The following is a 72089-nucleotide window of genomic DNA, read 5'->3' as shown; positions in this document are numbered from 1 at the left end:
CAAAACTATGAATTTTTCGAAAAACTAAGGGTTTTCCTATCACAGGAATAGTTTACCTTAGCCGTATTTGGCACAATTTTTTGGAATTTCGTGTCCTCAATGCTCCTCAACTGAGTACTTGTTTGGCTTTATAGCTATTTTGATCTGAACGTCATTGATGCGTCTTAGTAGACGAAACGCGCGTCATGCGTATTAAATCATAATCCCGGTACCTTTGATAACTTATTACACTTACAAAACGAACTCTCCAATGTTTGATACGTTATTTGCAAGAAAGCGGTTTGGTAAATTTAATAAAGAAAACAAGAAACAACCAACCGAATCTATCGACACTGCGTCACAACTCTCGCAAATTCGATCTGGTAGAGATCAGACATATCCTGCATTACAGTAATCCGACGTAGGACATTATTACGAGTATCATCCGATACAGCAGAGTGTCACGACTTAGTCATGATTGTAATATGACGAGCCAAAATCGGCCGAGTTTTTCGAATGTTACATGATGCACATAATTGTCTTTGTGTTATTGTCCGACCTATGCGGACCATTCCCAACCTCATGGGATTCTGTCACGAACGTATACGACAGCGCTCAGATAATGATAGGAAAATCCAGATAATTTTGGATAGTATTTGGACTTTTTCAATTTTCGTGTAGTAGCGCTGTCCGATTCTGTCGTGAATCATATTTGGATATATGTGACCGCCGCATTTGTGCTATAAGTAAAAATAAGATATAAAAAAAGACATCTGTCTTTAAAAAAAAATGTTCACAGTTCGGTTTTCAAAACAGTAGTTCTATATATGATGACTATGTTAAATCAATCTCGCTTAAATATTATCATATGTCAGAGCGATTATTTTAAGAAGTTTACTTTACTTTGATGGTATTATTCTTATGGTCGCTTGAAGAAAATAAAGTGAAAAAAAACCCTAAAAATTAAATAATTATGTTATTCGAAACTAAAAAAAAGGAAAAAATGGATTTGAGGAAAAAGGGGGAGGTACAAAACATGTCCTGACCATAAGTTTTTATGAGTTAGATTGGTTGAAATAAATACAACATTGCAATGTGGTATCCTACTACTTTAACAGATAAGCAATGAGACACAAGATTAATGGACAATAACGTTACCTTTCAATAAGTTAAAAAAGGTCACTTTTTTTCTCAGCAAAAATAATCGACGAAATCTTGTATGAATGATAAGAATGACTTATCTACCTTCCACTGAAGGTTAAATACTACACTTTTCCAATTCTTATAAGCGAAAAAGTAGGACCATTTTCTAATTTACAAAACCGAAAAGTTGGAAATTCTTCTGAAATAAAAAGACTATATCAAATTTTCAACAATTTTTCATGTACTTTAAAAATCAAAATGTTATATGGCGTTACATGGGTGTTGCTATTGAAGGCAATTCACCCAAAATAGCATTTTTTTCATGTTTGTTACATGTTTAGATGTAAGGGATACTAATTTAAGAATCTAAAAGTACATAACTAGAGCAGCGTTAGTATCGTAGATTAAAAGTGTTTAAAAAGATTAAGAATAGGTCTGAAATAGGTAAAGGAATTGTATAGATAATGATTCTTTTTTAACATAATTTAGTCATTATGTATACCGAACTGTTTTCAGAATTAAAGAATTGTTATCTTTATGTTATGTGCCTGTATTGAAAAATTAAAAGATTCCCCTTTGAACACCTCTTCTTGAACGGATACGCATAGAGATATACAAAAAAGGGAATGGGTGGTACAAAATAAAATCTTGCAAAAATGTATCGGGTATTATTTTAGACCTTTCAAAATACTATATATATGTTAAACAAACCAGAAACGGTATATAATTGTCAGTGAGACAATTATCTATATCTCAAAATGGCAGGATATAAGCAGCTAAAGATGAACGTAATAATGCATGGCCTCCAACACTAAATGAAACTCAAACCTAAATGAAACTCAAACCTTAAAATATAAAAAGGTGTTAAATACTTCGGAAAACAAAATATGAAAAATGTAACAGAGAAAAACAACATCCTTATTCAAGAAAAATGAAATATAACGATTAGTTAATATCGCTTTGAAATGAGATTTAGACATAGAATTGAAACCCCATTTAACTGATTGTCTGTAAAAATGACATGTTATGGAAACTGCAAACAAACACAACTATTTTATTAAGCCTGGATGTTGATGGTCGAACAAATAAACGATTTAATCTGGAGCGTAAATGACGCATTCTTTTAACCTTCTGACGCAACAAATTTACGATACAGCTTACTAGTCATCGATGGTTTCATTAGCATAGTGGTCGGCGCTTCGGTACTGACATGATTTATAACGCACTTTTGCAACTAAATTCTCCAATAATAAATTGACGAATTAGTCCAATGCTAAGCTTTAAGGTCCCAAATCCAGCATGTAAACTAGATAGAGTTGGTTATTATTTTAATTGGATATAGGAAGATGTGGTAAAAGTGCTAATGAGACAACTCTCCATCCAAATAACAATTTATAAAAGTAAACCATTATAGGTCAATGTACGGCCTTCAACACAGAGCCTTGGCTCACACCGAATAACAAGCTATAAAGGGCCCCAAAATTACTAGTGTAAAACCATTCAAACGGGAAAACCAACGGTCTAATCTATATATAAAAAAAACCTTATTATTTTAAGCCTATTTTGATCATTTAACTCTTCACGGGTTTCAAATTCCTTTAAGCATAAGCATTCCTGTATGATTAAAAGTAAATATTAAAAAGAACTGTGGAAGTAACACATTATAAAATGTTATTTCATTGTTGCTTTTTCAGAAGTCTAGCTTAAACTTTAGATGTTGGTCAAGGAAATAATTATCATGTATTAGAAATAAAAAATATAATATAGTATAAAGATCTATAAACGCAGGCCTCTGTAAGCGCTTACCTAAATAAAAAGTAGTGTTTCAAGTACATTTAAAATAGATGTATTTTATTAGTTTTATAATATGAAAAATAATTAAATTGTGCAATTAAATATTATCATGGAAGTAGTTCCGGGTTTTCCATTCATAAAACACTTTAGGATTGTTTGGATTCAAAATTATCTAATGAGAATCCGATACTATTTAAGTTGCTAAAAGTACTGGATATTTGTTTTTAAGTTGAATCAATGTAATAAGGAACAGACAACATTGAATTACATGCCACTAATCTTGGACACACCGACAAATATATTGATTTTTTAGCTTTAGATTAAGGAGATGTATTTCTGAAAATGGCAAAGATTGATATTTGTTCATCTCTTCAAAAGTTTGGATGTAATGTTGACTTTCCTGTCGTCTAAATCCATGAACGAATCTATAAAGCGGTTTATTAAAAAACAACTTCTGAAGAAAAATGCAAACGTTAATTAATAGGTTCATAGACATAGCATGTGATTGATCTCCATTGGAAGTACAAATATTTGTGATTGCAAGAGATATTGAACTCTCTCCAAATACGCCTTCAGTGATTTATTTCAATGTTTCGGCCCCAACTATCTCTTGTTAATCTTTATGTCGACAAAAGACAGAATTTTCCATCTCCAAGAGAAAACTAATCACACCTCATCCATTCCTACCGAAGAAATAATTCTCCAATCGATTCAATGCAAAACTATATGTCCCCGTCCCTTAAATCTTTATGTCAGGATTCTTAACAACATTCATAAATCTTTTGTCAATTATTTTTGTTAAACAAATTTTATTGTAAGATAAGCTTATTGTTTCGAACTGGGGTCAATGCTAAACAGAATACCATTGAAAAATCTTATTATGAGTGAAAGAATCGTCAGAAAAAGAAATGAACTTTCCCACCGCAGGACGTTAGAATCATAAATGGGTTTTTCTGCGCAAATTATTTCATGATGTAACTTGTTGCATGTTTGTGTTTCATAAACTTTCGGAAAATGACAGCTACTGAATACAAATTGTCATTACTACAAGTTTGAAACTGATTTAAGGTGATAACTATGAATAATCTGAAGGGTGGTTTTTGTAGAAATGAGACGCCAACAAAATGGCATAAACATCTATAAAATATCAAGAGGTATACATAATCTTGAGTAAAGCAGGTGAGAGACTCCGAAAAAATGACACTTCTATATTTTAAATGCCAAGACTTAAAGGTATACCGAAGAACGAGTAAAGCAGTAAATAACCTGTAACAATTACCTCATCATAGATACCAGGATTGAAATTTCATATTAACGCTATTCGCGCGTTTCGTCTACAAAAGACTCATCAGTGACGCTCGAATCAAATTTGTTTTTGTTAAAGCTTTGTAACTGATTTAAGGCGATAACTATGAAGAATAGGAAAGGTGGTGTGTGCATCAATGAGACGCCAACAAAAGACACAAGCATCTTTAAAATGTCAAGACCTAACTGTAAACCGCATCATGAATAAGGCATTTTATAGGTTCCAATAACAATGACACAGTCAAATATCTTGAACATGGCAAGACTTGAAGGTAGACCGACATCTGAGTTAAGCAGTTAAGAGACGTCAACAAAATGACACAACTATCTATAAATTGTGAAGAGATATATTGAATCATGAGTTAAGCAGTTAAACGACTCCAACAAAATAACACAAATATCTATAAATTGTTGAGAGGTATACCGAGTCATGAGTAAAGCAATCGAGAGATTCCAACAAAAAGACACACATATCTTTCAAATGTCAATAGGTATACTGAATCATGAGTAAAACAATTAAGAAACTCCAACAAAATGGCACAAATATCATTAAAATGTCAAGGGGAATTCCGGATCATGAGTAAAGCAGTTTAGAGACTCCACCAAATTTCACACATAAATGTGAAACGGTCAAGAATAAGAGGTGTGCCTAATCATGAGTAAATCAATCAAGAGACTACCACAAAATGACACAGATATCTTAAAAATGTCTATAGGAAAACCGAATTATGAGTAAATATGTAAAGAGAGACTGCAACAAAATGACACAAATATCTTTAAAATGTCAATAGGTATACCGAATATGAGTAAATTAGTTAAGATAGACTCCAACACAATGACATAAATATCTTTGGAATGTCAATAGGTATACCGAATCATGTGTAAATCAGTTGAGAAAACTCCAACAAAATAACACATTACCTTCAAATATCAAGCAATATACTAAATCATGAGTAAAACTGTTATCAAACTCTAACAAAATGACACAAATATCTTTAAAATGTCTATAGGAATACCGAATTATGAGTAAATATGTAAAGAGAGACTTCAACAAAATGACACAGAAATCTTAAAAATGTCTATTGGAATACCGAATTATGAGTAAATATGTTAAGAGAGACTGCAACAAAATAACACAGATATCTTAAAAATGTCTATAGGAAAACCGAATTATGAGTAAATATGTAAAGAGAGACTGCAACAAAATGACACAAATATCTAAAAAATGTCAATAGGTATACCGAATATGAGTAAATTAGTTAAGATAGACTCCAACACAATAACATAAATATCTTTGAAATGTCAATAGGTATACCGAATATGAGTAAATTAGTTAAGATAGACTCCAACACAATGACATAAATATCTTTGGAATGTCAATAGGTATACCGAATCATGTGTAAATCAGTTGAGAAACTCCAACAAAATAACACATTACCTTCAAATATCAAGCAATATACTAAATCATGAGTAAAACTGTTATCAAACTCCAACAAAATGACACAAATATCTTTAAAATGTCAATAGGTAAACCGAGTCATGAGTACATCAGTTTAGAGAGACTAAAAAAGAAAGCACACATATCTTTTAAATGTCAATAGGTATACCGAATATGAGTAAATTAGTTAAGATAGACTCCAACACAATAACATAAATATCTTTGAAATGTCAATAGGTATACCGAATATGAGTAAATTAGTTAAGATAGACTCCAACACAATGACATAAATATCTTTGGAATGTCAATAGGTATACCGAATCATGAGTAAATCAGTTGAGAAACTCCAACAAAATAACACATTACCTTCAAATATCAAGCAATATACTAAATCATGAATAAAACTGTTAAGAAACTCCAACAAAATGACACAAATATCTTTAAAATGTCGATAGGTAAACCGAGTCATGAGTACATCAGTTTAGAGAGACTAAAAAAGAAAGCACACATATCTTTTAAATGTTAATAGGTATACTGAATCATGAGTAAATCAGTCAGAGACTACAACAAAATCATACAAATATCTTTAAAATGTCAAAACGTATACCCAACCACGAGTAAAACAGTTAAGAAACGCCACCAAAAAATGTTACAAATATCTTTAAAATGTCAAAAGGTATACCGAATCATGAATAAATCAGTTAAAATAAACTCCAACAAAATGAACCAAATATCTTTAAAATGTCAATAGGTATACTGAATCATGAGTAAAACAGTTAAGAAACTCCAACAAGATGATACAAATATCTTTAAAATGTCAAAAGGTATAGCGAATCATGATTAAAACAGTTAAGAGACTACGACAATTTGGCAAAACAATCTTAAAACATACAGAATAATGACTAAAGAAGATGATTTGTACAACTGAACACATTAATACAAAAGTTGTTTTAAGACACCGGTTTTAACTCCCTCGGGTAAAGTTAACTTCAGATGAATTTGACTATTCGTTCAAGGTTCACTTTGGTCATTCAGCTCAGATCTTAATATTTGAGCAATCCAGAAAAGCTTTCCGGCAAACCAAATATTTTAGAGTGAATTTGCCTTTTTTTTCAAATGTGGTGATAGCTGTTTTTAATCGAAACTTTGTAAGTATAAGCTAAGTAAGGAAGAAAAAACGATGATATGGAAAATTTCTTTTAAGGTAATGCTATCTGCATTGTAAGATTTTAATTGAATACCCAATGGTTTTATTTAAAACGAATGATATCAGTATAACTCGAAAAAAACATGCTAATCATTGGAGAGGAGATGTAATGCAGTGATTCCTTCTATATTCCATTTCATATAACCTTTGGAATAATAGAGTGGTACGTTGATTTCTGTTTCATAGATTTCAATGGCACGGCGTCCTAGAGTTAATGAGACAGAAACATGCAACAAGTTACATCATGAGTAAAACAGAAAAATCAGCATTGGAAAATATCAAAGAAAATGGAATATATATATATATAACATAGTGATTTCCGTACAATAAACTTGTATATAATACATTAATGTGTGTCATCAATCCCAGTCCATTTACATATACAAAAAAATGAGAATGGACAGACCTTAATTTTGCCCTAGAATGAAATTGGCTAATGTAATATGTAAACACGACTAGTTATGATATTATATTTACAAGCTTTACCATATAACTGTTCGTTTAAGACAGTGTTGCATTTTACATAGACAAATAAAATCGTATAATATAATCAAAATGAGGATGTTAATTTGATGTATGCCTTTTTGTGCTTCTTCGTTACATTTGTTGTTTATATAGTGATTAAGATGATAACACAATGTTGACTGCTGTACCCTTATTTTTGATATTTTTACCTATTGTGTCTGTTTGTTTTGTTCACGCATCGGTGACAATATAATGGAATTTGATGCGACTGTCATACAAGTGAGAGGTTTAGCTAGCTATAACACCAGGTTAAATCCACCATTTTCTACATTTGAAAATGCCTGTACCAAGTCAGGAATATGACAGTTCTTGTCCATTCGTTTTTGATGCGTTTTGTTATTTGATTTTGCCATGTGATTGTGGACTTTCCGAATTGATTTTCCTCTGAATTCAGTATTTTTGTGATTTTACTTTTTGGTACTAGCAAACGTACGGAATCATAATCTTGTCAACGGTTTATCTGAACAGTGTGATTGGACAAAAAATACAGCATCTACTGAACACACTTTTCCGAACTGAGAAATGAATCAGGTGTAGGAAATATAAAATATATTAACATACAGATGAAAATGAATTTTTCAGAAGTTTTTAAATGTATTTACTGCATGATCGGTTTATAAAAGTAGGGGTGAAAATGGAAGAAAATGGCCATGATATATATTAATTTCTGAATATCATAATGAAAGTACTTCAATTAGCTGTATATCTAGAATTTTGGGCAATGGCAGAAAGTGGTGAAAATTCTGAAAAGGCTATCAAAATATCATTATCCCAATATATCAGGTATTACTACTGTGCAATAGTTAAGCCTACTTTGATCAATAAATCTTCATGGCTTTTACTTGATCAGTGGCATGCACATTCTTGTATGATTAAGGTAAATTATGAAAGACAAAGAATACTCATAGAAAACCACTATTTTTTTTATGACACATATTAAAATTTAAAACAAATATTATCATGAAATACAATTCCGGGTTTTCCATTCATAAAACACTTAAGGTTTGTTCTGATTCAAAATTATCTTATGAGAATATGATACTATTTAAGTTAATGAAAGTACTGGATATTTGTTTTTAAGTTGAAGCAATGTAATAAGGAACAGACAATATCAAATTCCGTGTCACTGATTTTGGACGCACAGTCAAATATATTGATTTTTTGATAGCTTTAGATTAAGGAGATGCATTTCTGAAAATTGTAAAGAATAATATGTGTTCAACTCTTCTAAAGATTGGATTCTATGTTGACTTTCGTGTTGTCTGTGTCCATTTCCATGATCGGATCTATAAATCAGTATACTAAAAAACAGCTTAAGAAGAAAAATCAAAACGTTAAAGCAAAATGCATTGAGTGTGAAGGTAAAGGTAATATTCTGGTTAACTTGCTTACTAGATGGACCGTGAAGTCATTATTAAATTAGTTATACTACCCTCTTTTTATAACAAACTAGTCCGACAATTAACCAATCTGTCTGTCGGTCAGACTTCACTTCTCCGAAAGGAGGGTAGTATACCTTGCCTAATAATGATTTCACGGTGGAGCTAGCAAGCAAGCTAATCGCAAATATCATCTTTACATACCCACTTAAGTCATTTTGCTGAAATTAATAGGTGTCATAGAAATAGCACCGTGATTGATTTCCATTGGAAGTACAAATATTTGTGATTGGAAGATATATCAAACCCTCCAGCTACAGCTTTCAGGGATTTATTTCAATGTTTCGGACCCGAAAATCTCTGTTGTAAATCTTTATATCTACAAATGCCAGAGTTTTCCATCACCACGTGAAAACTAGTCACACTTCATCCATTTGCAGAGAAATAATTCTCCAATCGATTCAATGCAAAACTCTTTGTCGTCCCTTAAATCTTCATGGCAGAATTCTTAACAACATTCAATTATCTTTTGTTAAAACACGCTTTATTGTAAGATAAGCTTATTGTTTCGAACTGGAGTCAAAAACAGAATACCATTGAAAAATCTTATTATGAACGAATGTATCGTCAAAAAAAGAAATTAACCTTTTCCACGACATACCGTTAGAATCGTTTGTGGGTTTTTCTGCGAAATTATTTCATGATGTAACGTGTTGCATGTTTGTGTTTCATAAACTTTAGGAAAATAACAGCTACTGAATAACAACTATCATTGTTAAAACTTTGTAACTGATTTATGATTTAAGGTGATAACTCTGAATAATCGGAAAGGTGATCATCAATGAGACGCCAAAAAAATGACACCAGCATGTTTAAAATGCCAAGACTTAAATGTAAACCAAATCCTGAATAAGCAATTCAAAACTCAAACACAGTCACATATCTTGAAATTGACAAGACATGAAGGTAGACCAAAACATGAGTAAAACAGTTAAGAGACATCAATAAAATGAATCAACTATCTAAAAATTGTTAAAAGGTATACCAACTCATGGCTAAAAATAAAAAAAAATTAAAATGTCAATTGTTCTTGAACAATTGAGAGGTCTTTCCTTTTCGAAATGTAAAATACATGTTCCAATAGTCGTAGGATGCATTGAAAAGCTCTCAAACACACATAAAACCGTTAAAATATGACAAAAAACAACAAATTCGCTTTTTAGGACATGACCTTGACTTTTGACCTTGTGACCTTTGTGAAGGCCATTGGTCCACGATGTCATTATAAAAGACCCCATGGGTCTAGGTTCATGAGTTAAAGCTAATTTTGTCTTTTCAGAAACGTTAACCGGGGTTATGCCCCTTAAGTATGTCAAATCTCTTCGGTCAAAATGTAAAAAAGTTGCGCCTTAATGAACTGAACATTTTTCACTATTTACTATTTCTGTAAGTACAATCGTTTTTGAGATATCCAATAAAAAGTTAAAAGGTCAAAGGTCAAGGTCAACCTTAAAAAGCTTGAAAACACACTAAAAAACCTTTATATAAGATTAAAAACACAAAATTCGCTATCTGGGGCATGACCTTGACCTTTGACCTTTAGACCTTTGTCAAGGTCATTAGTCCCCAATGTCATTGCTGAAGATGCCATGGGTCTAGGACCTTTGGTTATATAGTAAAAGCTGATTTTGTCTTTTCAGAAACCTAAAACAGGGGTTATGCTCCTTACAGAAAGGTCAAATCTCTAAGGTCAAAATGTAACAAAGTTGCGCCTTAATGACCCAAACATTTTCCACTATTCAAAACTTCTGTAAGTATAATGGTTTCTGGGATTATTCCATAACAAGGTGTTAGGTCAAAGGTCAAGGTCAACATACACATTTGACCTTGAGGTATTTTTCAAAGTCACATGAATTGATGATGAATGGTGAAGATCCTAGGTGTCTACGACTTACGGTTTCTGAGTTTTGGTGGCCAACCGACACCGATTAATTTTAATAGGGGCATAACCCTACCAATGAGTCGTTGAATCTTTTCGATCCAAATGTAACGAAGAATCAGGGTCTGGTCCTGAACAAATTTCACCCTTCGTTTTTTTTTCTACCTATTAAGGTTACGGTGTTTGAACGATAACAAGGTTTTTGGGTTTCGGAGGGATTACTCCGAACCGACAAAATATTTCTACTCACAGGGTGAGTTCCGGATAGGTATTCATGACACCGATACAAAGTGTGAACATGAAAGCGACATGGTGTACGGTTACGGAGGGAAATTTTGTCAAAGTTTGGCGGAACAAGAATAATAATAATAACAATAATAATAATCAGAAGAAATACAGTAAGGTCTTTCCTTATAGAAAAAGGAAAGACCTTAAAAAAAAAACCAGACAAATAATAGTACAGAAGACAAAACATAGGAAACTAAAAACTTAGCAACACTAACCCCATCAACAACTCTGGGTGATCTCAGGTGCCCCGGAAGGGTAGGCAGACCCCTGCTCTACATGTGGCACACGTAACTTAAGAGGGACGAAAGATACCAGAGGGACAGTACAACTCATAAATCGATAATAAACTGACAACGCCTGGCTAATAATAAAAGAAGACAAACAGACAAACAAGAACCCATGACACAACATAGAAATCTAAAGAATAAGCAACACGAACCCCACCAAAAAAGACCAGAAAAAAGGAGAAAGTTTCAGCTTTGTGGCAGCACTAGATCCTGCTCCACATATGGCACCCATCGTGTTGCTTATGAAATAACAAATCCAGTAAATAGTCTAAATTGGTATCTCACATTCATGAAAGGGAAAGTAGGAGGTAGGCTAAGTGTTTTGCAATCTTTGGGTCTTTAAAGATTGACGTAGTATGGGCATTGATATTCCCATTCAGTTTCTTAATTCTGATTTGTACCAACGACCTCACCGCTTTAATCCATTTGGAAAGATTGTCTACGTCTTCCTTCGCGCGCTTAGCCCATTGCCTGGCATAATCCTCGACCGAATCCATCAAAATTTTAAAGTTGTATTTCCAATTGATGGATTTAGGCTCACGATATTTCGAACCTATCGATAACACATTTCGCAGGGAAGTGTTATTTACAATTTTGAGGTCACAGGTAATAACGTGGCCAGTCGAATTATATGTGAATTGGGAACTAGCACAAGTACAATCGGGAGGTTAAGACTTGAAGTCGTCAATATTGAGATCATGCAAAACGTGATTGTAATTGAAAATTTGAGTTGAAAGGTTTGGTATAGGTTTAAAAAATGATTGGTACAGACTGATCTTTGAAATAAGGAGGTATTTTCGATTGAACCAATTTACGATGAAGGATAATGCCAAAGTTGACGCCATCGAGACCTTTGTTTGCAAAGGAAAAAACATCTTTTCTCTTTATCATCTTTTCCAGTACAGACTGGTTTGAAAAGTCTTTGACTTGCAATATCCGAAATTATAGCTGTAAGTTAGTATTGGTTTGAATGAGGGTTTGTTACAGTGGTTTCCAAACATAAATTAAACAGAGAATGAAGTTTTGAAAGGGGTAATGAATAAAGCTTCGTGCGAATGTGATGAATACCTAACGGCTTTTGTATAAATGGCAGCAAGTCATTAATAGAGACATCATGCAGAGTATGTGATGTATAATGACGATGACCATGACTGCGTCTACGTCGAGGAGTAGAGTTGAAAACATTCATCATATTTACCGAGCTACAAGTTGTAGAGGTGTACCAAATCATGCGTTAAGTAGTTGAGAGACTTCAACAAAATGACACAAATATCTTTAATATGTCAAGACTAAGAGGTTTACCGAATCATGACCAAAGCAATTGAGATACTTCAACAGAATGACACAAATATTTTTGAAATGCCAAGCCTAAGGGGTGTACCGAATCATGAGTAATGTAGATAAGAGTCTTTAACAAAATAATACAATTATTTTCAAAATGTCAAAATATAGAGGTATACCCAATCATGAGTAAATCAGTTAAGAGACTCCTCCAAATTTCACTAGTATATATGAAAATGTCAAGAGTAAGAGGTGTACATAATAATGAGTAAAACAGTTAAAAAAAACTCCAACAAAATGACACAAATATCTTTAAAATAACAGGAGATATACTGAATCACGTGTTATACAGTTCAGAAACTCCAACAAAATAACACAAATATCTTTAAAATATCAAAAGGAACACCGAACCATAAATCAAAACAGTTTAAGGGACTTCGACAAAATGACATAAATATCTTTTAAAAGTCAATAGGTATAATGAGTCATAATTAAAACAGTTAAGAAACTACAATAAAATGACACAAATATCTTTAAAATATCAAGAGAAATACCGAATCATAAGTAAAACATAAGAGATTCCAACAATTTGGCAAAAATGTATTTTAATATACCGTATAATAAGTAAAGAAGGTGATTTTTAAAACTGAACACATTAATACAAAAGTTGTAAAAAAAAACACTGGTTTTAAAGGGAAATTCCGCGATTTTTTACTTATCATCTAATTATGTTCATCTTAACATAAAAAACACATTTGCAAAGTTTTAAATTTATATTCCTTCTAATAACGGAGAAAATCAAGTATTTGTAACTTTTTTGGTTGAATTCTCGAGTGGGTCGTGACGTTTTAGCCCGATTTGTTGAATTCTGGGAAAAAATAAAATCTGTTTAACTCTTATAGCTTATCGACAATATACGTAATTAAAAGCGCACAGCTGACGAATGGTCGTAATTATTAACCACAATATAAGAATTAACGAAAATGAATATGCATATACCGTTTTGTATTGATTGAATTAAACTCCTATAAAATTATCTCTAGTAAATGTTTTCGAATAAATTTCATTAATTATTGTTGAGATTTTTTTTCATAAAATATTTATTGAACATTTTTACTGATATTGAACTGAAAATATTTCAGTTCTATTTACCGTTATTGTTTTGATAATCATTTCAATGCAACTAATGTGTGAGCAGAGTGTGTATATTATTTTGTAAAGGTCACTGTATATTTCTCGGCTTGAGGTCAATTCGTTTACCTTGTAGCTATTTTAAGCCGCAGGTGTGAGTTCAAGCGTACACAGGTATGAATGTTGTTATTTGGAAAGGATAAACAGCAAGGATTAGAAAGAGTATGCTGTATTTAATACACTAAGATTTAATACACGATGAGAATAAAGATAGAATAATTAAATTGTGTAAATTAATTGAAAATAAAATTCAGATTCATAATTCCGAAAGTGTATAAAAATAAAAGGAAACAATTTTGGATTACTTTCTTAGCGGCAATTGGCGTAAAGATTCAAATATGAAGTAAAAAATAGTAGTTTTAATCTTTAATAAAAACTAAATGCAATATTTCCCAATTTGATATACCATTGCACATCTGTTTGTTATCATTGACTTTACCGGCATTTCTTAACTTGTATTCAAATCTGGCTGTGTTCAATGCTCATAAAACTATCGCAATTTAAAAGTTTTTAATTGAAAAAAAAATACAACATACAACATGCATGATTTTTTTTTAGTTTCTTTTTAACATTTCATTCTTACATAATTAAATTCATTTGACAATCATTTACACGAACTTTTTGTGAAAAGAATACCAATGATCTAAGCTAGGGCATTATTTTTTTTGAGGATTTTTGTACATTTTTTAAAAAAAAATTCTATGATAATATTTGTGCAATGTTGAACATGATAGCCGTCATTAATCCAAATAAGTAATACAGTAGTTGTAATAAAACTTATATTTTAGTCATGCATAACTGATATTGACGAATTTAGAATAGTTCGTCCATACATCGTTGTTCTTGAAACAATCATTATTAGTATACATGTAAGTTTTCTGACGTATAAGCGCCATTGAGGATGAGCTCTAGAGAAAGCAGACTAGTAGCGTTTCGTTAGTTTGTTTGTTGGAAAAGGAGAGGAAATGCAACCACTTGTACAGATAAACGACAGAATTACCATACAAGCATTTATAGTCAACACAACCAGAAAGAGTTCCCATCATTGGACGGGGAATATGAAGGCTTCCAAGAATGAACAAGTGACATGTCTAACTCTGAACAGTTAGAAAACGGACTATCGACATCAACCGCTTGTTCTTGATATTTGAAACTGCATGCATATATACGTATACGTTTATGATAGTGATGAGTTCTTGGTTATATCTTGCCATACGTTTATATTGGTTTGTAAGGTGATTACTCAAAATCGTTATTTGAAGATGTAGATTCATTTCAATACAGAAATTTCGTCTATATATTAATTTTCACAAGTGTATACCACGGAGAAGCTCTGAAGGTACATTACTCCCATTTTGTTTGGGTGTGAACCATCGATGTTTATAGCAATATCAAAGAATAAGATGATGATGGTAGAAAGAACTATGGGCGTCATGTGGCAAATATTACATGCATATCGGACCATGAGTTGTCAATCTGTATGAAAAGATTTCCAATACAACCATATTATTGAGAAGGAATGTTTACATGCTATACTCTCGTACTAGTATTACAGGGTTCTTGTGGCGTCCACCTTAGACACACATCTTTTTAACGATGTTTAAAAAAAAGACAGAACCAATTTAATGTCATATTTCCCTTGAATACCAAGAAAGAAAATAAATCCCGAAATTAATTTGAAACTTTGATACTCAATAGTTTCCCAGCAAAATATTCACATCCCTTGGGGATAATTAGTGTTCGTCCAGTGGCATATATAACAATTGTGATGACGAATTCCTTCCTTTGTTTGAGAACAATCTTATTGAAATATAAATCTGTGATTTTACTATGTCCACAACTTCGATGAACCAAAGCAAATTATACATCGACCTGTATTTAAATCAAATTGGTTCTTTTCTTCTTCTTCTTCTTCTGGTATACAATAGTCTATCGACATTCGATGATTACATACTGTTGGCATACGTGGACTTGTCTATTTACAAAACTTTTACCCCAATTTATTCAAAATATATGTTTTTTTCTTATGTTCAATGTATACATGTATATATTTTAAATTGCGCTATAGTTCCGTAACTTTCTACCCAGTCGTATAAACGAATCGTCGACAAGTGTGTACATTTTTTTAAATCAATATTTCTGGTATGTTCCAATCTGTCCTTCACTATTGACAATGAGTATATATTACATTTTCCCAAATTCACCCTTGGAAAAAATATTTAAATAGCTTTTAATTTCATCAAATCTTATTTTTTGGGTATTATTTATATTTTTATGAATAATATTCTTTACACCAGAAATGTTATTTATAAACAAGCGAATGAGTTTAGTAATGACAAGTAAACAGAGTTGTATATTATACATCTGATAGTTCAAAATGGAAAGTTATAAGTTATGCGCCGTGTACACTGATCAATACCTGCAGAGGTGAAACGATGCATGAACTTGCAAGCCCGACAGGAAATCGCTTGAATACCTGGACGTGTCACCTCACACCCCTCACAATACCTTTGGAAGTAATACCTTTAGCCATGCTGGTGATCAGATGAGGGAAGATTAGAATTTATTTGAAAAAAGTTTATTACTTTAAAGAATTATGAACAAATTAGATTTTCGAAAACAATTTTCCCGGAACACTTATTTATGATTTCAACTTTGACTTTTTACCTAATTCCAATATCAACAGTTTAAAAACAACAGACCATGGTAATTTAAAAAAATAAGAATATTTTCCATATCTAGTTAGTTAGTCGGATAAAACAACCGTATGATTGACAAGATATCATCACGCAATTACGACTACATCGGTTACTGTAGTTTTGTTCCTTTGTGGTTTATAGACATATCGTTGTTATTAATCGGGAAAGAAGACAAAATGGCCGAACGCAGAGAATTGATACTCTAAATTTAAAATCGATGGTGATCGCTTATCTAGCGGAATAAAACTTTAATAACTATGAATTTGAGCATTTTTATACTGAATGAACATAATATCAATTTTTGATTTTTTTGCGAAGTTTCCCTTTAACTCCCTCAGGTAAAGTCATGAATTTGGCTATCCGTTTAAGGTTCATTTTGGTCATATAGCTCATATAGCCTCAACGCATTTAAAAGTCCCCTTCTTTCCATTACTTTCAAATGATTTTAGCAACCAAAAAAGCTTTCCGGCCAAACGAACATTTGGGTGTTTTGTTTTCCCTTTTCAAATGTGATGTTAGCTGTTTTCAATCAAAACTTTGTAAGTATAAGAAAGAAAGGAAAAAAAACCATGATATGGAAAATTTCTTTTGAGGGAAAGCTATCTGCAATGTAAGATTTTAATTGAATACCAATGGTTTTATCTGAAATGAATGATATCAATTCAACCTGAAATGCATGTGAATCATTTCAAAGAAGATGTAAAGCATATTCCATTTCATAAAACCTTTGGAATAATTGGGTGGTACGTTGATATCTGTTTCATAGATTTCAATGTCACAGCGTCCCAGAGTTAATGAGACAGGAACATGCAACACGTTATATCATGGGTAAAACAGAAAAATCAGCATTGGCAAATATCAAAGAAGATGGGATATATATATATCATAGTAATTTCCGTTCAATAAACTTGTAAACAAAACATACATGTGGTTATCAATCAGTCCATTTACATATTAAAAAATGAGAATGGACAGGCCTAAATTTTGCCCTCAAATTCACTCTCTTATGTAATATGTAAACACAAAAAAAAACTTTCTTTTTTTTACTGTTCGTTTAAGACAGCGTTGGTAATAGCAAACGCACGAAAACAGAAAAATGTCAACGGTTTATATGAACAGTGTAAATGGACAAAAAATACTGCATGTACTTAACACACTTTTCGAACTGAGGAATGAATCCCGTGCAGAAAAATATGAAATTTATCAACATACAGATGAAAATGAATTTTTGAGATTTTTTAAATGTATTTACTGCATGATGAAAGACCTAAACGCAGTACTGACCTGAGGTTTATAAAGGTAGCCAAAAAAAATAGAAGAAAATGGCCATGATACATATTAATTTCAGAATATCATAATGAAAGTACTCCAGTAAGCTGTATATTTAGAATTTTGGGCATTGGCAGAAAGTGGTGGAAATTCTGAAAAGGCTATCATTATCCGAAATGTATCAGGCATTACTACTGTGCAATATTAAAGCCTACTTTGATCATTAACTCTTCATGGCTTTCAATTGATCTGTGGCATGCACATTCCTGTATGATGGAGGTAATTTCCGAAAAGTCATTTGGAAGTTACATATTTTTGAAACGTTTGTTTCGTTGTTGTTATTCTGAAGTCAAGCTAACCTTAGATGTTGGCCAAGTAAATAATTCCGATTTATACAAAAAAAAATTTGGCATAAAGATATATACATACATGATACTTTAAGGGAATGGCTAAATAGAATATATTACCGCAGAGACCAAAAAATACTAATTAAAACCACTATTTTAATTTGTAATTTTACACATATTCAAAGGAGAAGGTTCACGAAGGGTTAAAATTGGCCCTGATTTTTTTATGTTTTTTAAATTGGGGCAAACAATTACAAATTTCACATAGAAATACTTGTGATAATACTACTAAGACAAAACTATTGTTTCTGTCACTTTCCTTTACTATTTACCGAGCAATGACCCCTTAAATGAGCATAATTTGTATTAAAAGGTCAATGTTACAAAATGATAGAAATTATTATAAATAAAGGAATGTATCTCCCTCATGCAAAGCTCTGATTCCTTTCACGGATTTTGGCTATACTTTTTGGACCCTTTGGATTATAGCTCTTCATCTTTTATATAAGCTTTGGATTTCAAATATTTTGGCCACGAGCATCACTGAAGAGACATGTATTGTCGAAATGCGCATCTGGTGCAAGAAAATTGGTACCGTTAATTTCATTACTACCACTGGGTCGATGCCTCTGCTGGTGGACTATTAGTCCCCGCGGGTATCACCAGCCCAGTAGCCAGTACTTCGGTACTGGCATGAAAATACGGATTTTTTGTGTTATTAAAATTTGCTGTTACAAACTGATAGAAATTATTATAAATAAAGGAATGTATCTCCCTCATGCAAAGCTCTGATTCCTTTCACGGATTTTGGCTATACTTTTTGAACCCTTTGGATTATAGCTCTTCATCTTTTATATAAGCTTTGGATTTCAAATATTTTGGCCACGAGCATCACTGAAGAGACATGTATTGTCGAAATGCGCATCTGGTGCAAGAAAATTGGTACCGTTAATTTTATTACTACCACTGGGTCGATGCCTCTGCTGGTGGACTATTAGTCCCCGAGGGTATCACCAGCCCAGTAGCCAGTACTTCGGTACTGGCATGAAAATACGGATTTTTTGTGTTATTAAAATTTGCTGTTACAAACTGATAGAAATTATTATAAATAAAGGAATTTATCTCCCTCATGCAAAGCTCTGATTCCTTTCACGGGTTTTGGCTATACTTTTTGGACCCTTTGGATTATAGCTCTTCATCTTTTATATAAGCTTTGGATTTCAAATATTTTGGCCACGAGCATCACTGAAGAGACATGTATTGTCGAAATGCGCATCTGGTGTAAGAAAATTGGTACCGTTAATTTTATTTGGTACTTTTAGCAATTAAATATTATCATGAATTGAGTTATGGGTTTTCCATTCATAAAACTCTTTAGGATTGTTCTGATTCAAAATTATCTTATGAAAATCTGATACTATTTAAGTTGCTGAAAGTATTGTGGATTAGTTTTTAAGTTGAAGCAACGCAATAAGGAACAGACACTATTGAATAACGTGCTACTAATCTTCGAAACAAATATATTGATTTTTTAAACTTTAGATTAAGGAGATGTATTTTTGAAAATGGCAAAGATTGATATTTGTTCAACTCTTCAAAAGTTTGGATTCAATGTTATCTTTCATGTCGTTTAAATCCATGAACGGATCTATACAGCGGTTTATTAAAAAACATAACGTCAGAAGAAAATTCCAAACGTTACAGCAAACTGCATTGAGTGTGTAACAAAGGTTATATCTTTGATTAGCATGCTTGCCAGCTGAACCATGAAGTCATTATCAAGTTAGGTATACTATCTCCCTATGATAATAGTAGTCCGTCAAAAAACAAATCTATCTGTCTGAAGGAATTCACTTCTCCGAAAGGAGGGTAGTATACCTTACCTAATAAAGATCACAGTCCATCTAGCAAGCAAGGTAACCAAAGGTACTATCTTTACCTACCCACTTAAGTCATTTTGCTGAAATTAATAGGTGTCATAGGTATAGATAAAGGCAACAGAAGTATACCGCTGTGATTGATTTACATTGGAACTACAAATATTTTTGATTGCAAGAGATACTTAACTCTCTCCAAATACGCCTTCAGTGATTTTTTTCAATGTTTCGGCCTCGACTATCTCTGTTGTAAATCTTTGTAGTTAAAGCTAGAGTTTTCCGTCTCCAAGAGAAAACTAATCACACCTCATCCATTCGCAGAGAAATAATTCTCAAATCGATTCAATGAAAAACTATATGTCGTCCCTTAAATCCTCATGTCGGGATTCTAAACAACATTTATAAATCTTTTGTCAATTATGTTTTGTTAAAACAAGCTTTATTGTAAGATAAGCTTATTGTGTCAAACTTGGGTCAATGCTAAACAGAATACCATTGAAAAATCTTATTATGAATGAATGAATCGTCAGAAACAGAAATAAACTTTCCCACTGCAGGACGTTAGAATCGTAAATGGGTTTTTCTGCGCAAATTATTTCATGATGTAACTTGTTGCATGTTTGTGTTTCATAAACTTTTGGAAAATGACAACTTCTGAATACGAATTGTCATTACTACAATTTTGAAACTGATTTAAGGTGATAACTATGAATAATCTGAAGGGTGGTTTTTGTAGAAATGAGACGCCAACAAAATGACATAAACATCTTTAAAATGTCAAGAGGTATACATAATCATGAGTAAAGCAGGTGAGAGACTCCGAAAAAATGACACTTCTATCTTTGAAATGCCAAGACTTAGAGGTATACCGAAGAACGAGTAAAGCAGTAAATAACCTGTAACAATAACCTCATCATAGATATCAGGATTGAAATTTCATATTAACGCTATTCGTGCGTTTCGTCGACAAAAGACTCATCAGTGACACTCGAATCAAATTTGTTTTATAAAGGTCAAATAAAGTACGAAGTTGAAGAGTATTGATGACCGAAAATTCTTTAAAGTTTTGCCAAATACAGCTAAGGTAACCCTAAGTGTTTCAAAAATTCAATGTTTTGTTAACAGTTAATTCATAATTATGAACATATCAATGATAACCCAAGTCAACACAGAAGTACTGACTACTGGTCTTGTGACACCCTCGGGGAATTAAAACTCCACCAGAACAACAGAATGACACAAATATCTTTAAAAATGTCAAGACTAAGAACTGAACCTAAGCATGAGTATAGCAGTTTCGAGATTCCTACAGAATGACACAAACTTATAAAAAATGTCAAGAGGTAAATAGAATCACGAAATGTCAAGAGGTTAATAGAATCACGAGTTAAACAGTTAAGAAACCCTAACAAAATGATTCAAATATCTTTAAAATATCAAGACATACTCAGAATCATAAGCAAGGCATTAAACATATCTTTGAGATAGAGGTACTATATACCGAATCATAATTAAAACAGTAAAGAAACTCCAACTAAATGACACAAATATTTTTAAAAATGTCAAATCATATAACGAATCATGAGTAGAGCAATTAAAATATCTTTGAAATGTCAAGATATCAACCGATTCATGAGTAAAACAGTTAGGAAACTCATAAAAATTGACACAAATATCCATAAAATGTCAAGAAGTATAGAGAATCATGAGTAAAACACTTAAGAAACTCCTGCAAAAGTACACAAAAATCTTTAAATTGTCAATACACAAACAGAATCATGAGTAAAACAGTTTCGAGACTCCGTCAATATGATACAATTATTTCCAAAATGTCAGACTAAGAGGTGTATCGAAACAATAGTAAAGCAGTTTAGAAACTCAAATTAAACGACACAACCATCTTTAAAATGTCAAGTATTAAATCGGTTCATGAGAAAAGCAGTCAAGAAATTTCAACAAAATGACACAAATTTCTTAAAAATGTCAAGAGGCATACAGAATCACGAGTAAAACAGTGAGGAATGTTTAACAATATGTTACAATATCTATAAATACACCGAATGATAAGTAAAGCAGTAAAAGCATTGCATGACACACTCAAAGAAGACAAAACAGAACATTGAGATTTTTGAAACTGAGCACATTTATACAGAAGTTTGTTTAAGACACTGGTTCTAACTCCCTAAGTTGACATCAGAGGCATTTGAAAATGCTTTATGTTTTCTTTTGGTCACATTGCTTATAACGTTTCTACGTAGTTATCAATCTATCAATTTCAAATGTTTATATTTGAGCGTTCCTGGTGAAGGTAAATCGTGAAAAGCACTTCAAACGCACGAACAGTTTAAAGAGTATGGTTTTTTTTAAATGTGATGCTAGCTGTTTTAATCAAAGTTTGTAAGTATAAATAAAACGAAACGATAATGGGGAAACTTTCTATAGAGGTAAAGCTTTCTGCATTGTAAGATTTTAATTGAATACCCAATGGTTTTATCTGAAATGAAAGATGTCAATTTAACTTGAAATACATATTAATCATTGCAGAGGAGATGTAAAGCAGTGATTTCTTCTATTCCATTTCATATAACCTTTGGAATAATCTAGTGGTTCGTTGATTTCTGTTTCATAGATTTCAATGGCACGGCGACCTAGAGTTAATGATACAGAAACATGCAACAAGTTATATCATGGGTTAAACAGAAAAATCAGCATTAGAAAATATCAAAGAGGGTTGGATATATATATTATAGTAATTTCCGTTCAATAAACTTGCAAACGCACGAAAACAGAAAAATGTCAACGGTTTATCGGAACAGTGTGATTTGAAAAAAATACTGCATCTACTGAACACACTTTTCGAACTGAGGAATGCATCCCGTGCAGAAAAATAGGATATTTATTAACATACAGATGAAAATGAATTTTTAAGATTTTTTAAATGTATTTACTGCATGATGAAAGACCTAAACGCACTGCTGACCTGAGGTTTATAAAGGTAGCCAAAAAAAGTAGAAGAAAATGGCCATGATACATATTCAAATTCATTTCTGAATATCCTAATATCATAATGAAAGTACTTAAGTAAGCTATGTATCTAGAAATTTGGGCAGTGATAGAAAGTTGTGAAAATTCTAAAAAGGTACATTATCCCTTTGGATCAGGAATTACTATCGTGCCATCTTTCAGCCTACTTTGATCACTAAAGGACGACATCAAAAGATCAATGTAGGATAAAAAAAATCAAATCAAATAGTCTGAGGTCGATTTTACATATATCAATATTGGCCAATCAATTTTTTCCAAACTAAGTTAAGAGGAGAGGGGTTGGGAGGGGAGGAGTCAGTGAGAAAACTATGTGATTTTTTTATCCTACATTGAACTTTTGAAGTTGTCCCTAACTCTTTATGGATTTCAATTGATTTTTGGCATGCACATTCCTGTATGATGAAAGTCAATTCTGAAAAGTCATTCCGAAGCAACACATGTTTGAAATGGTTGTTTCGTTATTGTTATATCAGAAATAAAGCTAACCTTTAGATGTTGGCCAAGAAAAAGAAATCCTATTTATAAGATACAAAATTTGTATAAAGACATATACACACATGATACTTTAAGGGCATGGCTAATTAGAATATATTGCAGCAGAGACAAAGAATACTCTTTGACGACCACACTTGATTCTTTGTTTTATGACACATATATAAATTGTGCAATTAAATATTACCATGAAATGCAGTTCCAGGTTTTCTATTCTTCAAACACTTAAGGTTTGTTTGGATTTAAAGTGATTTGATGAGAATCCGATACTATTTGAGTTGTTGAAAGAACTGGATATTTGTTTTTAAGTTGACGCAACGCAATAAGGAACAGACAATATCGAATTGCGTGCCACTAACCTTAGAAACACCGACAAATACATTGATTTTTTAACTTTAGATTAAGGAGGTGTATTTCTGAAAATGGCAAAGATTGATATTTGTTCAACTCTTCAAAAGTTTGGATTCAGTGTTGTCTTTCGTGTCGTTTAAATCCATGAACGGATCTATATATCAGTTTACTAAAAAAAAAAACAACTTCAGAAGAAAATTCCAAACGTCACAGCAAACTGTATAGAGTGTGTAGCAAAGGTTATATCTTTGTTTTGCTTGCTTGCTAGCTGAACCATGAAGTCATTTTTAAGTTAGGTATACTACCCTCCTTTAATATTAGACTAATCCGACATATAACCGTTCGGACTTCACTTCTCCGAAAAGATGGTAGAATATCTTAACTTAAAACTATTTTACGGTTAGAAAACAAGTTAACCAAAGATATTATCTTTACCTACCCAGTCAAGTAATTTTCCTGAAATAAATAGGTGTCATAGACATATCACGGTAATTGATTTTATTTGGAAGTACAAATGTTTGTGATTGGAAGATACATCAAACTCTCCAGCTGCCACCTTCAGTGATTTTTTGTCAATATTTCAGCCCGACCATATCTCTTGTAAATCTTTATGTCGACAAAAGACAGAATTTTCCATCTCCAAGAGAAAACTAATCACACCTCATCAATTCCCACCAACGAAATAAGTCTCCAATCGATTCAATGCAAAACTATATGTCGTCCCTTAAATCTTCATGTCAGAATTCTTAACAACATACATATATCTTTTGTCAAGCTTCATTGTAAGATAAGTTTATTGTTTCGAACTTGGGTCAATGCTAAACAGAATACCATTGAAAGATCTTAATAATAATGAATGAATCTTCAGAAACAGAAATAAATTTTCCCACCGCAGGACGTTAGAATTGTAAATGGGTTTTTCGGCGCAAATTATTTCATGATGTAACTTGTTGCATGTTTGCGTTTCAAAAACTTTCGGAAAATGACAGATACTGAATACAAATTGGCATTACTACAACTTTGAAACTGATTTAAGGTGATGACTATGAATAATCTGAAGGTTGGTCTTTGACGCCAACTAAATGACATAAACATCTTTAAAATATCAAATGGTATACAAAATCAAGAGTAAAACAGATCAGAGACTCCAACAAAATGACACAACTATCTATAAATTGTTAACAGGAATACCAGATCATGAGTAAAGCAGTTAAGAGATTTTCAATAAAATGATACAACTATCTATAAATTGTTTGGAGGTATAATACCAAATCATTAGTAAAGCAGTTAACAACCTGTAACAAAATGAAACAAACATCTTGACAATGTCAAAAGATTTACGCGTTATGCGTAAAGTATTTGACAGACTCTAACAAAATAACACAAACATATTTTTAAAAATGCCAAGACTAAGAGGTGTACCGAATCATAAATAAAATAGTTTAGACACTCAACAAAATGATACAACTATCTGTAAAATGTCAAAAGGTATTCCGAATCATCAGTAAAGTTAAGAGTTAAGAGACTTCAACAAAACGACAAAATTATTTTTAAATGTCAAGACTTAGCGGTAAACCGAAGCATGCGTATATCAGTTTAGAGATTCCTACAGAATGCAAGACATATACAAAATGCCAAGAGGTATACAGAATCATGACTGACATAGATGAGAAACTCAAACAAAATGATACAAATATCTTCAAAATGTCAAGACATAATAACTGATGAGTAACGCAGGTACAATATCTTTGAAATGGCGAGAAGTATACCGAATCATGAATGAAACAGTTTAGAAACTCTTACAAAATGGCGCAAATATCTTTTAAGATATCATGAAGTATACACAATCATGAGTATAACAGTAAAGAAACTCCTACAAAATGACACAAATATCTTGAAATTGTCAATACATATACAAAGTAATGAATAAAGCAGTTTCGAGATTCCTACAAAATGACACAAATATTTTCCAAAAGTAAAGACAGAGAGGTGTACCGAATCATGAGTAAAGCATTTAAGAGATTCCAACAAAAATGACAAAAATATATTTAAAATGTCAAGGCTAAGAGGTGTACCGAATAATGAGTTAAGCAGTTAAGGGACTCCGTCAATAAGACACAGTTATTTTCTAAATATCAGACTGAGGGGTGTACTGAATCAATAGTAAAGCAGTTTAGAGACTTCAACAAAACGACACAACTATCTTCAAAACGACAATTAATAAATCGGTTCATGAGGAAAACAGTCAAGAAACTCCAACAAAATGACACAAATATTTAAAATGTCAAGAGGCATACAGAACCATGAGTAAAAAACAGTAAAAAATGTTAAACAATATGTTACAATATCTTTAAATACACCGAATTATAAGTAAAGCCGCAAAAGGCATTACATGATACTATAAAAAAAGACGAAACACAACATTGATATTTTATCAACTGAACACATGAATACAAAGTTATTTTACGTCACTGGGCTTTAAATTCTTTTTAGGTTCCTTTTGGTCATAATGCTGTTAACCATTCTACGTAATTATAAATCCCTTACATTTTCGTGTGGACATGAATATCAATAATGTGGTCATTTTACAAATTTTCTGTTTACAAAACTTTGAATTTTTCGAAACACTAAGGATTTTCTTATCCCAGGCTTAGATTACCTTAGCCGTATTTGGCAAAACTTTTTGGAAATTTTGGACCCTCAATGCTCTTCAACTTTAAACGTGTTTGGTTTTATAAATATTTTGATATGAGCGTCACTGATGAGTCTTATGTAGACAAAACGCGCGTCTGGCGTACTAAATTATAATCCTGGTACCTTTGATAACTAATTAGATGTGAGCGCTCCCGGTGAAGGTAAATTTTAGAAAAGCATAACGAACACAGGAACATTTAAAAGTGAATTTTTTTTTTAAAATATGATGCTATTTTTTTTATATAAATTAGTAAACAAACAATGATAGGTATTTTTTGGGGGAAATTTCTTTTGATGTAAAGCTCTCTGCAATGTAGGATTTTAATTGAATACCCAATGATTTTTCTGAAATGAAGGATGTCAATTCAACTTGAAATAGTATTAATCATTGCAGAGGAGATGTAAATCACTGGTTCTTTCTATATTCCATTTCATATAACCTTGTGAATAATCGAGGGGTACGTTGGTTTCTGTTTCATAGGTTTCGATGGCACGGCGTCCTAGAGTTAATGAGACAGAAACATGCAACACGTTACATCATGGTTTAAGCAGAAAAATCAGCATTGAAAAATATCGAAGACGATGTGGTATATAGGACCTAGTAATGTCCATTCAACAATATTGTATACATTACAGTAATGTGTGTCATACATCATAGTCTATTTATTTATCAACAAAGGAGAAAACACAGACCTAAATAAAAGTAGCATCAATTTTCAATATGTGACATACAAAATATCGATACATTGGAACTTAAAACAACTCTGTCATACAATGATCACACTCTCAAATTTTATGCCTGATACTTTTTTTAAAAACGTGTCTTTATCAAGCTAGGGTTATGTTAACTCACGAAGATATCGTCTGCTCATAAGTGAACGTTTTGTCATTTGTCACTTTGCGTACACCAAATAGCAGAATACTCATTTTTAAATTTACAAACCTTTAGTTGCAACTCTCTCCAGTTAATTTTGCCTTTGACTATTATGATTGAACTCCTTTCTGTTTATATAATTTCCCTTGTATTTATTATCTTTAAGGTGCACCTTGGTAACACTCTGAGGTTTTATAGTTTGCTTAATTCAAAAATCGAATGTATCAACAGCTAAACATTTGCTACGGATCAGTATTCATACCCTTTTATTAACAATGCAGTGATTTCTAAATTATTGTGGAAACTAGCTTTTACCTGTTTTAATACTTAATGCAATAAAGCCAATATGTCTTTTAATAAGCAGCAAACGTTTTTGGCTTGACCAATGCTTTGGATCGATTGTATAATCGCCCGTATGCCACGTCGAGGCAGCTTATCACAGCATATTCATTGCTTCAGTTTTTCGGACGAATTTATAGCGATATTACTGACATCTAATCTTATAAGACTCGTCGATGTATGTTTAGAAAAAAAAGCTACCCTCAATCATTTGTTTCAACTCAATCGAAGACAAACAATAAAACAACAAACCACCAAATAACAACTGCCCTAGAAAGAATTGACAAATAAATCTCTTTATTTAGACAGTTAGGTTGTAACCACAATTGATGGATAACTGAATGATGATACCAATAACTTCTACTTAATACAAGTAATCCACGTAGACTCCTAAAATTTGCACATATAAGCAATTCTATGGAATGCTCTTAATCCCCTGTCGGACATTTTGTTTTGTAGTGTTCATTTTACACTGATCCTGTATAATGCCATCTTAACGAAGACACAGACAAATGTTATTGCAAAAAGAATTAAAGTGCCGTCAGTTTTAAGATACTTTTTGTCTTAGTTTTGCAATATAAACTATAAATAATTGTTCCGTTGTCATCTTTTACAAGTTGTCTAAACTAACATATATATATGGTTTAAAAAACCATGATAAAAAGTACTGGAATCTTCATAAATATGCTAAAATAAACAGATTTAGAATATGAAAAAAAAAAATCAATAGTCAATAGTTATCAAAAGTACCAGGATTATAATTTAGTACGCCTGACGCGCGTTTCGTCTACATAAGACTCATCAGTGACGCTCATATCAAAATATTTATAAAGCCAAACAAGTACAAAGTTGAAGAGCATTGAGGATCGAAAATTCCAAAAAGTTATACCAAATACGGCTAAGGTAATCTATGCCTAGGATAAGAAAATCCTTAGTTTTTCGATAAATTCAAAGTTTTGTAAAATATTTGTATATCGCAGTAATGTTTATCTAGTATATGACAATCACATCATTTATGCAACCTTTAATCATTTTTTCAATTTCAAAATGAACAAATAAAACAATAAAACAACAAGCCGTTAAATAACAACTGACCTAGAAAGAATTGACAAATACATCACTTATTCAGGCAGTTTGGTTTGAATACAATTTGTGGATATCTGATATGTGCTGTATTGTCAACGTTACAGGCCTTAATGCAGTATTTGAGACATGTCTGGGATGTATATAGATATCATATGTTGCCTTATTACATTCACACTTAAAGAAGTGTCTACTTATATAATACTAGGATTTAAATTTTGTAAATAGTTATCAAAGGTACCAGGATTATAATTTAGTACGCCAGACGCACGTTTCGTCAACTTAAGACTCATCAGTGACGCTCATATCAAAATTATTAAATCCAAACAATCACAAAGTTGAAGAGCACTGAGGATCGAAAATTCCAAAAAGTTATACCAAATACGGCTAAGGTAATCTGTGCTTGGGATAAGAAAATCCTTAGTTTTTCGAAAAATTCAAAGTTTTTTTAAACAGATGACCACATTATTGATATTCATGTCAACACCGAAGTGTTGACTACTGGATTGGTGATACCCTCGGGGACAAAACGTCCACCAGCAGTGGCATCAACCCAGTGGTGTAAATAGTTATCAAAGGTACCAGGATTATAATTTAGTACGCCAGACGCACGTTTCGTCTACTTAAGACTCATCAGTGACGCTCATATCAAAATATTTAAAAATCCAAACAATCACAAAGTTGAAGAGCATTGAGGATCGAAAATTCCAAAAAGTTTTACCAAATACGGCTAAGGTAATCTGTGCCTGGGATAAGAAAATCCTTAGTGTTTCGAAAAATTCAAAGTTTTTTAAACAGAAAATTTATAAAAATTACCACATTATTGATATTCATGTCAACACCGAAGTGTTGAATACTGGGCTGGTGATACCCTCGGGGACGAAACGTAAGCTAGACCCGCGTTTCGTCTACTTTAGACACATCGGTGTCGCGCGAATAAATAAATCTCGATTTATGAACAATGACACTTTCCTAAATTTTCCTTATTTATAGAATACAATTTAAAAAGTTGTTGAGTTGTTTGTAGATCAAACAACTTAACCGTACTTTCCAGTATCTATCTATTTGATTCTCCATAACTAAGGTATTTTTGTCGCTGAGTTGTTTGTATATCAAACAAATTAACAGTACGTTTCCAGTGTCTTTCTATTTGATTTGCCATAGCTGAGGTATGTTGTCAAAGACGATTGATTTGGTAGCTTTACCAAATGCATACTAGTGTTTTTTTTTACCGAATCTATTGTAAAAGAAAAGATGTATTAAAAAAGAAAAAAATCCATGCCAAAAAAAAAGGAAGTTCACAAAAAACTGACACTTCCAAACGTGAGTGATTTGAAAAGTTGTTACTTTGACCAACAAAAGAACCATATACCAATATGATGGATGCAATCGTTCATACTTAAGCAACAGAAAACATAAAATTATTTGCAATAAAAGTAATCTTTGAAAAAATGGGATATAAAATTGAGAAAGGAAATGGGGAATGTGTCAAAGCGACAACAAAGTGACCAAAGAGCAGACAACAGCCGAAGGCCACCAATGAGTCTTCAATGTAGCGAGAAACTCCCACACCGGATGCGTCCTTTAGCTGGCCCCTTAAAATATGTATACTATTCAGTGATAATGGACGTCATATTAAACTCCGAAATATACACAAGAAACCAAAATTAAAAAATCATACAAGACTAAGAAAAGCCAGAGGCTCCTGACTTGGGACAGGCACAAAATTGTGGCGGGGTTTAACATGATTATGAGATCTCAATCCGATCTATACCTCTAGCCAATGTAGAAAAGTAAACGCAAAACAATACGCACCATAAAATTCAGTTCAAGAGAAGTCCGAGTCCGATGTCAGAATTTGTAATAAAGAAAATAAACAAATGGAACGTAATTAACGATAGGAAATGAAAAATCATCTCTTTTATGATATTTTTTTGTATTAAGCTTCCCGTTAATGATATAGATATCAAGATTGAGAAAGGGGCAGTGGTCATTGTTAGTATTAGCCTTATTTAAAGTTAGTTCAACAGGATAATAACATAAACGGTACCGATAAATTTCTTTAGTATACATACTGAAGTCGTCATTATTGGGAGTCAATATATCATCAAAATATCTAAAAGTGTTCTTAAATTTTTGTATCAAATGTTTTTTTCGATGTGTCTTTGCTAATTTTAGTCATAAATTGTAACTCATAACAATACAAAAAAAGGTCTGCAATAAGTGGTGCACAGTTAGTCCCCATTGGAATTCAAATAACTTGACAATATACGGAACCTCCAAAGCGAACAAAAATGTTATCAAGTAAAAATTCAAGCGCAGATATAGTATCAAAGCATGTCCAATTGACATAGTTCTTTTGCTACTAAAAAATGACCTAAAAGAGTTTGAACATATGTACTCGCATTCTGATTTTTTAAATTCCCTAGTTAATTGGGGATGTGAATTTTTTTCTTATTAAGAATATGAGACAAAGTGGTATAAAGGGTAGAAAAATCAAAACTTTGAACAGATTCAAAATCACCAATATATGCATGCAATTTATCTAATACTTCCAACGAGTTTTTGACACTCCAAAAGTAATTAATTCCACTATTTTCAAAGGCATTATTTGAACAATTTATTATCATATTTTTTATTGTACCATGTGTACTAGTAAGTAGAATAGACAATTTAGTAGTGGAACAATGACTTGGAGATGAAATAAATCTATATTTGTAAGGTTTTTTATGTAGCTTCGGAAGCCAGTACATAGTTGGGACTTTCCTTGTATTTGGTTCTGCTTGTAAAGAAGTAGCTCAAAGTTTGTGTTTGTTACAGATGTCGTTTTCTGAAAACGAAGTCGTTGGAATGTTATCGAATCCGAATTCGTGATTTCCTTTTGCAGAACCTCAATATAAAATTTACGTCAAACAATAATGATAGTATTATCAGCTTTAACAACCGGGACAAACACAATTTCCTTGGCTAGTTCTTTTAGTTTATGTTTGATTATTAATCAGTACGTTTATCAATCTGTAAGTTTGATTTGTTCAAACGATTTTACCGGAAGTCAAGCACTTGTCAAAAACAAGAAGAGCAAAAAAGCAAGGTCATTTAATTTCACAATTAGATAAAAATTGATGATAATCCTTCAATTAACAATCCAAACTTTACTGATTAATATACCCATCAGAACAAGAAATTAAAGAAACAACAGACACGACTTTCCCCGCCTTGTTTTAGACTTATATCTCGAAATTGACATACATTGTCATTTCAGTACCAGAATCTATAACACACGAGACGATTTTAATTTTGAAATATCAAATTCCCCATCTTAGAAGCAATATAGCAACTTCATCTGCATATGGGATATACATTTTCTAACTGATTTAGTATTCAAGAACATGCAGCAACTACTCTGACTTTGTAAAACGTCGACAGTGTCTGAGCAGAAAGTTGATTAACCAGGGGTGTATCATAGAGGACCTCGTCTTTTTTTGTAAAAAAAAGTTCATTGGAAGGTACCAAGATCTTGTTGATTTAAATTCCGTATCAATTTAACAAATAATACACGATGCCTTGAAGTATAGATTCTGGGAACTGACGTTGTTTATAATCTTGTATTCTTTTATTAGTCTTTGCAAATGTTACTTTCACTGTTGAGTCTATTTTGGGTGGTACCCATTTGATGTGGCTCTGTACTTATAAATCCCATCTTTGTGTTATTGGCATATCATAATTTTTTTTATTCTTTTCTTTCATTTTTGCTTATATGCTGTGTCTATAGGCCATTTTGTGTTTCTTTGTTACATTTGACGTGGGTCTGTACTTATACATCCCTTCATTGTGTTATTGTGCCATAGTAAATGTTTGCTTAAAGTACCATTTTTATGAATAGCGTGGAATCCGGCAATTTTTCAATTAAATCAGGTTTCACATTATCTGGAAAAATTTTCAAAAGGTAGTTGATGATATCTTCGAGTACCCTTGGGGTATTTTTTTTTAGGAAGATGCTCAAATACTGATATGAATAAATGTAAATTTCAGTTATACTTGTACATAATGTAAAGTATAAAAGCTTAAGTTGACAATAAATGATCTGACTGCTCTTTGGTAACACTTATTTTTCTAAAATGTTTTGTGATCTTAGTAAGCATAAGTTTTTAAAATGTTAACCATTTTGATTTTCCAACAAATCGAGCTTAATTGTTAGTGTCTTTCGTGTGCATATGTTTGAAATAAGTCCATTTCCTTGATTTGACTTCCAGCAGTTAATGCTGTGTAATATGTTATCTATTTTCTATATATCCATGGCACCATTCTGCATTTATTTGCCATAAAATATTAATAAAACAGACATGAACATGTTACATTTGTTCTCAAAATATGACCAAAAGTAGAATTTCAATCCAATAAAGTATACAGAAAATAACATTGATGTTCCCATATAAACCCGTTTTGACGGTTTTATTTTTCGTTTTCTATGTAGAAAGGAATTTTATTGCATTGTAGTGTTCATATTTTAGGAAACACATTTGAGTCAAAATGCGCAACTACAGACCTTTTGAAGTGTTAGCTTATATTCCTAAACCTCTAATTCCGGGCGTACCAGACGACGATTATTCCCGCGGTTATTCCAGACACACGTTTCGTGTGCACCAGATTCCGTATCAAACGTTAATACCAACCATTCTCCTCATAAATTAGTAGTTAATTACTATCAGAGTTAAGTTTATCATCCTATTCTTGTTTTGGCCATAATCTATACATATTATGTATAAGAAGCTTAGAATTCCATTAGGGACATTTTGTACGTTAATATAAAGTAATGGGAAGACACGATACAAGGAAGATACATTAAACTGATTAAAATAAATTGTTATTAAGATGCCTTTGTCTAAGTAATTGATCGGCACTTTCCAACAGCTGTCTTTTGTTATATTTATTCCTGTCTTCACGAGCAGTAAATTCATGTTCAAGATTCTTAAACCACAATGGATAAGCATGTGGATTGCTGGCATTATCAAGGAATCAAAGAATAAGATAGAGACTTACAGATACATTGTATTCAACCATGTATCCCCTGGAATTTTCGAGTGAAAATTTCTAAACCAAGCTTTACTGCTATTCAACTCTTCTAAACTTTTTTATATTTATGCGCCAAAATTTTGTTTTCCTTTGATTATGCATTTCACTGCTTATAGTAACATTACTTTCTGGTTCTTTTCAAGATATTTTGAAGACATAAGGCAACAACCATTTTCTTATCTGACTAATAAAAGAATACAAGATTATAAACAACGTCAGTTCCCAGAATCTATACTTCAAGGCATCGTGTATTATTTGTTAAATTGATACGGAATTTAAATCAACAAGATCTTGGTACCTTCCAATGAACTTTTTTTTACAAAAAAAGACGAGGTCCTCTATGATACACCCCTGGTATATACAGATATCAGAACCTTCCTCCGATAATTTTTTTCTTATGAGAAGGAAAGCAAAAAAAATTTTCCTATAATGTGGAACAGAAATACATTTTTTTTTCTCAAAACCATAAAATTTACATAAAATTCATTTTAATTTTTTAATTGATGTAAAATGTAAAGTGCATGGCTCGGTCTGTATCCTGGCATTGTCTGTTGTCTCTGTTGTTTTTTTTAGCCCACTTTCTACATTATGATATTCTCTGAGTCCGTCATACAGGTACCACAGTCCTTGAATTTTAATACTGCAATTGAAGTGGCCACCATTGCCATATGTAATGGCAAAGAGTGAGTAGCTCTAAATTATAAACATCCACTGTTTCCAACTATGATAATTGACATTCCATTGAAAAAATGGTATAAAAAATGATATAGAATGATACAAAGGAAAACACTACCAGTATACAAGTCTGTGTCATACACAATCAGGGCTACTTTAAAAGACTGTTTTAATATGATACCATATCTATCCCTGTTATAAAATGACCATATCATCTTTATAATAGTTGCAGTTTTAAGTATGTCTTAATGTAGTAGCATACATGTGGGAGATTTGGAATGCTTTTAAATATTTCCGGATCAAACACTATTACAGGAAAATACAAAAAGTAATAAGGTATAAATATAAATCTTAGCTTAATCTGTAGACTGGACAGATGTTTATAATCTGCTGTTCAACTGTCTCAACTGTTGTTATTTTCACTATTCTCAAATTCAGCAGTGCAATTTTTTTTTTTTCAAGCAGGTGACAGCATAATTTTTTTTTTCAGCTACAGTGCAAAACATAAATTTTTTTTCGTTCAGCTAGGCCATAAAAATATTTTTTTCAAAAAAATCCCAGCCTAATTCTGTCATAGATATAGTTATTCAATTTGGAAATGAGGTTATACATGCAGAAACATTATTACGAAATTCCAATAAAAAAATATTATGATGTTTCCTTTTAAAGCCCATTCCTTTGGACACGATTCAGGTAATGCTATTAATCCTTTTGTCAAAATTTGTTTATAAAGGGTACTGTATCAATTTAATAATGCAGTTATATCTTTGAACATTATCTTTTTGAGGTACTAACATCTAAATGCATTTAATAAATTGCAACTTAACCAAAAATATATAAAAACGCGCGGTTTGGCTAGCAACAAAACCAGGTTCAACCCATCATATGTTTATTATGTTCTGTCCCAGGTCAGGAAAAAAAACCAGTTGTTATCTTATGGTTCGTTTCTGTGTGTGTTAAATTGTATTATGTCTTTTTGTTAAACTTCAGTGATTCTGTTGTTTCGTTGTTTTCTTTTTATAGTTGATGGGATTCCCTCAGTTTTAGTTTGTAACACTGATTCGTTTTCTCTCAATCGATTTATGACTTTCGAACAGCTGTATACTACTGTTGCCTTTAAAAGTCTTACATTGATAGTATAGTACGGCGATGTACAATATTATGCCTTTCTTAGATACTTTAATATTTCTTATACTAAATTCTTCAAATGTGTTCTGATGGATATTTTCTTCTGGGAAACACTTGAGGGTGTATTTATTTGTTTCAGCTACTGCAAGTACTCTTACTTCGTTATTATTTTTTTTTTTTTTGTATTTTGGGAAAATGTATGTAAGTCTTTATGTTGTTCTAATGAGTCAAGGCCTTTAGCACTGATATTAGCAATTGTCTTTTGTTGATGTTGCTGTTACTACTGTCCAAAGCATGGGGGATTTATCCCAGACAGATATGTTAACTAATCGCCATATTTTTAATAGATTTGTTGCACATTCGGTCAAGTCTTTTGTAGCTTAATATACATTACTAGTATGTTTTTTTTTTATTATTGTTGAAGACCGTATGTTTTCCTTGAATTGTTCACAAAAGTAACATCTTGTCCATTGGACAATGTTCGAATTGGCATCATTTTCAAAAAAATTGTATCATACAATAAAGTTGTTAAGTTACACACAGTTTTATCGATTCTGTTTGCGGTTCAGTCTTATGAAATTAACCTAACTCACAAGTTTCCAACCAACTGATGCTAGGCTGTATGACTGGTTAGTCAAATTGAATAAAAAAATGATTTCAGCATGTTTATTTGTTTTTCAATTTATACGGCTCTCTTTGCTAGGAAAGATTTAAAAAAACAAAGATTTGAAATGGAACTTGATCATTGCATTTTACTCGATACCAATTGTTAAGTATATCAATTTTGAAATTTTGTTACCTCGGTCAGATGTGTAATCTGTATGTACATTTTCCCAAACTTTGTTTTGATTTATTCCAGCGATTCGGCCATGGTCGGAAACATGGAGAAAAAATCTAGAAATGCAGATTTTACAAAATGAAAAGAGGAATCAAGGACAAAACTGGGTGAAATATATCATGGGGATAATCAAACACATGAGTCAAAAACGAACTGATAATGTCATGCCACCCCCCCCCCCCCCCCAAAAAAAACAAAAACAACAACCAATCAAACAAAAGTACATGTATCAAAACACATCATAAAATGTCCAGTGAGAAAAATATCTCGGATTCGACATGACATCATTGTTCCGAAAATCCAAAGGATGCTAGCTACAAACTTTGGAAATAATAGTGTATTGAAACTTTCTGTCCGGCCAATACGCAAATGAATGTATAAAAAACGTTGTAATACTTAAAAAAGTATCAAAGGGATAACATAAAAATTCAGTACCATAACAGGATAAACACAAAGATTTCGCTGTTTTCTGATACTAGACTAATAGTCTCCAAATTATTCATTAAGACTGATGAACCACTTAATCAATGATATCAGATTTATCGAGTTTAATAAAGAAATCTACAATTAATATTGATATATTATTGAAATTGTAGCTGTCATTTGTGATAAATTGCCGTCTTATTCTATCCTTTCGGAAATCTACGTATTTTCTTTGAAGGCAATTGTAACCATTTTTATCTTTTCCCATATAGCAGACCAAACTACAGATTTTTGCATTGAATTGAATTGTGTCTGAAAGTATACCAACATGTTACATCATTGTGTCATTTGCTATATGTATAAGCCAGACGAACAAGCACTAATCAAAGGTTTTGATGTGGGCGAGAGCTGATGGATAGTAATGATAGGGTATTGATACAGTCACGGTATGATAATGCTATATTAACCAATGAAGCACCAATTAACGATCCAAATTACAGACATGAATCAGGTGCCAAAAAGGGCAAAGTTTAACTCTATATTGGATGTTCACAGGAAAAAAAAAATACTTGAAGAAACTTTTCAATAGCCTAACAAATGGCTTTAAGGTATACTGAATATGAAAAATCAAATGTACTTTTGAAGGGAGCTGTTTAACCTCTTGGTTTCTAGTGGGTTTTTTGTTTCTCAGTCATTTATATTTTTCTACGTTGTGCTTTTAATAACCGAGTTGTTGGAATTCTGTGTAATTGTCATACTAGTCACAGGTTAAGCTAGCTATAAAACCAGTTTTAATCCTCCACTTTCTACATAATGAACAATAGAAGTACCAAGTCAGGAATATGACAGTAGATTTCCATTCGTTTGATGTGTTGGGGCTCTTGATTTTGTCAATTTATACCGTACTTGCAACTTTGAATTTCCCTTGGAGTTCGGTGTATATGTTATTTTACTTTTTTTTATTTATCGCGTACAGAGTGGTATTTTGAGTTGGTTTTTATAATTATATAAATGTTCAACCTGTGAGGAAGAGAAACAGAGCGTGACAGTGTTAAATATATTAACATATATTAAATATTATTAAACAATGTAATCATGTTTGCATAACAAACGTTAAATAAAGTCTAATTTGGCACAGAATTAAAAATATATAAAAGATTTATATCAAAATCAAAGTGATGTTTCCATGATAGTTATGTAGGGTAAGTTTTCAGACTGGGGTGTAGGCAGTCTTTCCGTTTCTTGTAAAGGAGATTTCACTTTTGGCAAAGGACGAGTCATCACTAATGCTTCATTGTATGGCGGTGGTTCCGGAAGTGAAATATTAGCAGGTAATTCAGATATGCTTGATGTTGACCTGTAAAAATTGTTGTTATTACCTGTTCGTGTTAACCGAGCTGTAGAAATCGCTGGATTTAGTCGGACAAAAAAATCTTGCGGTGATTGTGGCGAGGATATATTACTCTGTGTACCATCGTCCCTCCGAAATAATGTAAACATTCTTCGAGGTTTATATCTTGAAGTATTCGAATTAAAAGTTGCATAGTTTGAATCCATATGCATACAATTTTGTAAAACAAGGCCTTTGTTTACAATAGAATAACTCTTGCATCGTTTTATAAAAGGAGACGTATCAGACAGATTTTCATCAACTTTATCTGTCTTCGTCAAGGCAGACAAAGAAGTAAATGTTAAACTTCGAGGAGTTCTTTTATATTGTGAATTGTTAACATCATAAGACATGTCTGGTGCTATCAATAAGGCTTCGGAATAACTAGGTATCATTGCATAATTTTTCTGTATAGTATGTTCTAATTCTACACTTCCCATAGTATTAACACGTGTCATTCGACCCGTGGTTGTAACTGGATCAATGTAATGTGTACCAAACAGTTTATGAACATGATAATGCATATAAGCCGTTTTGTATTCAATTACAACACGAAGTGGCCAGGATAATAGCAAAATCGATGCGATCCAAAATAAAACTTGTGACACGTACCAAGGAAGATTATCTGGATCTGAAAAAGCGATCATATATTCCCTAAAATTGACATTCAATAAATCCATTCCTTCACGCGTTTCCATAAAATCATCACGTCTTTCGTTGTCGTTGAAAAATCGACTCCGTTGTTCGTCGAATTCATTTTCTGATTCTGAACATGTATAAGAGTATCCTTTTGATAACCTTATTTTCGTTGCAGGATATGTTTCTAATTTTGACAATACTGGTGAAATATCTTTCACACCACACCGTGAGAAATTAAAAGCAGAACCAGCTGTGTGAGTGTTTACTCTCTCATAATAGACCTGGGTACTTGTATAGGAATCTCCATTTCTGTATCGGGTTATGTGTCGTGTTTTCCTAACATAATGATAACAGAGAGCTTTCCACCATAAAATCGGAACGGCATCTCGCATGCTATTTATCTTGTCATAAACAGTGTTAACATCCACTTTATATTGTAATTCTATTCTAGTGTGACAATGATAGCACTCAACCAAATATACAAAGTAAAGCATAATAACAAAAGCCACCGGGATGTAAATATAACCGGCGTCACATGGGCTAGTCTGTTTTGTTCTGGTATCCGGTATGTAAGAAGTATAAAAGTTGACAACAAAGGTAGTTACGGTAGCCAGTCTACAATACACTATCGCTATGAGACATCCGAACATCAACACAGTTAGAATTAAACATTTCCAGTGTGCATCTCGTCTAAGGGAACCACAAAAGGACTGTCTAATTGGTTCTAGCTGAAAATATACAGATTCAATTTTAATTATTATGATAATCTATAACTAGTATGAAAAATAAAGGAATATCAAAGAGATAACATATGTCATCAAAAAGACGGAAGATACCAAGTAAAGACGACGAAAAGACGTACAAGTCAGCAAATAACTGCGTATGGATAACCAAAGACCGAGAAACACGAACACTACAAAAAACTGAGAGTGAACTTGGCTGCTTCTTTTTATTCTGCTTCACACGTCATGTTGTGCATGGTGAGTATTATTTGGCGAGAATAGAGGAAAGTTGGATGGGAAAATGATTATAACAATTTCATAAGATAAAGGGAAATGATTCTTGATATAAACATTTGGTTTGCATCCAACTAAATGACGATCAATAGTTAAACCAAACTTCGTCGTTTTCTGTTTCCAGGAAGGAACATGTAAGATAAATGATAGTACCAGTTAATATTTTGACCTTCTAATAAGTTGTGCACTGAATTTACATCAATTTTCGTTCAATCTTGTTTCTATGTTTATCAGTTGGCAGAAACACGTTTGATATGGTAATGTATGGTTGGTTAGATCTTGTTGGTCTCTAGTGGATAGTAGTCTCATTGATAATCATGCCACATTTCCTTATCTTTACATTAATTGAAATGTTTAAGTTATGTACCAAATATGAGACACCATTTTACAATCGCGACATAATTGTGGTGTATTCTAAGAGTACATTTGTTTATATTTAATCTTAACATCTCGATCAGATAAAGAACAATTTCCTATTCATCCAAAGAATAGTTCCGAAAGCATTATGCATGTAAACACGATACGTAGGGATTAAATGGAATATATGGATGATTGTTTCTAAAACAAAAAACCAGTGGAATGCCAATCAATAGGAATTCCCTAGCTTGCATCAACCTGAAGACATCTCCTGATTTCTACAAAATAAAATAGACTAAGTTACAGTCGCTTATTTGATAATTGAAAACGTTAATGTTAAACTTTTGACCGTTCCGAATGAAGGTCTTCCTGGTATAAGCTTTGAATGTATTGAATTGACAGCATAAGTGAAAACAGCGAACTAATGAATAACACTGATGCTTGTAGTTCTTTCCATGAAATATAAATCGCCAGTAGCCTGTTTTTGCAGTAAAATGACTTTATAATTGTGAATTATTTAAGAGTTGACTGCAATATTTTTTTCTGTCTATGAAGAAATAACATAAAAAATATGGTGCACACTGAATATCGCACATAGCGGGTTATTTAAAGTGTGCAACACATTTTAAGTTATTTCGAATAGGCAGAAAGAATATTACAGCCATTTCTTATAATTTAATTCTAAATTCCATTTTAAACCGGAGTAAATCATGAAAAAATGTTGATAACGTCACGGTCACATGACAAAATTATGTATATGGACTGATAAACAAAACGACGTCAGCCAATCAGAAGACACGTTAAATCCAAAATTGACTTATTATAGCTTATAAATTATAAATAAGGTTGCATCTCAATCAGAATGGTTGACCTTTGACTTCCATTTCTGTTTAGATCCCTTTTGTTGTTAATCTTCTCAATACTAGTGGTATTGAAACCAGAGCTTAATTTTGCAGCGATACGTTTTCAAGGGAATACACCAAAATTGTTCTGATGTATTTCTATCATAAAAAGTATGCAAATAAATGCGATTTGATCACGAATTTCCATTTTCTTGTTAAAATATTAGAATATATATCAAGATGAATTCACGTTTAGATGGTTGAATATTTTCCCCAAAGTAAAAGCGTAGTTTCATTCCACAAACTCGATTAATCTGAGATTGATAGAAATGTAAAAGAACCTGACACCTCAATGAACATCATTAAAACTACGTGAATATTCTGTATCTGAATTCCCTAAACATCAATTTTGTATATTTGAAATTGATGATTTAAGAATCACATTTTATAGATATTCATTCAATGTGAATAAAAAATCCAGACTTTTGCTAAGCCTATCAAATAAGAGTTATTGAGAATTTTGTGTATTGTGAATTTGTTTTGTTCAAACACTACTGTGATTACAAACAGGCAAATACTTGCTGTAAATGTTCAATTAGAGGGGATTAGGGTTATTTGCAGTTAGAAAAACTGCAGTATCCTCATAAAAAAGATAACATGTATTTCTCAATACAGGTGTACTACTAAGTATGGCAAGCTCTTTATCGATCGAGACAAATTGTAATATATTCGTGAGAGACTGCCAAAAAAGGTTAAACGTATGATAAATTAATCTCTTAAGCTTTGTATCGTCACAAAGCAAGACAAAATAGAAGACTTTCTACTGTGCAGATGGTACTGGATGAAAATGGAAAAAAATGAAAATAACGCACTATAATCAGTTTGAACCGTTTTTCTGAATTTACTTTCAACCGGAACCGGAAAGAAAATATTCAAAGGCCAAGAATGTATAAGAACCGAATAGTAGAAGGGCTTTATAAAAAAAAAAGTACTCAGAAAATAGCCAAATCATTAAGGTCAACTTTGCCAGAGGATGAGTTAAAACCAGTCCACTTCTATATGATACGGCAGTGCCAATCAGAAAAAGTAATTGACAGCCGATAAAATATATTTGTTTGGAGCAAATATGAAAGGCAAATATATGTACCATCAGATAAAATATTTACACTCGAATGAAAATCACTGAAAGATAAATAAGGATTACAAGCCAAATAAACGAACGTGTAATTAGGCATAGTTCTATATCAATTACTGAAAAAATATGAATGAGTTAAAGTGTATTCCAATTGAAGAAAAACATAGGAATGTAAAAAGAGGTAGACAATACAAATGGACAATCAAATTTCAAAACTAAGAGAGCGATCGACTGACACACAACAAAAACTTATTTTTTTTCGGTAAATTCGCCAAGCATGATTCGTAAAAGATGAATTATAAAAACGATATAAAAAATGAAAACACATGTGATATTATTTCATTTTAAAAATACAATCGAAAAACAACCTGAATGTATTAGTTTGCCAAAACTAAACCTACATAGAAATAGGACACAATCGGTAAACTCACAGGCCAGACGACTAACATGGTATCCTATGATCGTCACTGAAGAGTCTCGTGTAGACGGAACGCGCATCTGGTGTTCTAAATTATAATCCTAGTACCTTTGATAACTATCTAAACAATCGAAAATATGTCTCCTGTAAGTTGAGACACCAAACACAAGTACACGGACCATTTCAGTGATTGTTTGATATATTGATGATACGTTGCATCACGGAGTTCTTAAATTTTTGTTTAAGAAATAATACACCACGTTCATCATTCAAAGCAGAACAGTATGTAAAATGGTAATGCAGTTGACAAACGAGCACGACAGTTCCTGGTGAACGTAATTATAGAGAATTCGAAGTGAGTCTGATGCATGAAATTAATGACATGTTGTTTTCAGTATTGTCTTCATTTAAGAATGCTACCATAAATGACAGAAATTAATTGGTAATAACACATATCATTACTTTTCCTTACTTATACAAAATATGTTATATTATATCAATCCGATAAAATATCTATGAAACATGAAGGAATTGTTTATTAATGCATCTGATTTCCGATGGTTTGATGTGTTTGAACTTTAGATTTTGGCATTTGAGAAGAGTCTCACCGTTTTGAATTGTCTTGGAGTTCGGTATTTTTGTTATTTTACTTTTTCCAAAAGAATTCTCCAATGAACAGTTTTATTGCATTTGATAAAGATTATATTAAAGAGAAAATTAAAATTTACTTTGAGAAATAATTTGTTACTTAAATATCGTTCTTTCAAACTCCAAAGTGTACACACAATTCGCTCTGCATGCGATAAACAGTGAAATGTAAAAAGTTTTCGCATTATAAAATCCGAAACAATCTTTGATTGTAAAATACTCTCTTCAAAAACAATGTTCGTGTTAAGATTTATAACTTTACACGATATTGAAAGCGAAAAGCAGACGTTGAATAATCGAAGTAGACCAAAAGCTTTAAACACTTCACAGCATTCCATCAACTTTAAATTACAATAAATTAAAGTTGATTGATAATTGATTAACATCCCCGGTGAATATTACCGTCAAAACGAATCAATATCCAAACATTATTACACGAAAGGCGATAATGAAATGCTTTTTTAATTATCAACATGGAGTCTCAGTAGACACAAAGTCACCTTCACTACCAGTATTACAGTTTGCGTATAGAAAGTGACAATTATCTAGGGTATTCGATTGTATTGACAATGTATGAACAAATGTTCATATTCGGAGAAATCTGTAACTGGCAATTTCATTACTAACAACACTGTCAGCTGTCGTGGATGACAAGCTGACAATATTAATCATTGTTTACTTATCAATCATTGTCAAAACCTTAGACTAGGAATACAAAGACACTTTACAGAATTCGTTGTACCTCAATTCAATAATCTAATTATTAACAGGTTTTGTACAAAGTCTAACAGTTGGGGTTTTTAGAACCATGTCAATACCATGAGAACCACATTCTCTTCTCTTACATTCTCTTCTCTTTGCGGTATACGGATGAAAAATGAGTTGAATTAAAAAAAACCCACACAAAACCAACAAAATGTTATTTGCAATAGTCTGTTTTCTTTATTGGATTTACCATATGAAAAATAGCTTTGAATTTCAAAATATCATAATCCAATTGTGTTGATATAACCTGTCGCAGAACTAAATAATTTGTATTTGATGTTAAAAAGGCGGTCCGATTGAAAGATAATTTATTGTCGATTGTTTACGAAATATTAACACTCAATGCATGAATGCCTTTGCAAAATATTTTCCAACAGATAAACTATAAAATACTGAAATTTTATATCACCTTGGCATACTTATGTTGATGGAATTCCCTGAAAGGCAGATTTAAGAGTTCTCGGGTATTCAACCAATACTTGTAAGAGAATCATCATTGTATATAAAACATATAAAACATGATGTTGTTGATTCTCAACTTGAAAAGTTTAGAAACCTTGACATCAACTCCGCGTTCTGGCAAATACTTGTCATTTAAGATAAGTATACGTGTATTAGATAATCAACGAAAAACATTATTTATCGTTTTTTGAACGCATAAATACAAACAACTCAACAATTCTGAAAAATATTTCCAGAGCTAAATTGAATTCTAGCTGCTATTTAAAGTTACCGAGGAAAAATTGCTAAATAAAAAAAAAATCTCTATGGCAATCAAATATTGGAAGTATTATTGAACATTTCATGCAACAGAAAATATAAATGCACTTTATATTTTTATTGAGTCATAAACTAGACCAGACGTCAAAATTTCGAGTAGAAACGATCATAACATTAAATATACCGTTCTGTTAAACAGCAGTTAATTCTGGCTTACTCAATGAATAATGGTGTTTGCTGTAGCTAAGAATTAGAAAAACAAACATTAAATCTCTGTGATTCAATTTACCTCATGATATCACGCTATTTGTGTAAAGTCGGGTTTCTATTTTCCGGAAAGATTGTAGAATTCAATCAATGATAATAGTTTTTAATCTTGAAAATGAAAACAGAAATTATCCGGGTGTTAGTTTGTTGTTTAATTGATGATATGTAGAAAAAAATAAATGATTCAACAGCATTTTTTAATCACTGAAAAAAAGAAAATCTGTATTTTTCCGACCTTTTTTTTCAATCTTGAAATTTAAAATAGCAATTAGCCAGGTGTAAAAATCTGTTAATATTGATTATTTATAGAAAAAAAAACAAATTTTGGAATGTCTATATAATTTTTAATCACTGAAAAATAGAAAATTTTTACAATATTTTTTCTACAACTTTCTTTAAAATAAAAAAAAAATTATTGGAAGAAGAAATGTTTAACTTTGTGCAGTACTTGCATATACTAAAAATGTCTTCGTAGCCGTTCGGTTTTGACTCAATCTGTGTAGACTAAATACTAATCACATGCAGCTGCTATTATTTTAGAGAATGCGTATAAAGCATAAGTGGTACCAATTTTAATAATGGAATGGTAACTTATTGCCCTATGCTATAACCTCCAATTTTCGGTGGGGTTCGATTTATTTGGTGAATATTTAGTTATTAATATTGTATTTTGGTTGTTTTATCTACAGCTTTGTCAGTTTATTTTCGACTCATGACTTTGAATGTCCATTTTATATCTTTCGTTTCTGTTTTATTAGTAAAGTCTTTCAAATTTTCAAGAGAAGTTTATATCATTAAAAAGTTTAAAGAGTCTGTCCTATTGGTCCTGTCAAACAATAAAAAAAGGATCGTTGAATGGTTGTAAACATAACTTTGGTATTACGTTAGTTCAGAGTTTGAATTCTCACAGAAACCAATGAAAAACTGGATATATACGATAATTTATATTCAATATTATTCATTCCTATGACAAAAACTCTTACAGGTCAAAATCGCAGAAAATTAGAACAATTGTATTAAAGTCATAAAAGGAAATGAAAAGTTTCAAATTGAAAGATGAAAGATCTTAAATTTTTCTCTGAAAAGAAAAAAAAATAAAGTTTATATCTGAACTATGGAAAATATGGAGTTATTGTTGTTCTCATTGTGATTGCATGTTAAGCTATGCATTTTATTCATGATAAGTAAAAATAATTATCATCATGAAATGTACAGAATAAATACTCATTCATGTTTTTTAAATGTCATTAACTTTTACAGGACGTTTTACCAAACTTTTATACTTCTAATGTCATGATATATCTAACTTACAATGTTATCATATGTGATGTAATGCAGAGACGACTTTTGTTGCTTGACCTCTTTTCGACGTTCATATTGGTTAATTTATTTCTCATTTGGTACGCGATCTCATCATTGCCCGCAAGAATTAAAAAAAAAAACCAACATACTAAATGATTCCATGCCACCATATAAGAATCCATTGCTTAACATTGAAAACAAATTCAGAATTATAATCAGCAGATATAATAATAAAGTTTAGAACGATAATCATACCCCGTTGAAAGGGAGATAGCTGTTGACATTAGAAAAGAATTAAGATGTTATGGGCTACAAATTTCAAAATGGAATCATCAATTTTATCTTTGTTCAAACAAGCAACGATTTTCAGTATCCAACAAAAGTAATGAACCGGATTAAACCTTATCTAATGCACTCCATATTCTGCAGCTTTGATCTGAATGACAGTTTGAGAGATTGTAATTCCAACTGTGGAAATAAATGTTTTAATGTTTATTAGTTCGACTATCAGATTTTGATAAAATTGATCTAAATTTACAACGGTTTATATTACGGTAATGTTTAAATGGCTTTTTCTTGTTTAAGTAACATTTTCTTTTATTTTCAACAAAGAAACGGAAAGATTGTATCACATCGAACAGCTTCGGGTGGAATCGAACAATTGCAGAAAATCGAAACACATTTAAATTCATTATTGATTAAAATTTCAGCATTGACAACCACCATGAAGGAGTAATACTTTTCTTTAAAAATAATTGCATACAATGTATTATGCTGTTTAAATTGCAATGGTGAAAAAATCCTATTCATAGTTACTTCACAGTTAAAAGTTATTGAATGTTTCTAGATTAATAACACGTAGAAACACACTAATATCAAAAACTTTGATAGCAATCATCGAGACGATTGTTATCATCAAGTAAAACTAGTACTTTGGAATCGAAATAAAAAAAAAAAACAGGATAAAACTAACATTGATGTTCTTTTACCAAATTAATTGATAAAATGTCTTTCACTTTTTTAATACAGTTGTAAATTTGACGGTTGTAATTGGTTGGACATTATCGGCTTGCCTAGTCTGAACTTCTTATAAAAATGAGATGAGGTATGATTGAGACAACTATCGTCTAAAGTTGAATTTAAATGGATGTTAGCAATTATATGCAATCGTACGTCCTCCAGCATTGGGGAAAATTATACCGTTTATTCGGCTAAAAAAATACCAGACATGAAAAATATGAAACAATTCAATTGATAAAACTCACAAAACAATTTGTGAATAACATATATGACAGACATGAAAAAACAACAACCATTGATTTACAAGCTACTGACTTGATACAGGCATCTTCAAAATGTGGCAGGATTTAAACAAGACTTAAGTTTTCCCCTGTTTTATACGGGTTCATGTTATTTAATACTTTTTTTCATTAAAGTTTTGTTCGGACTGTCTTATTGTAACTTGAATATACTATAATGATAATTAATAACTGATCAAATTTTTAGTTTCTGATGATTGACAATACTTTTTTTTTTATCTAACTACAGTTGGGTTTTAACATTGTTCCAACAGATTTATATGGAAGAACAGCAGAGATCTACACTTCTTTAGTTTTACAGTCATCATCATGAATTTGTTGACCGATACGATTGGTCGGTGTCTAAACCTTCTAGCGAAATTTTTTCGCGTCTTAGATCTTATATACACGTAATTTATCGTTTTATTTATTGTGACCTTCTTCCGATTGAAACATTTCTACAAAGTGATTGTCATGAAGGATGACGAAAGCGTAGCAAGAGATGCTTACACAGTCGACGAACACGGTCCCGTTGATCATTTTGGAGTTTGTGCGATTCCCTCAGTATTTATTTGTTGTCATGGCTTATCTCTTCTTCATAAATGCATGAGAATTGAACGTCTCATATAAGTTAAAAATTGGATTGACTGTACGTAAAACACCTCTCCAATTATCAGAAAATTTGTCTTATTGTAATTAAAGATGAGAAATGAGTTATGGTCGCCAATGAGACAACTATCCACCAGAGTTCAAACAAAGTGAGTGTATGCAATCATATTCGACCGTACGAACTTTAACAATTAGAAAACACCATACTATTTATTCGGCTATAAAAGGCACCGACATGAAAATGAGAAAAATAATTCAATTTAATTTGCAGTTAGTAAAACCCTCACCTTTTAAAAATTGCAAAACATATATTAGTAGTCTCTAAATACTTACTTTTAGAATAAAGGAATAATTAAATGATGCCACTTTTTGGTCTGTTGAACTCGAAAATCCAAAATATTTTAAATCTACATAAAAAATCCTTAAAGTCATAAGAAACGAGAGAACCGGTGAAAAATAATGTTCTTCCAATTCTTGAACCAATGCATACAAACATCATAAACTTAGTCTTCTGTGCAAGAATTTATCATTTTTTTCGTGTAAATTTCGTATAATCGTCAATTTTTTTTCAATCGGTCAGTGTTGTTGTGAAAATATTGCAGGTAATTAAAGTTCGTGTTTTGAAGCCGAAGTTTAACGATTGTCACCTGTTTGTCAACAATCGACAAAAAATCAACAAAAAAACATGGAAATTGAGCACGTGTTTAACATGTAAATTCAGATAATAGTTTATTTTAAGGACATCTATGCGTATTGTGATCACCGGATTTTTACGAGATGGGTCACATTGAGGTCACTTTGCATACAAAAAATATGTCGGGGGAATTAGTAAACTTCTTCTAAATATGAATAAATGAAAGAATTTTCTTCAGAAAAAAGTATATGTACATAAGTTTTATAATGAAAACTATCCATTGAGTTATAAAAAAACATATGCATTATTTTTTTTTTATTTGAGGTTTCTTATGACTTTAAGATGTGAGATGTGAGATTTTATATTTTGCAACGGTGTTTAAAGTCTTAATGATGTAATTCAAAACTGCAAATAAGGGATATTTTGAGATCGTGTTATTGTTTGCTACATAAATATTTTTTTTACAATTATGGTACGTGTGTGAAATATCATTCATTTTTGGTGCTGTCTTAGATCATATCTAATTTGTTCATAAACTATTTGTAACTATACTGATCTTTCTACCAAACGGGTCCCCATTATATTTAACTAAATTCGTGCATAAAAAAATAACATAGTTTTGAAAGAATTGAATTATTTTTACAATTTTTGTAATACCAGTGTGCAAAGGAAAGCCATCATCAAACCTATTCCCTTTTAGCTCATCTAAAAGAGAAGCTCGTTAAAGAGGTCTGTCGCATATAGATAAAGGAGTAAGTCGGTAAAAAGATGAGCACAGTTTGTTTTCATGGAGAAATCAAATTGTTCGTTGAAAAATAAGTTCCTTAGACGTAGCAAATGTGTTGTCAACAGAAAAAATCATACATTTTGTTGCTATCAATGGCAGAGATTTTTTTGTTTGAATTAGAGAGATTTTCAATCATTTATAATTCCAATTAACTTCTTAGCGTCCTGTCATCTCAAAATGTCAATACCGTGGCCAGTTTAACCAGCGCAAAAAAATGTGAGTCTAAATAACAAAGATTATCTGATTGATATATTGTTTTGAAGAAAATAATTGGTAGAAAGTCTATTCTATATTTTTGAATACCAAAATTTATGACAAACGCTATGATTTTAATTTTCCTATAGTCAGCTTTCCATTTCTGTGTAGCAACATCCCAACGGCACCAGCATATGGAGTATTAGTGTCTCAATTGTTACGTTACTTTAGAGCTAGCTCAAAGTACGTTGATTTTGTTGAACGAGGAATACTGCTTTCTCAAAAGTTGCTAAGACAGGGCTATTAATCTATCAAATTAAGGTCATAGGTCATCACTCAAGAAATTTTACGGTCGCCATCATGAGCTGATTGGTCATAATGACAAAAGTGTGTAAGAAATCATATCTGATATTCTTCCTCAGTCATAATAACCTTCCATCATTACCGAATTGATCAAAGAAATAACACGACGGGTGCCGTGTACGGTGCAGGAAATGCTTACCCTTCCAGAGCACATGATTTCACTCCCGGTTATTAGTGGAGTTCGTGTTGTTTCTTATCTATTATTTATAATTGTTGATGTAAATGTCCTTTGGTTTTTTGAGTCTTTGTTTACTCCTTGGTTTTGATTGTTATTGTCTTAACAAAAATGCAATGATGGTCGGCAATTTCTTAACAATTGTTTAAACAAAATGTTACGAAAAAATCTTATGAAATTATCATTTATTGTATAACTATTATTTTTGAAAATTTGGAACAAAAAACAATTTAGTCAAGATGATACGGAAGCCGATAAGGGCCATTCAAAAAAAAAAAAAATATGTCGTAATTACGACATAGCATGTCGTAATTTCGACATAACATGTCGTTATTACGACATCGCTATGTCGTAATTTCGACATAACATGTCGTTATAACGACATCGCTATGTCGTTATTTCGACATAACATGTCGTAATAACGACATCACTATGTCGTTTTAAAGACATAGCTATGTCGTAATAACGACATCGCTATGTATATAAAAGAATGTGTATTATGATTGCCAAGACACTAAATGACACAGAAATTAACAACTATATGTTATCATAATGCCCCCAATAGTTAGAAAAGCCCCCGCATAGTCAGCTATAAAAGAGGGACGAAAGATACCAGAGGGAGAGGCCCCGGAATGCTGTGTGGCATACAGTGTTAACATTAATTAATTATTAGCTCCCTTGGTAAAACTCCAAATTTCACATTTAAAGTATTTCATTGTTGATTAATTTACATGATGCTTAATAAGTATATATTTGTTAATTGCATATCTTTTGCTATTTGAATTCATTGGTTAAAGATATTTATTCATATTGTAAAGTTTAATATTTGTATCGTTGGTCAACTTCTTTGGTTACCTTCTGTGAGAAACTTATATAATTTATAGATCCTATTTAAGTCCTTCAAGATACCGACCGTGGAAGTGATGCAGAGTCAGTCAAGGTCTTATAAACCTTCTACTTGTTCGAAAAAATATGTGTGGAATTATATGACGATTGACATACAGTCCTACCTATAAACAAGCTCTAATTACATGCCTTCGTGTTATAAGGGTGAATTGAAATATTGATTGCTCTCTTTCGACTTTCAAACGTTGGACACGATGTTCCTACAAGCTTTAGGATTTAAAATAGAATCTTCGAAATTTCATCCGCAAAACAATATAAAAATGTTAGAAAACACGAACCAATATTAAAACAAATTCAATATATGTTTCAAATTATGTTTTTACAGCTCTTGATCATATATAACTAAGTAATATCTAGTATATTTGATGATTAGATTAGCAAAGCTATGTGAAAAAAACCGGATGTCCAACGTTACATTTATGAAAAACTGTTTTAAATCTTATGTATAGTGATCCTATTTCTTATTCTCTGATCTTCTTGATACTTGGCAGGAACAACGACAGGTGTCGGTTCTTTGTGGCGTTAAAGCCGTTATTTTTGCCAAATTTTATTTGACTCGGTGGCTTCATATTAAGCGGGAATAAGAAAAATGTCCAACGACGTTTTTCGTTATCTCAACGACTGAAAGTGAATTTTGTAAGTAGCAGAAAATGAATAAAAAGAGTAAGACAATAATAATATCTAACAAAAGTACAAATATTTGCCTCATTGTTCGTGAGTTCAAATATTGCTGATTCAATAAAATCTTCTCTACACAGTCATTTTTCAAACGGTAGCCGTTTCGTCCAAGTTGATATTTCATTTTTCAAAGCAGTTAACGCGTATTTTTTATAATTAATCAAAACAAAAGTTAGATACACGAAGAGTAAAAAATGCCAAGATTCTTTTCTTATTAACTACATGTTTGGGTCTTAAAGGAATAAAATGCTTCCACACATTACAAAACAGTAGCCAATTTGTCCAAACGTCGAAAGTTCGAAAGACGCTAATTTCCGTCGTTACATGTGCTAAAGTTTCAATTAAATGATCATGATGATTAAAACAAATCGTGTTATGAAATTTGGAAAAAACAGGTTGATGATTGCTGCCGAAAAAAAAGAATAGCGCATGTTGCTATAGACTCCACCCGGGGACATAGGTTAGACACAGGTTAAATTTTGTAATTTTTATTAATCGTTTATAGCTTTTAACGATTTATTTAAAAGAATGGTGAAATGGGGAAAAACACTTCGTCCAACTTTTGCAAAGACAAATTTTAGACACCAAGACAGTCCTCTAAATGTTAAATTCGAATTGAAATTTATATTGTGGAAGTACTCCATAGATCATTTAAAGTCGTCACTTCAGTAAGGTGCAATCACCAATATTAAAAGACTTATACCAGTTCACGGAGTGTTTTACTTCGCGATTTGTCCTGCTATTCATGTTATAACTGTCGTGATGAAATTAATTCCTGTACTAGCGAAACCGGAACTTTTCGTCAATATAAACTTGTGCATGAAATTGAGGTACTAGTAATTGAAAGACAAATCCCAAACAGCGACGAAAACCGTTTCATCGAATTTTAAAAACGCGGGATTATTTAAGCCGTTTTCGCGGACGATCCAGGAGTAGATTACTATATTTTAAAATGTATATCAGAAATTAAACACTAAAGATGACTTGCGCGGAAATAATTCTCAAGCCAAGGTTCAAGTAATTGAAGGGGTGTATTTCGACAACTTATGTACCAGGGAAAATACAATTCTATTCAAATTTAACCAAGGGTAAAAATGTTCGATTTACTTGCAGAGTGTCAGATATATTTGTATTGGGGTTAAGTTAAATTTTACAATGACAGATAGCTAGATGATATGCACCTTGAAAGTTAAACATCATATGATAAAAGTTTCGTACATCTAAAAAAAAATATCTTTCTTATGGAAAACTGTACCACATCTTCCTATATCTACTTCCGTCCCATCTTTCTTTCCCACATTACTTGCGACAGTAATGCATTTTTAGTTGAAATAACTTAAAGGGTAAACATTATTAAATAGATTTCCACAACTTGAGGTAATTTATGATAAAATGACATCACAAAACGAACAGAACCAGAATCAGAAATTTTAAAAATTTTGTAATATAATAAATAAATCAACCAACATATAAAAAAAAAAACAAATAAAACTTGCAAAAATTAATCAAAAACCCTCTTCGACGCCGCTTTTTATGTGTATAATGTCGTGTTTTAGGAACATCGTGCCCATCGTTTGATAGTAAATACAGAGCAATCGATACGTCCAATCACCCTCGTGACAACACACACCATGGAGTTGTGCACTTCTTTAATGAGAGGTGGAAACTTTGTTTGCCTTGATAGGACTTTAGGTCAGTCCTCATAGTCCCCGGTCGGTTACTAATAACGTCCAATCAGGATCTATAAAATATATAAGTTTCTCACAGAAGGTAACCAAAGAAGGTGACCAAAGATTTTGCGACGATACAAATATTAAACTTTACAATATAAATAAATATCTTTAATCAATGAATTCAAATAGCAAAAGCTATGCAATTAACAGATATATACTTATTCAGCTTCATGTAAATTATTTAACAATGAAATACATTAAATATGAAATTTGGAGTTTTACCAAGGGAGCTAATAATTAATTAATAACACTGTCTGCCACACAGCATTTCGGGGCTCTCCCTCTGGTATCTTTCGTCCCTCTTTTATAGCTGATTATGCGGGGGCTTTTCTAGTTATTGGGGGCATTATGATATGACCTATAGTTGTTAATTTCTGTGTCATTTAGTGTCTTGGCAATCATAATACATATTCTTTAATATATATAGTGATGTCGTTATTACGACATAGCTATGTCGTTATTACGACATGTTATGTCGAAATTACGACATAGCGATGTCGTTATAACGACATGTTATGTCGAAATTACGACATAGCGATGTCGTTATAACGACATGTTATGTCGAAATTACGACATGCTATGTCGTAATTACGACATAATTTTTTTTTTGAATGGCCCTTATCGGCTTCCGTAAGATGACATTTATCTGATATAGAAACACTCATTAATTTTAATCAAAAATATAATCGTGTAGTTTTCTTAACATCTGTTTGCATGCACATGGTATGAATCTGAAAATCCTACAGAGTTTCAATTAGTCAAGAAAAATTTCTCTCCTGCATTACTCCCGATTTAAGTATTGATTTAAGTTATAAGTCGAATGAGCCAATTAAAAAATGTAATCACACTGTGCAAGCATTTTAGGGATATAAAATAAACGAGATCAACAGAGGATATTTCCTGTGTTATTTTTTAGAGCTATTTTAGAATTAGTTATTAACCATAATTGGTAAAAACTTAGAGTAAGCTGGGTTTAAAATAGAATAATGTTCTGTTACAATATATGATTTTTACCGCAAAATATAGTGTTTTCTTTTAATAACGTCGATCGAATTTCTGAAAAATGCTTTTATAAAATCAATGTAATATTAATATATCGTCTTCAATCACCGCACATCTTCTGCTTGATATATAGTTATCAAAAAGTATCATTTACAATCAATGGTTTAACGTCAATCACACTGTTTATAACAATATCATAAGATCAGAAGATCGATTGTGGATCATTAGAGATAATACTTTCCCTTATACAGACACTAACTACACCCTACACGTATCAAAAGCTTCCTTTACTACCTCTGACTACAAAACACTATAATTTAGAATAATGTTCCACGCTAATTTGTCTATTGATCTCTTCAATCCAAATTATTTGCTCCATAGATTAAGGCAGTTAGGGCAATGGCTACTATTACGTTGATGGCAACGGTGCTAGTTATGTAGACATGAAAAAACACCTTAAAATTGACATCATGTTTGCAGTTCAAGATATCACCATTAAAATACCAAGCGGGGTTAAACTTTAACATTAGTTCCTGTCATTCTTAACTTATATTATATTTTTGCTTTTGCTTTCTAGCTTGTTTGATTCATGCGCAAATGATGTAGACTAATTGCACGTCTGGTGTAACAAATCATAAGTCTGTTATTTTTTTCAAGTGTTTACTTTTGATTTATGTCCTAAGGTATTTATCTTTATTTGTTGAAGCATACACTCAAAACGATACGAGATTAGGTGCGACGAAAGAGAAAGCATATTTATTACTCACGATGTGAATCAACACTCATTCATAATGATACACATGAGAAAGAGTACAATCGGTGTTATTAATCAGACTACCCTTCTGGTACATTCAGATTAAAGTCCGTGAAGACATGTAAATTTTGAATTGAGACACAGACACATTGTTTAGGTCAACCAATATCATGACATTCGCAATTCAAATTTAAAAAATCCACAAACTGGAATAGGATACAGATAGTTATCAAAGGTACCAGGCGTATAAAGTGATACGCATGACGCGCATTTCGTCTTCATAAGGCTCACCAGTGACGCTACAAACAGTTAAACAACAGATCGGACGATTTTCCGGTATCGTAAGATCTAAGACCTCGAAAATAATAGATTTAAAGTATTTTCGATCTAGTATATAACATTGTCATTACTCTCTCCTTCAGGTTTCTATTTTGAGCTATTCTTACCGACTGCGTTATTAATATTCGTTATTCTTTTCAAATCAAATCTAACATTTTACATGACTTTTCCATAATATGCTTTATGATGTTTAAACACCAACATACCAGTATCAAATAAGTAAAAAAAAATTCTTTTGATTATCAGTAAACATGAAAAAACTCTGTCCAAATCTTTTTAGGAGGTTGGGGACAATTTCGAGCAGCTGTTCAATAACTTATATGTTTTTCCATGTGAAAATCGCGAGTCTTCTTTAATACGATTTAACAATATTGGTCAAATATTTCTTTTTTATCAGTACACTATCTTACAAGTAAATAATGTAAGATGACACAACATATCTAACAATTAAACTCATCATAGATATCAGGAATAAAATTTAATATTTACGCCAGACGCGCGTTCCGTCTACAAAACACTCATCAGTGACGCTCGAATCAAAAATGGTATAAAGTCAACTAAAGTACGAAGTTGAAGAGCATTAAGGACCAAAAATTCCTAAAAGTTTTGCCAAATACAGCTAAGGTAATATATTTCTGAGGTAGAAAAGCCTTAGGTTTTCCAAAATTCAAAGTTTTGTTAACAGTTAATTTATAATTATAAACATATCAATGATAACACAAGTCAACACAGGAGTGCTGACTACTGGGCTGATGATACCCTCGGGGAAATAAATCTCCACCAGAAGTGACATCGACCCCGTGGTTACAAATAAACTCATCATAGATACCAGTAGTGTTGCCAAATAAAAAAACATGTGCAACTTAATGTGTTCACTGGGATAGGTCAAAGAAGGCAAAGGACACCCACGTGTGGTTTGACAAAACTGTACTTCAGCAATTTCTGTTCAAAGGGAAAACCCGATTGAAATACACTTTGTCAGAGGATTTCCCACGTCGACCTTTCTTTTATGTTTTAAATGATTGCGATGTTTTCCATTTACTTTTTTTCTCTTTGCAGAAAATACAAGAACATTAAGTTAATGTCAGAGATTCAATCATATGGGACTGTACAAGGGAATGAGTAATAAAAATAAATCATGGAAATGGAAGCATTTGTGTCAATATGTCCATGTCATTCTGTAATGAATGACTGTATTTAACGTAATTTGAAAAATTGAATTAAGATAAAACATTACACATATCAAGAAGTTATTTGCCATTGCAGTATGGAAATGGAAAAATATATCAACCATTGTTATATATTACTTTAAAATGTTATCAAAATCGATGGCATGCTAAATCATGAGCTTTATATTGAAAATTTCTTGACTTATAGACTGTGGCTGACGAATAAAATATCATGTGTCCGGGTAACGGTACCATAACTGACAAGTAACGTTTTGTTTTTACAATTTGCACGAAGTACAATGATGTTAAGTTTTCTTTTATTACTATATGGACCATTGAATTACCGATTGAAAGAGTAGCAATTAATAACATAAATAATATATCAGTAATAAAATCTAGTTATATTACATTTTGGTTTTCAATATGTGTTGTTTGTTCAGTCAATCAAAACGTTATACAGATAAAAAATGATTGACTAAAATATTTTCCATTATATTTATTATATTTTTTAAAACTTATGGTTCACCTTACAAACACGCAAAATTTAAATATATTCCTTCGAATCGCACGCTCAAATAGGTCAACCAAACTTAACATTCAAAAATATTTCTCAAGGATGCCTAAAACACCTTGACTTATTGACTTAATTAATTTGGATTGTGTACTTTTTGTAACATTTTGACAACATATTTGCTTTGACCCTTTGACAAAAATGTAAAAATTTCAAAAATTTCCACCACAGACTTTATTCGAAAAATTTCATTGGATATATAACAGTTTGACAACCACTTATCTTGATCATTGAGATCCTTAGTATTTCCTTAATAACTGAACGTAATTAAAACGCTCAGATGATTTAAAAAGAGTTATCTCCCTGTTGTGTTATGTATATCCCTACGATTGTCTGTTTAATAAAGGAATTGAAATTCCATAGAATATTGGGGAAAAGTAGACATAAGAAAAAATTAAACAGTTCAGACTGCGGACCTTGAAACAAAACATTAAAACATGTGTGAGAGGATAAACAAACGCAGTAAAAGATATATTTCAGTGCAAGAATACCAACGTTAAAGCATAATAAATATAGAAAATATGGAATTTGCATGGTTATTTAAACATATTTGTCTAGTTATGTTGAGACAAAACATATTCCATGAACTAGATTGAAATACGAAAATTTGAAAGTAGTATGGTTTCGATTGAGTCAATCAATGGTTGCCTATTTTCTGTATTAGACGAAACGATGAAATTATCATATAAATGTATTGCTAAAATTTGATATTACTAATCATGTGTTCTGGTTCATTCATTGTTAGTGCCAACACATTTTCGATTAATAAGTAAGCAACAACTATTCTGCGTTATTTATGACAATTGACTGCGGCGAAAAAGTAAATCTTTTCCATTTTTGTAATGAAGCACAATCTTTTTAGTTTGCTTGCAGGTATCATGTATCTTATTCTATTTCAAAGCTGGAAAGAAAACGTATTTATTAGTCACGATGTGAATATACGTCTGGACACATTCAGTAAGGTTGTTCTGATCAATCACTTGACGCTGCGTATCCTGTAGACCGTTTTCTGACAAAAATAAACTTCAAATGACATAGATAAATATCGTCTAAGCTGTCTTAGCCCCGACCTATCTTTTTTTTCAATAAGTTTCAGCTCATTAATCTATTCAGTTAAACGTCATAAAACAATGCATGTAAGCATTAATATTATCATCTTTAAATCACTTTTGACCCTTTTTCATCCTAAAATACTTGATAATTATTGTTATTGTACTATGGTCATTTATTCGTATTCTTGTCTTACATTTTATTTTATTTACCTTTTCCGTAAAATGTCTATATGTTTTTTTGTTACAAGAGTTATTTGTTTTGTTTATAGTGATTAAGATTATGATTAAACTTATCATAGATACCATGATTCAAATTTTGTATATGCGCAAGACCCGCGTTCCGTCTATAAAAGACTCATCAGTTACGCTCGAATCAAAAATGTCAAAAATGAAAACTAAAGTACGAAGTTGAAGAGCATTCAGTACAAAAATTCCTAAGAGTTCTGGCAAATGCAGTTTAGGTAACCTATTCCGGAGGTAGAAAAGCTTTATTTTGTATTTTAAAAAGGAAAAGATTTGAAAACAATTAATTCATAATTATGACCAAATCAGTGATAATTCATGTCAACACAGAAGTGCTGACTACTGGGCTGGTGATACCCTCGGAGAATGAAAACTCCACCATCAGCGGCATCGACCCAGTGGTTGAAATTATTTTTTATCATATTAGATACAAGGATTAAAATTTTGAACATGCACCAAACGCGTGTTTCGTCTACAAAAGGCGCAATGTTAACTACTGTAGATCAGTTATTTACAATTTTACCTATTATCTTTTGCCCACACATTGTTGTCAATAAAATGAAATTCTATACAACTGTCATACAAGTGAGAGGTTTAGCTGGCTATAGAATCAGATTTAATCAACCATTTTCTACATAAGGAAATGCCTGTGACAATTGTTTTCCATTCGTCTAATGTGTATGAGCCCTTGACTTAGCAATTTGAAAAGAGACGTACCGTTTTGAATTTTCCTACGAGTTCGGTATTTTTTCTATTTTACTTTTCCTACATAAAAAAGCAACACCAGAGTGATGACGAAGAACAAGTGAACACGATGTTACGTAAGTTTGACGGTCCCATTGTTTGACCGATACAAACGACATGTGTTCTGTCTTAGAGTTGTAGATCTGTAACTGTCGACGTACCGCTCTCGTTCCTTTTAGAGTCCATGTGATTCCGCCAAGTTCTGTTTGTTAGCTGGACAAGTCTCTTCCATATCGATTTAATAGATTTTAGCATCGGTAAACTACTGTCGCCTCAATTCTTAGATATGGGCAGACGTTGAATAAATCTTTTTGTTTTAAATTTTATCCGAAGGAACCATGTTCACGTTAGTATTATTAGTATCATGGAAGATTGATACATCGATCTACATTAGTTTATGTCATAAGAATTTTTCGAAATGACAATTAAGTTCATCATCAATCAAAAATTTCATATATATTCTTAAGTGCATCTTCATTATATTAGTTTAAACATGTTTAAAAGCATATTTTTTATAATATTATTTACCCTTTTTTTGCTTTTTTTTCGGTCGCTTGGCATTATATAAAATCATTCAAATTGACAAAAGTCTCATTGCATTAAAGACAGTCTAGGTACAACTTTTTCACCTTTAGCGAACTTGATAAAGGTTAATATTGAAACAAGTATAGTCCAAATAGAAATGAAGTAATACGTATAAAAAATAAAACACAAAGGAATTGATATTTACAGTTTTTTTCTAATTACAACGTTCTTCTGATTGCGTTTGAGTATAAAGTCGAACAATTATCTCTATCTCGGAAAGCTGAAAATCAAATGATGTACGCATTATGCTTGATATTGATCTGTTTTACCTTTTTATTGTACCAAAGGAACTTGTTTTCAGATGGAACTTCCAGGTTGTCACATAAAAAACTATTAAATACAGAAAATCAGCTGTTTTTAATATTATCCAATTTAGCGCTAAAAGACAATTATTCGATCACGACAAGACGGAAATTTGAGCACCTATTTAAACGACTAGAGATACACAAATAGGTCGTCCTATGAAAGCAATGATTAATTGAATGGTGCCATGTTACAAAAAAAATATCTTGGTGGAAACAATTGGTTTTCAGAATAGAAGGCAATTTAAGGTTTGCAACACGTAGAATTTAATCATAGATCAGGTGACTAAACACATTCTCAGCTACTCAATTTGTCATTTCAACCAATCATCATTGGCTCAATATACATTTACCGTCAATTCATAGATATTACTCAGAGAATAACTGTTCACTGACCACGAGTTTACGAACTGAAAACATGATATTTATTTTGAGATCCAATTTCTAAAATGCAAAAAGCCGTTTCCTTAAGTGAATCATGTTTAAAAGCAAAACAATTCTACAGAATACCTGCATTTTTCAGCGTCTTCGTTTTAAATATTTTTCATGTAGTCCATTTTAGGCCTTGTATTTATTTATTTGTACGAAGATTAATTCAAATCATACCAACGTTAAGGATTTAAATAGAACATATACAGTTAACCTTTCAAATGCACCGGATTTATCTAATCACTTGCTGGTGTTGTGTTTGCGTTTTCCTTTCCCCCTTATTTATGAAGTTTTATATCTTAATCTGACTTATGAATTTGTTTGTCTTGTTTTAATTTTCGAACCTGGTTTGTATTTTCATGAGTTTTTTGCTGCCTTAAAAATATAAAAACACCAACATGTTATTGCAACATCGTCCAGATATTTCACGAAGCCTTTATCGGTAATAACACACAGTAAGGCAGACATCTTTACATTTGAAACAGACTTTGCTGTTGATTGTTTTATCAACCACATAAAGTACCGGTTTTATTGATAATCTTTGAAATCTTTCGCACATAACCAGACGATCGCATTACGATACTTAAAACAGTGGTTTTATGGGAAAATGTTTTATTCATTGTTAAGTAAAAAACAAAAATATATAATGTTAATAATAATGAAAGAGAAATGCATTTTCATTCATGTTTTTCGTCTGGAAAGTTACACAGGGGGGTAAATATACAACCTAATGTCACGACATGTTTAAACGATCAGTCTAAACTAGCACAATACGGAGAACAAAGAAGGCTCAATGAAGTCGAGTGCTGAAATTTATATAAACAAGTTCAAAACTCATGTACACTTTTAGAATAAATATGAATTCAAAACTACGATTGAAATAAAACATACTGAATTCCTTGATTTCAATAACATTTCGTGATGTATCCTCTTTAAGAGATATAAAAAACCGAAACGGTCGGGGAAATCAGATGAATGTAAAGATATATGACAAAAAAGTGACCAAGTAAAATTACAAAAAAAAACACTTAATATCGACCTTGTTTTATTTAATTGCAATCTTGTCTTTTATGAAATGTGCTTATTTATCAGATGGGTGTACCATATCGAAGTTCCTGAGTCATAGGTGTTTTGCTCGATTTCGTCCTGCTTAACCTTAAGATTTCTATGAAGTGTTTCATGGTTTGTTGTTTGTCTTTTCGATTGTTTTAAAATCATGTTTTTTTTCTATTTCTGTTGGACTTTGTCAAATGTGTGTCAATAGTTATCAAAGGTACCAGGATTATAATTTAGGACGCCAGACGTGCGTTTCATCTACAGGAGACGCTCATATAAAAATATTTACAAAGCCAAACAAGTACAAAGTTGAAGAGCATTGAGGATCCAAAATTCCAAAAAAGTTGTGCCAAATACGGCTAAGGTAATCTACGCCTGGGATCAAATGTCATTGCCACTGCTAAATCATTGAGTACTGCGAATGATACTGTATGACATGATCGCATCTCTTTATTAATGAGACAAGTTAAAAATAGATTGTCTGTCTCTTTCAAAATCTAACTTGATTCATTTATAACATACAAATATGACAATTAATACATCATTTAAATTATGTAGGGCTCATATGTAAAATAGATGTACCAGGAATGAAAGATATGTGTTTTATTCTAGAATTAATATCGACTATTCATATAATGATAAGACAGTTTTAACTTTTCTTACAAGACTTAATATAGATATAAGAAGATGTAGTATGAGCGACAATTAGACAACTCTCACTCCAATATTATAGTTCAAAGTACGGTCTTCAACACGGATCCCTTAAGTATCAGATTACAAATACCCGATATAAAATTACAAAAAAGACAACAAATACGCCGAAAAAGATTCACGTCTTTTCTAAGAAAAATGAATTCATAACCGTCTAACTAAAAAGTGCTTTCGATGAAGCTCTAACTCATTAGTTTAATTTAAACATATTTTATTATCCAAAACATTGACCACAGGATCGGATATAAGTGTTTTGCAACTCAGAACGTCTTCTCTGAGATATCATTGTTTATAGTGATACAATTGTATTCAGTTTAAGCTATTAACTACAATCGTATTAAGCCAAACTTTTCCAAGATATAGAAAGAAATACATTCTAATTATGTTTACTGCGATCGACCTTAAGTCTGGATATTGGCAAATACTTGTAGAAAAAGATAACAGTACAAATGATAGTTATTTATTAGTACTCATCGAAGACACCATAATATTGATCTATCATATACTTAGCATTGATATGATAGCTTTTGAATATGTGCAATGAGCGGAAGTACACAGGCCATAATTTCCCACCCGGGCTGATAACCCATATCAGGTGCATCTCGTGTACAAAACCCATAATAGTGCCTCTCGTGCAAGTTACTTCCGGTGTTTCCGGTATCGGTTGTTTACTTTTCCATTGTGACGTCAGATATTTTTTATGACGACGTCAAAATTTACGGGAACTTTTGTGGGGATAGTTTAGTATCAATTATGAATCATTTTATAGTACAACAAAAATGTAATAGTTATCATAAAACTCTTTCAAATTTTCAATGTTTCAAAATGCCTCTATAGGAAATGCTACCATAAATATATATGAAGGTAGTGATGCTGTTGTTGGACAATTATAGCATATATTTGATTCATAATTTAACTTCTTTATAAAGTTTTTGACTGTTTTAGTTATTGCATTTGTTTATTTGCCTTACATAAAACTATTGTCGGAAGTATATGATAAAGCGATTAATACATGGCCTTTTCCATATCAGCCTGGGTATCATCCCTCGACCCATATCAGCACCTCGACTCCGTCTCGGGCTGATATGGGGGTCTCGGGATGTTACCCAGGCTGATATGGAAACGGCCATGTATTAATCTCTATATAAAATGTTTCGTCTACATAAAACTCAACAGTGGCGCTCTAATCCAAAGAGTTGTGAGGCCAAATCAGATACGAAGTTAAAGAACAATACAATCCAAACATTTGCCAAAGGATGAGTCAAATATTGCAAAAGGAAACTATACATGCATAACATTTCATAAACAGGAAATTTTACAGAAAATGGACATATAATTTCAGGTTAAAAAGAAAAGTACTAACTACTAGACTGGACAAAACGTTCACCAACAGTGACATCGATCACATGGTTGTAAAAACTCATCAAAGAAACGACTCACCAGTTGCGCTCGGATAAACAACTGGCAGGCCAGATCAAATATGAAGAGCATTTGTTTGTCAATAAACGAGATAATGCTAATGCAAAAAAACAGTAAACAGTGGATTATATTTGAAAAGGGAATATTTAAAATAACTTTGATGGTGGATGTATAATAGACAAAAACCATACAGTTTATAATAAAATTATCAATTTATCAAAGGAAATGCACTTTAAATGGAATTCTCTATCTTGACCTACATCAAACATGAGCATAAGATATAAAACCTTAAAACAAAGCTAATGAGTTCCCTGGTCTCGACCGAAATTGTTTCTCCTTTATGAACGTCGATATGTAGTAGTAAAACTTTGATAGAATACATTTGGAAGTATTTAAAAAGTGCATTATGAAAACACGAAAACTTCCTTGAAATCTTCATTAAAATTTATTACTTGTATTCAGATATATAACAATACGAATAGTAATTGAAAACATGCAACAGACAGACATATAACCACAAAGGCATCATCAAGACATTTAAAAGGAAAAGTTGGCACCAAAACGAAGGCTTTAATCGACAATCAAACCGAATTTAATCTGCAAAGTTGGGCGATCTAAATAAAAGAAGAGATACTTGGAACAACACTAGAAAAGAGGGTAAACATAATTGTTGAAAAATGCATCTGGTGCATTCAAATTGGTACAGTTTATGTTATAACGATAACTGGGTCGATACCTCTGTTTGTGAGCTGTTACTCCCAGGGCGTATTTCAAGCGCAGTAACCAGTAAATCTAACTCGGCATAAAGAATGGATATCGTGTTATCAAAATTTGCTATTATAGAAATCTTGAAACTATGAAATATATCTGCCTCATGCTAACCTCTGATTTCTTTCAAGTCTTTGATTTTCCGGTCTCCGTTTTAGTTAGAAGATTTAGATTTCGAATGTTTTGACTATCAACTATCACTGAAAAGACATTTATTGTCGAAGTGCGCATCTTGTGCAGTAAAATTAGTAACATTAAGGTAAATGTTAGGTTGGTCAAAAATCGCGCATTAAAACAGGCCAACACATGGACATTTCAAAGCGTTGCTAGTTCTTCAACGTGAAATGAGAGTACAAGTCATTAAAACATAGTCATTGGATTAATTGTCTGCATTCCGACCGGATGTGGCTGCGTATCTATACATGTACATTATTAAATACCAAACTGACGTCTCATTTAAGACATACTGCTATTGCCATGGCGTTGTCAGTTTACTTTCGATTTATGAGTTTGACTGTTCCTCTAGTATCTTTCGCCCCTCTTTTAAAGCCAAGAATATGACAGTTGTTGTCTATTCGTTTAATATTTTTTTATCTTTTGATTTTGCCATTTGATTAGGGACTTTCCGTTTTGAATTTTCCTCGGAGTTCAGTATTTTTGTGATTTTACTTTTTTCTATACCACAGAAAAACTTTTTTGAATCAAGTGAAATGAATATACAGTGAGATGGATTTGTTAAGTTCAAATAAATGTAGAAAGTAAGATGAAGTATTCAAACAATGAGAAAGTGGCACACCAATAAAAGGTCTTTGACTGTGAAATGATAAGGAACATAAATTTCAAACTCGCATGTTTAATGTCTAAACAAAGAATGTCTTAGCAAAATAAGACTTTAAATGTGAAAGTCGTCAACTTTACTAAAAAAACAACTTTTCTTTGTAACGTAATCTTTTATAATTTTAACATTACAGAACCGATTTCACTTTTTTTAATACAGCTTAAATGGCTAGTCATGACTTTTCTATTTTTTTGCAAGTTGGATAAAAAAACAGTATAACAAAAATACCGCACTACAAGGGAAACTCGAAAAGGAGGAGTCCAAAAAACTGACAAAATCAAACATTTGATTGGATTATATTGCCATCATACACAGACTTACATATTAAGTAGAATCTATAACAAATGTAAGTTATTTGATTTTTTCAGGTGAACAATACCGTTAATCTTAGCCTCTAGCTTCTTTTGTCATTTCATTTGCAATTAAACCCTGCTGACATTCCATCTTAGATTTATATTGATAAACTGATGACTAACATGATAAACAAAAAACCTGATTTCTGTAATAATGCTTTGGGACAGACTTCATTTGAAATGAATTATAGATGAGCATTCAATTTCATCAAAACGAGTGTTGTCTTATTCAAATTACAATTGGAAAAAAAAAGTAATACGACATATATAAGGATATTCTCATTCATTTAGATTTATGTTTCTAGAATTAGTTTAAAATGAAAAATAAGCAGTAAGTATCATCTTCTATTTGAAGTACTAGCTAGAGTTCGTTCTTTAAAAAAAGAAGATATTAGTTTTACTATGCATACACGTTGTATACAGTACTTTAAAAATTGATTTTGACCTTGGTCTATCGATTTTATAAAAAAAACAAATTGTTCGACTGTCATGGTCTGCTGCGTGAATGAAGCTATTTGCTTACCTTTCGAAGATCTGTTTTTGGAGGGAATGAAGTAGCTCAGTCTTTAGTTTTCTATGTTGCACGTGGTTTGTGTATTGTTGTTTGTTTGTCTTCATCTTTTTTTGTCTTTGCGTTGTCAGTTTAGTTCTGACTTATGATTTTGAATGTTCTTTGGTATCTTTGGTAGAAATGACAATGAGACGGAGAAAATTGCTGGATACTCAAGGTGTACTTGGGGGAAGACAAAAATTGAAAAAAAATCTTTTAATGTACACTTTTGAAATAATTTTTGTATATTATAATATATTTTTTTAGATTTTGATTGGTTCATTACAGACTACTCAAATATTTGAGTTGCAAGAAGTTTAATAGAGGCCCATTCGTACGCACCGTTTTTGTAAAGTGGAGTTTTGATGGGACTTGACCAGCATAATGGATGCCGATTTTCGGGTGGAGGACAGTTTGTGTCTATTCTAAGACCGCCCATGGCAAAAAAAAAAGTTGGAAATACAAAAACCCATGAAAATCGATTGGTAGTCTGTAATAAACCTTTTGCTATTTTTTTACTTAAGTTTTGACCATAAATATTCCGTCTTAAAACAATTTATTGCTTATGCAGTGTATATATTTATAGGTATAAGTTAAGTATTTGCCGGAGACCATATTTTTACATCTCAATTTATCCAGATAACGAATGCCTTTCAATATACTTAGGATTGATAGATATAAATGCATTTTTTAATTAAGACTTTAACATTCTATTTGACATTTTAGAAATATCCAATATATAGTGAACATGAGAAATCATGTTTATTTGAGTTTTGAAGAAAATTCATTTATTTTAGTAAGATTTGTAATCGACGAAAAAGGTATCGTATAACCAATATATATTCTATATTGCTATATTTTATTCCCTCTAATATCCCTCAAATATTTGAAAAAAAAAATAAACTTCCTTCGAGGTAAGATATGTGGAAATGTAAAACTTTTACGTAATCCGAAATCTTGTCGTCCATAGCAGAAGAATATAACGAATAGCTACGTTAGCAATTGCAATATGTCTCTTCAGTGATGCTCGAGGTTTGAAATATTTTAGTTTACGACTAGCGATTTTTGCTTGAAAAATTACTTATTTCTAAAATATACCTCACAGTTTTCTAATAAATAAAACCTTTAAAAAAGAACATTTTATCATTACCTGTTTAATTTTGAATTAAGAAAGATGGTCGTGGTGGGATGCTTAATATGATTTTATTTTCATATTTTTTTTTACTTTACATCATATCGCACAATAAAAATGTTTAATTTTTTTTTTTGCAATTTTATGTTTTTGTACCAAAAACTGAAATCACAAAAATACTGAACTCAAAACAGAAAGTCTCTATTCAAATGGCAAAAATCAAAAGCTCAAAAACATCAAACGAATGGATAACAAATGTTATACTCCTGACTTGGTACAGTCTCAACATTTTTTTTTAGCAATTCAGAAATATTTTAGATACTATAACGACTACTTTTTGTATCTTATCATTTTGTTTTTAGTTTTTGATAGATGTTGTCAATATCGATATCATAATTGTTCTTTATAAGACCTTTAAAGACCGTCTATTCTCTTTCTTAATGATAAAAAGAAAAGACATCAACATTTGTATTACGTACTAAGTGGTAATAACCTCAATGAAATTATACGAGTCTTATACAATAAGTAGGTTTAGTAATTTGTTTTGTTGATGGAATTTCTTATCATCAATGGTAAATTATTTCTTGATTTCATTCAATTTGTCGATTCCTATTTACTATTATATGATAACGACAATTGTCCGATACATATTGTATTCCTGTAGAAAATTAATGTTAGAATTGTATAAACTTAGAATAGTGATATTGCCGTCATTGTAAACGATTAACCTCTAGGCAAAAATCGAAATCAGCCAGGGCAGAGCGGAGAAAATCGGGTAAAGTCACCTCTTTTGGTAGAAAATGAAATAACAAAAATACCGAACTGCAAGGAAAATTCAAAACGAAAAGTACGTAATCAAAAGGCAAAATTATAAGCTCAAAATACATCAAACGAATGGATAATAACTTTCACATTCCTGACTTGGTATAGACATTTAGGGTTGCAATCTAGATTTTTGTAGGGTTCGTATTGCTCAGTTTTTAGTTTCTGTGGTTTGTCTTCGAAACTGTTGTTTGTTTGTTTGTTTTTTTTTTTTCGTTTTCCGTTTTCTCTTTACCATGTTTTTGTCGGTTAAATTTCGGCTTGAGTTTATTTATAACTTCGGTCTTTTCCGTCTCTCTTTTACATAGACCTTGTATAAATTGTTAACTTTTCATATTGTTTGTGGTCAATAGAGGTGTTGTCAATTCCCCCTGAATTTATTACTCAGATGTTCAGACTCAACATGTTCATGAAAATAAATGAAAATTATATTTTTTTGCAATATCCTAGATTCTAATAATCACTTTAAAAAGTGCTTCCTAAAAAAACTCACGACCATCCAACAAATGAAAAAGTTCAGTTCTATTCATTTCCTCAGACAGATATACTACATTGTAATTTTTATATGTTCATGTGATTTTGCGTTGTTGGAATCAAAATTAATCCATTTTTTATATTGAAAATCCGTTTATAGCTTTACATCCAATCGTCAGGAATTTTGGGTTGATTAGGAGTGGCTCTTTCAATATCACATTTTTAGATAAACAATTGTTATGTCCAAAAAAGGATCAACGTTGAAATTTTGAGTCATAGAACATATGATTTCAAGATGATATGACACTAGAAATTTAAATTTTTACTGAAATAGTACTACTGCAAAAAAAAAATCGAAAAATTATATTTAAAAGTTGAAATAGTTATCAAAGGTACTTGATACGCATGACATTCGTTTCGTCTACATAATACGCATAACTGACAATCAGATCAAAATAGTTAGAAAGCCAAACAAGAATAAAGTAAAAGAGAATTGCGGACCAAATATTCTAAAAAAAAATATGCCAAAAACACCAATTTCATAAATTTACCAAGTTGGTTGACTACAACGATAGAGGATTATGATGAACTTTAATCTCATTAATTGTGGAATGTGCACAATTCTCAAATTTTACTAAAAGACCAAGCAGATGATTTCACGGCGATCCTCAAGCCACTAGTATTCCTTAAACCGCTACAGTGGCGGAACCAGCAATTTTAAAAAGGGGGGTTCCCAACCCAGAGTAAGGGGGTTCCAACTAAATGCTCCCATTCAAATGCATTGATCGGCCAAAAAAAGGGGGGTTCCAACCCCCGGACACCCCCCCCCCCCCCCCTGGATCCGCCACTGCGCTATATAAGAATAGTTGTGTCTTTGACGATAGACAAATAAACCCATCATAGAGTAAGTTTTAAAAGTTTATTTAACAAACCAAGTTGATCAGTCAGTTTTGTTATTCAGAGTAAGCGAACAGAACTGAAGATAAAATAAAACTGATACACACCACTTGTTGTTGAACTTAAAAGTACAAACAAAAGATGAAGTTAAGGCTAGCAACGGCAAAACAAATAAAAGTTAAAATGACATCACAATTTATCAATTCTTAATGCTGTTTATAGTTTCTTATCCCCAAACTAATAAATAAATAACAAGACATTTTTTCATGAGTATGAATAAAATATTTAGTAGAGTTAAATATTTACCTGTTCTTCAACGGGTGTGTTCTGATATCTCATAATGACACGTAAAATTCCATTGACCTTTCCCAAGCTAATTCCTCCTTGTTTTTCCTTTATATGTTACGTAAGTCTGTACATGGACATTGTAACTATTCTAAACTATTCTATTTCAAAATGGATAACGTTGTAAATGTTCAAAAGCCAATAGTCCCGGTGGATTCTTTAGGCTATAGAAAAATCAATGTAAAGGTTGTCAGTATTCATGAATTATTTCAGTGTAATAAAGACTGTTTCCCGGAGTAATATGCTAACTTTCCTATAAAATAATTAACCTGTGGCAAGTCTGATTAGGATGTTTATAACACACGGGAATTATATTTTTTATAAAAAAAAAAAATAAGCGTGATGTATAAAACTTAAATTTGCCGACGTTTGTATATTATACCATTTATAACAGACATCAGTTATATTGAAAATGTAATGCTTTATATTGGGTTCCATCAAATAAATAAATGTCTGTTATCTACTGGGACGATCGGCTAACAACAACAATTTGTCTTTAAATTTAATGTGTCCTATCAGTCAAGGAGTAAACGGACGAATCGATCACTTTCGCCGATGCCATTTAAAGTTCAGTGATCGTGCACAGTCTAAGACAAAGTAATAGTACAGCTATGTGTGCAACAAGTTTTGGTTCAATGAACGATTAAAGGAGATGTTTGATTATATTGTTATTACAAGATTTGTAGCCCTATCTATATCAGATCAATTTAAACGAGTATGATTATTCCATACAGCAAATCATATAGCAACATTTAAGAATCGTTAAGATTTTTTTGCAGATGAATAGAAGGGTGTGAGTTAATGAACATTTGATATGACAAAAAGTATATGTATTGTAACAAATACAATAAAAGAGGTAAAATAAAATGGTTGATGATAAATTTAGGTCAATCGTAAAGAGTGTGTATTGTTTCATTATTCAAAACAACAATTCATATCAACATTACTAATTTAGGAATCATAAATATTATATTTCAAATAGTAGAAAGAAGCGAGTTAAGGATGTACTTAGGTGAGGTTTTGGAATTTGTGTCAAATGTTCGGACTCCTTGGTGTTTTTCCATACAATACAATGTAAAATATTTTGCCCCATAACACCAATTTATTTTTTCATATAAGACTTAATAGCTCATGAAAGGTCATTTACCAAAATTTTAAAAGATTCTTAATTTTCTTTCTTTTGCTTTGAGACCTAATAATACCAATGCAAATATAAGGTAAAAGTCCGAGTCAGCCTTTTCCCGCCATATTTTAAATCTCAAATATCTAGAAAAGGAGGTCCATGACCTATCAATATTTTTAACTTATTTTTATCTTTAATTGATGCTCTACCAGCTTATAGTATCAATTTTAACTTCTTAATTTATTAATTTTCACCTAACCTCACCTAAGTACATCCTTAATGCTATTTGAAACGACAAAATACGTGTAGTAAATAGCAAAACATGTGGGAAAATATAAGAGTAGAGGTAAAGGTTAGACGTTGAGTAAAAAGGGATAAAGTGAGATTTCAAAAACAAAACAGCGGCACGTGAGAGCCAATCACAAAATAAAAGCAACAGTAGTATACCGCTGTTCAAAACTCGTAAATCTATGGACAAAAAAAACAAAATCGGGGTAACAAACTAAAACTGAGGGAAACGCATTAAATATAAGAGGTGAACAATGACACAACATTAACATGTAACACACAC

General features: G+C 31.8%; 1 protein-coding gene across 1 annotated transcript; it reads right to left on the bottom strand.

The window, feature by feature from the left end:
- Nucleotides 1-38014: 38014 nt before the first annotated feature.
- LOC143066547 (transmembrane protein 151B-like) lies at nucleotides 38015-70541 on the bottom strand. The gene is made up of 2 exons (XM_076239442.1): nucleotides 70357-70541; nucleotides 38015-39720 (listed from the first exon to the last, which is right to left on the bottom strand). Exons 1-2 carry the CDS (start codon nucleotides 70387-70389, stop codon nucleotides 38134-38136), a joined length of 1620 nt encoding a protein of 539 aa, XP_076095557.1. The 5' UTR covers nucleotides 70390-70541; the 3' UTR covers nucleotides 38015-38133.
- Between the last annotated feature and the right edge of the window lie 1548 nt (nucleotides 70542-72089).

Source organism: Mytilus galloprovincialis, chromosome 3 (genome assembly GCF_965363235.1).
Source record: "Mytilus galloprovincialis chromosome 3, xbMytGall1.hap1.1, whole genome shotgun sequence".
Lineage (NCBI taxonomy): Eukaryota > Metazoa > Mollusca > Bivalvia > Mytilida > Mytilidae > Mytilus > Mytilus galloprovincialis.
This window is presented reverse-complemented; position numbering and strand designations above follow the sequence as displayed.

Coding starts and splice junctions, on each gene's coding strand:
- LOC143066547 (XM_076239442.1), bottom strand. CDS start 70,389: ATGAGATATCAGAACACACCCGTTGAAGAACAG. Junction 39,721..70,356: donor ACACACCCGTTGAAGAACAG/GTAAATATTTAA, acceptor GTATATTTTCAG/CTAGAACCAATTAGACAGTC.